Source organism: Moschus berezovskii, chromosome 11 (assembly GCF_049115385.1).
Source record: "Moschus berezovskii isolate FMDL1 chromosome 11, NW_MosBer_1.0, whole genome shotgun sequence".
Taxonomy (NCBI): Eukaryota; Metazoa; Chordata; class Mammalia; order Artiodactyla; family Moschidae; genus Moschus; species Moschus berezovskii.
In genome coordinates, this window is record NC_142470.1 from 87,321,006 (window position 1) to 87,393,094 (window position 72,089).

The following is a 72,089-nucleotide window of genomic DNA, read 5'->3' on the forward strand; positions in this document are numbered from 1 at the left end:
AGGCAAAAGTACTGGAGTGGGTTGCTATTTCCTTCTCCAGGGGATCTTCCCTACCCAGGGATTGAACCTGGGTCTCCCGCATTGTAGGCAGATGCTTTACCCTCTGAGCCACCAGGGCCCCTCTCAAAAAAATGAATGGTCCAGTCCAAAATGTCAATAGTCACAAGATTAAGAAACCCTCGTACATACACACACATTTGTACTATGCTTTTCAAAACTGTTAAATAATATATCCTCTTTTGTAACAAGATTCTTAGTTATTTCTCATTTATCTATTTGACGATCATAATTTATGTAAATGATTCCCCACTCTCAGATATAGATAATGTGAGCACCTTCATGTACATAGCTTTTAAATTTGTTTGGATTAAACCTAAATTATTATGAGTAAAATTACTTTGATAAATGGTATTATTTTATGGCTCAAACTTGGTATAGGGACCTTATAAACATTAACTCAGCAAACCACGTTTATTATTAACAGCTTATTAAGGAGAATTAAAGTTTGCCTTTAATTACAGTTTCTAATGCTCTGATTTTGTAAGTGGGAAGTAATGGTGCTGGGTGAGGATTTTATCTGACAGTTTTAGCTTTTGAATAGGCAATGTGATTTCAGGAGCAGAGGATTTCTGTTCCCCATATTATCTTCCTCACTGTTTTATGAAATATCACTTAAGTCCATGGGAGGAAAAGATAACCATGTGCCTTAGCCTTCTCTAAAATATAAGTACTGGGACTTCTCTCATGGTTCAGCGGTTAAGACTCCACGCTTCCACTGCAGGGTTTCAATCCCTGGTCAGGGAACTAAGATCCCACATGCCACATGTTAGTCAAAAAAAAAAAAAAAGAAACACACACCTGTATATATACACACTGACATGGATCCAGAGAGAGCTGTGATGGTGTCTTATTCATCTTCATATCTTTAGTGCCCACCACAACATCAGGTTGGAAATGTACATTATTATAAACATTTGTTGAATGGACAGAAAGGGGTAAGAGTAGTAACACACGAAGTGACTAACAATGTGTCTGACTTTATTGCGGGCTGATGATAGCATAGAAAGGTTGGTGTTCCCATAAAACCGTTAGCATTCATGTTATGATTGGTTCTTATAGTTATCATTATACTTAATGATTTAAGAATTGTTGCCCTTGCTATTAGACTCTGCTAGAAATATCTGCTAAGGTTGGTGGTAGAAGCCAACATATTAAAGATCTGGGAACAAATACATTCCTCTTCCTCTCAGCCAGGATGAAAAAGCACTCTCTAGCAAAATAACAGGAGAAGCAATGGCAACCCACTCCAGTATTCTTGCCTGGAGAATCTCAGGGATGGAGGAGCCTGGTGGGCTGTCGTCTATTGGATCGCACAGAGTCAGACACGACTGAGGTGACTTAGCAGCAGCAGCAGCAGCAAGATAACATTGGTTTTTGTTTAGCAGGAACACAAAGGCATTAAAAATTAATTAATTGATGAATTTTTAATAACCAGGGAATACATATACACAGCACAAAAGCTGAAAAGTATAAAAGAATATATAAAATATTTTTTCAAACTGGGATTTCCAGCAATCTAGTTTTCCTCCCTGGAGGGTCTAACATGGATATGCTAGGTTTAGTCTAGAAACTGCCAAAAACAGGTCACCAAGTAAAGCACACAAGCAAAATAGGAGTTTGCCTCTGTCATGTAACAGTCTGTAAGTACAAGGGGGTGGCGCTGCTCTACAAAAACCATTCCAGGACCAGGTGCCTTTAATTTGCTATTCTGCTCTTTTAGTGTTGTGCATGGTGAAAGCTAACTTGGCAGCACATCTCTACTCCAGCCATATAGGAAAAAGAAAGAACGGTCATGAAAGTCAAACAATTTATTTTTAAACCAGTGGTGCAGAAGTTACACCATCATTTCTACTTATATTCCACTGGTAAGAATTTTCTCATGTGGCCATGTTTAGCTACAAAGGAGGCTGGGAAATGAAGTCTTTAGCTGGGTGGCTGTATGCCTAGCTGAAAATGTGGAAGAGAACTGAATTTGTAGTTTTAAGTGTCTATAAATAAGAATTCTTTCCAAATGTGGCAATGGTATCAACTGGATTATGAATCACTGAATCTGTCCCATTAGTGAACTATGAAGTCTGGCATGTCAGAATTTGATCCCTCTAAAATATCAGGAGATAAACAACAATCAATAAATACTTGATGATTTGATCCATTTCATTTGTAGATTGTTTTCTTTAACCCATTCTTCTCTTTCTTATTTGAATCTCTAAGACTGTTGTTGTTCAGTCGCTCAGTCAGCTCCGAATTTTTGCAACCCCATGCACTGCAGAACACCAGGCCTCCCTGTCCTTCACCATTTCCCGGAGTTCACTCAAACTCATGTCCATTGAGTCAGTGATGCCATCCAATCATCTCATCCTCTGTTGTCCCCTTCTCCTCCTACTTTCAGTCTTTCCCAGCATCAGGGGCTTTTCCAATGAGTCAACTCTTCCCATCAGGTGGCTGAAGTATTAGAGCTTCAAGGGCATGATAATCTAGAGGTCACTGGCAAGCCAGCATTCGTTCTCCACTACAACACCTGGCAGAGTTAATCTTTCAAAGTTGTGAAGTAGCATAAATTTGTCTTTGGCAATCTTAGCTTTCTTTGCCCTTCTTCCCTGGGCATACAATACCCAAGGTGCCCTGACCATTTAGAACCCCACACCATGGTACATACAAGACAGCTTTCCATGTAAGGTTGTGATTATAAAATTCCCTTCTTTTCTCACCCAGCAATTACCCCTCTATTACTCCACCTCTAGCTGGTTGATAGGTTTGAGAAATGGGGTATACAAGGGCTGTTTAAGGAGTAGTTGAAATGTTCCCACTTGTGAAAAGAACTCAATTTGATTAGGTAGAACGGTTGCCTTACCTAGTTTAAAATGACTAGAGTCTGTCTTACTGTTTGCAGGACAAAACCAAAAAACAAAACAAAAACCTCAAACAACCTCCCCTCAAAACCACAAAAACAAAACCCCCAAACTTATACACATAAAATGTCTCAATTATAGATTGATTACACATTGGAATTGTGGAGAAATCATTTTTGCAAAAAAGCATTGTAGTATGGAAATAATCAAGCAGATTAACTTTCTTCTCCCTTCCTATGGTCATTTTGGTGTGTCTGGCAGAAAGCTGAGACCATCTTAAAACTGCTTTTGGACAAAGATAACTTGCTATATTAATATATCCTTTTCTTACTGTAAACATTATAAAATGTATATCAACTATACTTCAATAAAAAAGAAAAATCTTTATTAGAAGAGTTGATTTGGTGATACATAAGTTGATTATTGTTATTTTTTGTTTTATTAATTTGTTGAAAGAATATTTAATATTTAAAAAACTACCTGTGACTCAGGTTCCAAAATGAGCATACATATTGGTCAATACTTGACCAAGATTCAATAATGGAAATGTTTATTCAAGCATTTATTCAAATGCTTGCCACATCACAGTACGGGTAGAAAATATTAATATGTGTATTGCACAATGATGTAAGGTGGAGCCATCTAACCTGGAAGCTCTGCCTGCACGTAGCCTAACCTAACTGCCCCAGGGATTGAAGGGAATCATCTCAGTGTACTCCATTCAATGGGCAACCTGGTTGGAGAGGGCTGATAAAATACTATTCAAAATGTAGTCTTCACATCAGCAGCAGCAGCATCACCTGGGAGCTTATTAGAAATGCAGAATCACAGCTCTATCCCAATTTACTGAATCAGAATCTGCATTATTATAACATTCCCAGGTGATTTACATGCACATTAAACTTTGAGAGCACTGATCTAGAAAATAGTGGATAATATTACTAGACAGCTGGGAGGCAAAATAGATAATCATTAACATGCGTTTACCTTGCAAGAAGTTGTGCTAAAATGGCCTGCCTGGGATCTGAGATTTGATCTTGTAACTTTTCTGGCAGCATGGAGCTCTCTCTATGTATAGAAAGTATATGTTGAGAGAGTATTATATATATATAGTCAATATTCTGTGAAATGTGTAGCACAAAATGCATGGTCTACTTAAACCAAACATTCGAGTATGGAAGATAAACAGGCTTGCACCTGACAGTCATCTCCTTCAAGCTTCAAGTATCCCTCCTATATGGCAGAGGACTGATAGGCCAAGATCACATTCTCTAGACTCTGTTGCAGCTCTTATATTCTGGGAGTATGTAGGTTTCAACAAACGCTTCTATGTAAGATTTGGAAAGCTGTTTCTTTGATAGGCACAGATGTGGAGGCAATCTTTTCTGCTGTAGCAGAGTTACCAGAGGTGTCACTGTTCAGTCATCAGTTTTGTGAACGTTAGGAAGCATGAGTGGTGCATCCATTTTGCTGGTTCAGAAGGCAGGTAGTATGGTGTGATTTTGGAGCTCACTGAGGAAGTGGCAGGTTCTTGATTCTGGTAGCTTCCAGACAGTGGCCACAGTCCCGTGGTTCTGAAGATGTCAAGCTTCTCAAAAAGGAAGAGCATAGCTCTTTTGGTGTTAGCTCTGAGGTGTGGTTTTGAGAATTGCTCCCTTAATATTCTCAGTTATTCTTTTCAGGTGTATTACTAACTGGAGTGAATTCTGTTCTCTGCAGCCTAACTTTGACTGATATAATCTGCTCAATTTGTTTTTAGGACCACATATTTTTCATTGATTTAGCAAATATTTACTGAAGGCCTTCTCTGAACCAAGTGTTGAGATATATACATATTTTTTTTCAGATGTGTCAAACAATAGTTTTAGATCACAGAAATTATATGTTGTTTTAAAAATTATATTTCCAGTAAAGTAGTTCCATCTAAATAGAGCAGAAAACTTAAAAGTTCCATTTCCAGTCTAATCACCACAGATAGTTCATTTGTCCTCATTGGTATAATGAAAAGATTATGGGAATTTAGAGACAAAAGATTAGTCTTTCTGAACTTCATCTGACAAATGGAGGCAGATGAAAGTGAAAGAGGAGAGTGAAAAGGTTGGCTTGAAGCTCAACATTCAGAAAACAAAGATCATGGCATCTGGTCCCATCACTTCATGGGAAATAGATGGAAAAACAGTGGAAACAGTGTCAGACTTTATTTTTTTGGGCTCCAAAATCACTGAAGATGCTGATTGCAGCCATGAAATTAAAAGACGCTTGCTCCTTGCAAGGAAAGTTATGACCAACCTTGATAGTATATTAAAAAGCAGAGACATTACTTTGCCAACCAAGGTCTGTCTAGTGAAGGCAATGGTTTTTCCCGTGGTCATGTATGGATGTGAGAGCTGGACTGTGAAGAAAGCTGATCGCCGAAGAATTGATGCTTTTGAACTGTGGTGCTGGAGAAGACTCTTGAGAGTCCCTTGGACTGCAAGGAGATCCAACCAGTCTATTCTAAAGGAGATCAATCCTGGGTGTTCATTGGAGGGACTGATGCTAAAGCTGAAACTGCAATACTTTGGCCACCTCATGCGACGAGTTGACTCACTGGAAAAGACTCTGATGCTGGGAAAGGTTGGGGGCGGGAGGAGAAGGGGACGACGGAGAATGAGATGGCTAGATGGCATCACCGACTCTGTGGACATGAGTTTGAGTGTACTCCGGGAGTTGGTGATGGACAGGGAGGCCTGGCGTGCTGTGATTCATGGGGTGGCGGAGAGTCGGACACGACTGAGCGACTGAACTGAACTGAACTGAAGGACCTGTCCTACCTCATAAGGTTTCTGTGAGAATCAAATGATGCCAAGTATGTGAAACTGTTTTATACACAGAAAAGTGCTACACAGTGCTGGTTATTTATAATTAGTATGGCATCACCGACTTGATGGACATGAGTTTGAGTGGACTCTGGGAGTTGGTGATGGACAGGGAGGCCTGGCGTGCTGTGATTCATGGGGTCGCAAAGAGTTGGACACGACTGAGCGACTAAACTGAACTGAACTGAACTGAATACTAATTTTATCCTACAAGGTTTTCAACATTGGATGCTTATGATAGCACCTTTAAAGAAAACTATTTTTGTTTGCCTAATTCTCAATTCAGTACATATCCTGATTTTCATATAAAGGTATTCTGAAAGATAAATCATAGAATGACTACTCACTTTGGGAGAGGAATTTTCTACTTTTGAAAAATATCCACAATAGGAAACCTTTTACTAAATATGCCTCTCTCACATTTAAAACAATTGTTGCTTTACACATTTAAATAATATACATCTTGGTACATTCAGTGCACAAAATGAGCTAATTGTTTAGTTGTTTGAAAAACGGAATTATATCTTACAAATGATCTCGTTTCAAATATGGGTGAGGAGCACATCCAATTATAAATCAGTCTTTGAGACACCTGCATAGTCATAATTTGCAAAGTTCACATGCTTTATGTGTTTCTTTTTCATGAGCTATGTGAAAGAGAAGCTTGATTTAGATCAAGAAATATCTAGTTAGTGCCTCTACATAGCAGGCAATGTTTTAGGTTTTACAGACACAAAGATGAAAAAGACACAGTCATCTTCTATGTTACAGTCAGTCCAGTACTGTCCAAAGCTGCAGCCAATTCTACTTGTGGCCATTGATCACTTAAGTATGGCTAGTATGACTCAGAAACTGAACTTTACATTTTATCTATTTAAATTAAATAGCCGTGCGTCACTAGTGGCCACTGTGTTGGACAGCACAGGTCTAGGCCAAACCCAACAGCTGACCTGTGATGCCTGAGGGTATGGTGCCGGGGCGGGGATGATGTATGGGCAAGACCCCTTTCTTTTGTCTTAAAATAAAGGTGGCCTATTAATTTTCTGGTTTATAGGTGGGGGTGGAGAAAGTGGTGCAATGGTTTGGAAAAATAAACAGCAAGAGAAATAGTTATACAATTCTGTTTAAAATCTGTTCTATTTGATTAAAATGTCCCCTAACATGTGACTGCAGTCATGAAATTAAAAGACGCTTACTCCTTGGAAAAAAAAAAGCTATGACAAACCTAGATGGCACATTAAAAAGCAGAAACATCACTTTGCTGACAAAGGTCTGCATAGTCAAAACTATGTTTTTTCCAGCCGTCATGTTCGGATGTAAGAGCTGGACATTAAAGAAGGCTGAGTGCCAAAGAATTGATGCTTTTGAATTGTGGTGCCGGAGAAGACTCCTGAGAGTCCCTTGGACAGCAAGGAGATCAAACCAGTCAATCCTAAAAGAAATCAACCCTGAATATTTATTCGAATCGCTGATGCTGAAGCTCCAATACTTTGGCCACCTGATGAAAAGAGCCGATTCACTGGAAAAGATCCTGATGCTGGGCAAGATTGACGGCAGGAGGAGAAGGTGGCAACAGAGGATGAGATGGTTGGGTGGCATCACTGACTCAATGCACATGACTTCGAGCAAATTCCAGGAGATAGTGAAGGACAGGAAAGCCTGGCATACTGCAGTCTATGGGGGTCACATAAGGGTCAGACACTACTTAGCGACTGAACAACATTTAGAATGAAAGACATTGCCAGGCCAAGAAAGCTAGACAGCAAAGGTCAAAAAACCAAGGTCTAAAAAGTCTAGTTTAGGGACATCCCTAGTGGTCCCATGCTTAAGACTTCGAGCTACCATTGCAGGGTGCATGTATTCAACGCCTGGTTGGGGAACTAAAGTCCCACATGCCACACGGTGAGGTAAAAAACAGTAAAAAAAAAAAAGAAAAGAAAAAAATCTAGTTTATGTGTTATCGTTAGCATTCCTTGTCATTTTATATTGGCCATCAAAGATCAGAAAAGGATGAGGTTATTAGTAAATTCCTTATGAAAAACCTCCTTGATGGGGTGGGGTGGGCCATATCCAAGATATTTGTTCACTCAAATTTAAAAAGAACTGAGAGCTCATATTTAACAAAAAGGTATTACATGCTACGGATCACTAATTATTGGGGTGATCTGTAGCACTTAACCATTTTGTTAAATGGTATTTGGTTAAATTATTAAAAATTCATTTATTTTTAATTGAAGAATAATTGCTTTACCATATTGTGTGGTTTTCTGCCATACATCAACATGAGTCAGTCATAGGTATACATATGTCCACTCTCTCAAAAATATGGAATGCCTCATGAATTTGCATGTTATCCTCGCACAGGGGCTATGTTATTCTTCTCTGTATGGTTCCAATTTTACTGTATGTGCTGCCGAAGTGAGCATCTGGCTAATTTTGCTTTACCTCTATTTTCATATGCAAGATGAATTTATTTTGATAAATTCTACTTATTCTAAACAGTGAACAGATGCTATGATTTTACTCTATTTATTACAGTTATTTTTAAAGATGTCTAAACACTACCAGTTCACATGAGTCAGACAGGAAGGTAAAAATAATGTCAATATTGTTGCTAAGACTAGAGGTAAGTGGCTATAACTGATAACAAGAATATGACCTGTCACTGTCTGGTCATATACCACATATCCTTCTAGGGTTAATGTATTCATTTTACAGATTTGTCACAAATTACTGTTTGTTTTTTTTTTTTTTCTGAAGAGACCAAACACAGTGGCAGCTCTAGCCCAAAGCAGATGTGCCGGGTGCAGCATCTGAAATAGAATACCATTGTGGTTACACTTAACTGCACAGTTAGATAATAGTGCTTCGATGCACTTCCTACAGGGTGCATCCTCCTGGAACGGTGGCTTTTCACCAAAACTAACCAAATGTGGACTGAATTAAAGGGGTTAGTTTTGGTAATAGCACCATAGTGTTTGTTCTTGGTGATCTCTTATAAGGAAAATGGTATCACAAACAGTATACTCTGGATTTGACAAACTTTCATAGGAACAATTAATAATTGAAATATCTCTGAATGGACTTTGTTTGAAGCTGGATTTCATGTTAAAGTGAAAGTCGCTCAGTTGTGTCTGACTCTTTGCGACCCCATGGACTATACAGTCCGTGGAGTTCTCCGGGCCAGAATACTGGAGTGGGTAGCTGTTCCCTTCTCCAGGGTATCTTCCTGACCCAGAAATTGAACCGGGGTCCCCTGCATTGCAGGCAGATTCTTTACCAGCTGAGCTACCAGAGAATCCCTTCATGTTAAATGTGTCTTATTTAAAACACATCTCTAGGGTTCCAATCCTTTGGAAATATTGTTCACAGGACAGATGAAGGCTTTGGTTTTTGCATAATCTAAGGCAGGAAACAAAATTTTGTGTATTCAGCAAAACAGCAATATTGGAAATTGAGTTTGGGCATAAAATCTTATCATTTGCAGCTCTAGTTGTTCAAAACGATGCATCCATCAGAAAATGGTGAGACTTTATGATTTCTGGGCCTTGTCTACAGAAATTACATTTTTAAATGAACACTAAAATAGCAACCCACTCCAGTGTTCTTGCCTGGAGAATCCCAGGGACAGGGGAGCCTGGTGGGCTGCCGTCTCTGGGGTCGCACAGAGTCGGACACAACCGAAGTGACTTAGCAGCAGCAGCAGCAAAACAGTATATTTGTAATTTCCTATGGAAGCTAATTGAATTTCCTTATACCAGTAAAAAAGTGCTAATCTATTTATGCCTTCCCAGAGTTACAGGTATAAGCCCTGTTAGAAAACAGTGAATGAATAAGAATCATGATAAGTGACTCTAAATTTGATCTGTATGTCTGTGGCAGTAAATAACACCTAAATCATCATTCTTCTTGATGAAAAGTACTGGCTCTGGAATCAGATTCTTGGGTTCCAGTCCTGGCTTTCCAATTTACTAATTGTGGCTCTAGGGCAGGTCTCTTAACTTCTCCTAGACTTTAATTGTACCATGGCCACAGTAATAATAATGCCTCTGTTAGGGGGTTTCTGTCAGAATTTACTGATATGACCCTTGTAGTAGTTAGCACAGTATACAGCATGTTATTTAAGTGACTGCTGTTATTACAGGTATGTTAGATGTGCTTTGTGGGGCTTCCCTGGTGACTCAGATGGTAAAGAATCTGCCTGGAATGCTGGAGACCTAGGTTTGATCCCTGGGTCAGGAAAATCCCCTGGAGAATCAAATGGCAACCCACTCCAGAGGGTTTTTGCCCAGAGAATTTCACAGTCAGAGGAGCCTGGAGGGCTACAGGCCGTGAGGCCACAAAGAGTTAGACACGATTGAGTGACTAACACTTTAGATGTGCCTTGAAGTCTCTCCTGGGTATGTGCCTTGTTTCCTCAACTTAACTGCAAGCTTTGAGAAGACAGAAACCAGCTCATATAGTTTTCTAGTCCCTTCATCATCCAGCAAAATATCTTATAAATTATTTTATATAGGTCAGCAATGAGATTTAAAACTAAAAGGCAATTTGGGGATCAAGGACCTTGACTATCAGTTTCCTGAGACCGTCCATGAACCTCTCTCCCACTCTAGGATAACCCTGTAGTCCCCTGTGAGTTGTGTCAATGGGAATTCATGGCTGCTGCCTACACCAGTCACCAACAGTCAATCTGATCAAGCAGTTTGTCAAAGGCCTGAGGCTGTATGCACAAGTAGTGCAAAAGAGATTCCGGTTGAGTTAAATAACTGATTATTTGCATGAATTACAAACTGTTTCTGAGTTTTAAAGGCATTTCTGGCTAACCGGGAAACGTGTAATTTATCTCACCTAAGTTAAATTATGCAGAATATAATTTATGCCTTCCTTCTTTAGCACTTAGGTTTTAGTGACAGGCTTGTTAGCATTTTCTGTACCTAAGAACTTACTGTTGCTGAACACCTCATCTACAATAAGCTCAAAGGTCACGTACAGTGACCTTAAAAACCTACGTCTTTTAAACATGCTTCCTGGGTTTTACTTCTCAATCTTTTTAAAAATATTTATTTATTTGGCTGCACCAGATCTTAGTTGTAGCACATGGGATCTTCAATCTTTGTTGCCACATGTGGGATCTTACAGTTGTAGCATGTGGGATCTAGTTCCCTGACCAGGTAGCGAACCCAGGACCCCTACAGCTGAGTCTCAGTTATCGGACCACCAGGGAAATCCCTACCTCTTAAGTTATTTAAATTAACAGTTTGATTCGAGCTGTCCAAAGAAAGAATTAAGTTTAATACTAGTACATATTGACTCTAACCTACTATAAGTTAAGTAAACCCTGAGTATAATAGCAACGTTCAGCAAGGCTGGGTTTCCTTACCAACTGAAGGGTATGAGAGCTGCATTGTAACCTGGTATAACCCATAGGTGGACTTCCCCGGTGGCTCAGATGGTAAAACGTCTACCTACAATGCAGGAGACCCAGGTTCAATCCCTGAGTCAGGAAGATCTCCTGGAGAAGGAAATGGCAACCCACTCCAGTATTCTTGCCTGGAAAATCCCATGGATGGAGGAATCTAGTAGGCTACAGTCCATGGGGTCACATCACAGAAAACTAACCGATCTAATCACATGGACCGCAACCTTGTCTAACTCAATGAAACTATGAGCCATGCCATGTAGGGCCACCCAAGATGGACAGGTCATGGTGGAGAGTTCTGACAAAATGTGGTCCACTGGAGAAGGGAATGGCAAACCACTTCAGTATTCCTGCCTTGAGACCCCAAGAACAGTATGAAAAGGCACAAAGATAGGACACTGAAAGATGAACTCCCTACGTCCAACAGGTAGGTGTCCAATATGCTCCTGAAGATCAGTGGAGAAATAACTCCAGAAAGAATGAAGACATGGAGCCAAAGCAAAAACAACACCCAGTCGTGGATGTGACTGGTGATAGAAGCAAGGTCCGATGCTGTAAAGAGCAATATTGCATAGGAAACTAGAATGTTAGGTTCATGAATCAAGGCAAATTGGAAGTGATCAAACAGGAGATGGCAACAGTGAATGCCGACATTTTAGGAATCAGCAAACTAAAATGGACTGGAATGGGTGAATTTAACTCAGATGACCATTATATCTACTATTGTGGGCAAGAATCCCTTAAAAGAAATGGAGTATCCATCATAGTCAACAAAAGAGTCCGAAATGCAGTACTTGGATGCAGTCTCAAAACAACAGAATGATCTCTGTTCGTTTCCAAGGCAAACCGTTCAATATTACAGTGATCCAAGTCTATGCCCCGACCAGTAATACTGAAGAAGCTGAAGTTGAAGGGTTCTATGAAGACCTACAAGACCTTCTAGAATTAACACCCAAAAAAGATGTCCTTTTCATTATAGGGGACTGGAATGCAAAAGTAGGAAGTCAAGAAACACTTGGAGTAACAGGCAAATTTGGCCTTGGAGTACAGAATGAAGCAGGGCAAAGGCTCATAGAAATCTGCCAAGAGAATGCACTGGTCATAGCAAACACCCTCTTCCAACAATACAGGAGAAGACTCTAAACATGGACATCACCAGATGGTCAACACCGAAATCATATTGATTATATTCTTTGCAGCCAAAGATGGAGAAGCTCTATACAGTCAGCAAAACAAGACTGGGAGCTGACTGTGGCTCAGATCATGAACTCCTTATTGCCAAATTCAGACTTAAATTGAAGAAAGTAGGGAAAACCACTAGACCATTCAGCTATGACCTAAATCAAATCCCTTGTGATTATACAGTGGAAGTGAGAAATAGATTTAAGGGACTAGATCTCATAGAGTGCCTGATGAACTATGGACGGAGGTTTGTGACATTATACAGGAGAGAGGGATCAAGACTATCCTCAAGAAAAAGACATGCAAAAAAGCAAAATGGCTGTCTGAGGAGGCCTTACAAATAGCTGTGAAAAGAAGAGAAGAGGAAAGCAAAGGAGAAAGAGAAAGACATATTCATTTGAATGCAGAGTTCCAAAGAATAGCAAGGAGAGATAAGAAAGCCTTCCTCAGAGATCAATGCAAAGAAACAGAGGAAAACAATATAATGGGAAAGACTAGAGATCTCTTCAAGAAAATTAGAGATACCAAGGGAATATTTCATGCAAAGATGGGCTCGATAAAGGAGAGAAGTGGTATGGACCTAATAGAAGCAGAAGATATTAAGAAGAGGTGGCAAGAATACACAAAAGAACTATACAAAAAAGATCTTAATGACCCAGATAATCACAATGGTGTGATCACTCACCTAGAGCCAGACATCCTGGAATGTGAATTCAAGTGGGCCTTAGGAAGCATCATTACAAACAAAGCTAGAGGAGGTGATGGAATTCGAGTTGAGCTATTTCAAATCCTAAAAGATGTTGTGAAAATGCTGCACTCAATATGCCAGAAAATCTGGAAAACTCAGCAGTGGCCACAGGACTGGAAAAGGTCAGTTTTCATTCCAATCCCTAAGAAAGGCAACGCCAAAGAATGCTCAAACTACCACACAATTGCACTCATCTCACACACTAGCAAAGTAATGCTCAAAATTCTCCAAGCCAGGCTTCAGCAATACGTGAACCGTGAACTTCCAGATGTTCAAGCTGGTTTTAGAAAAGGCAGAGGAACCAGAGATCAAATTGCCAACATATGCTGGATCATCGAAAAAGCAAGAGAGTTCCAGAAAAACATCTGTTTCTGCTTTAGTGTCTATGCCAAAACCTTTGACTTTGTAGATCACAATAAACTGTGGAAAATTCTGAAAGAGATGGGATTACCAGACTACCTGACCTGCCTCCTGAGAAATCTGTATGCAGGTCAGGAAGCAACAGTTAGAACTGGACATGAAACAACAGACTGGTTCCAAATAGGAAAAGGAGTACGTCAAGGCTGTATATTGTCACCCTGCTTATTTAACTTATATGCAGAGTACATGATGAGAAACGCTGGACTGGATGAAGCACAAGCTGGAATCAAGATTGCTGGGAGAAATATCAATAACCTCAGATATGCAGCGAAGAAGGCAATGACACCCCACTCCAGAACTCTTGCCTGGAAAATCCCATGGATGGCAGAGCCTGGTAGGCTGCAGTCTGTGGGGTTGCTAAGAGTCAGACACGGCTGAGTGACTTCACTCTCACTTTTCACTTTCATGCACTGGAGAAGGAAATGGCAACCCACTCCATTGTTCTTGCCTGGAGAATCCCAGGGATGGGGGAGCCTGGTTGGCTTCCGTCTATGGGGTCGCACAGAGTTGAAGACGACTGAAGTGACTTAGCAGCAGCAGCAGCAGCTATGCATATGACACCACCTTTATGGCAGAAAGTGAAGAAGAACTAAAGAGCCTCTTGATGAAAGTGAAAGAGGAAAGTGAAGAAGCTAGCTTAAAACTCAACATTCAGAAAACAAAGATCATGGCATCCAGTCCTATCATTTCATGGCAAATAGATGGAGAAATAGTGGGCTTCAAAATCACTAGAGATGGTGACTGCAGCCTTGAAATAAAATGACGCTTACTCCTTGGAAGAAAAGTTATGACCAACCTAGACAGCATATTAAAAAGAAGAGACACCACTTTGTCAACAAAGGTTCATCTAGTCAAGGTTTTTCCAGTAGTGATGTATGGATGTGAGAGTTGGACTGTAAAGAAATCTGAGTGCAGAAGAATTGATAATTTTGAAGTGTGGTGTTGGAGAAGACTCTTGAGAGTCCCTTGGACTGCAAGGAGATCCAACCAGTCCATCCTAAAGGAAATCAGTCCTGAATATTCATTGGAAGGACTGATGTTGAAGCTGAAATTCCAATACTTTGGCCACCTGATGCGAAGAGATGACTCCTTTGAAAAGACCCTGATGCTGAGAAAGACTGAAGGTAGGAGGAGAAGGGGACAACAGAGGATGAGATGGTTGGATGGCATCACCGACTCGATGGACATGAATTTGAGTAAACTCCAGGAGTTGGTGATGGACAGGGAGGCCTGGCATGCTGCAGTCCATGGGGTCGCAGAGTCAGACATGACTGAGCGACTGAAGTGAACTGAATTCATAGGTTGCATGTAGGCTTTGAGAACTTACAAATATGTTCACTACCACACAAGATATTTGGAAAGTTCGTACAAGGCCATTGGGCTCTGCTCATTGTTCCAAGTGCTCTGTCAACGTTTCTTCATCTGAGATTCCTTTTTGATCTGTCTACTTTCGTTTTATTGTAGTAATTTAAAAAAATAAATTCTAATTGATTTTTGGTCCTATTTTATCAGTGTACACCTGCAGGCACACACCATTTGAGTCTAGCTGTACTGTTTTGTGAAAAAACTTGCAATTGGATCCTAAAATGACAGCAATGTAAATTATAAAGTACAAAACACTGCAGGTGAAAGCACTGTCAGCAATAAATAAAAATGGCTTTCTTTGGGAGGAATTAACTGGAAAGAGAGAGAATAGGCTGGGGGAGGAAATGATCCACACCATTAGGAAAGGAAGAGCCATATTTAGGAAAGCATCTGAGGGACAAGGACATCTGAAACAAGTGAATTTTGGTCTTAGGCACTCCTCCAAGGGTTCAAGTCACAGAGGGCAGTTAGGTTGCCTGAGCTTTGCCATTTCCTCTCCTGAAAGACACTGGACTTTTATTTCCCAAAGACCGTTCATTCCGTTTTGCTGACAGCATAACTTCTGTGGAGGGGCCTGTTCAGGAACTGGCTTTGCAAAGATGAAAAGAGCCCAGTTCCTGTCTCCAAGCGCTTCTCGGCCTTAAAACAGAACATCCTAATAGGTAGATATAAAAGGTATAAAGGGCCCCAGTACAAGAGAAGAAGCTTGCGGGGGCCTCAGGTTTCCACAAAGGAAATGAGCTCTGTGTGGTCCAAAAGGCAGACACTTTCGATATGCTTTCTTATCTTCCAAAAAGAATAAATGATCATGTGAAATATGAAACAAATAGATCGCCCAGAAAGGAAAGGATTGGGATGAAACTTTATATGGAAGTTTGAAATAAGTCCTCAGTATCTTCAGGAAAGAAGGGTCTAGAAGACCCAGGAGTGCTAACTGATCAAACGGACAGTCCCCCTAGTGGAGCGTCTTCCTCAGACTTGCACCTCAGGAAGTGTTGACTGTTCTGGAATATCTGCTTAGCGGAGGGGAGAGAGTCCACCCACTTGTATCAGATTTGAACATAACAGGGGGAGAAGGCTACTTTCACGATTCTAAGCTCTTTTCTCTCTTCACCCCCTGTAGTTTCAGGGCTGTGTGAGGTGCATCGGCAGGAATTTTCTCTTGAAGAGAAGTAATAAAAGCATTTAAATTAGCGGGAGGGTGGTTAACACCCGCAGCTCTGGCCCCACAGCACGCCTCCTCGTCCGCTGAGGTTCACTCCGCGCCTCCCCTAGGGTTGGCGCAACAGCGCTAACGGCCGCGGAGTAGCAACGGTTCCCGCGCAGCGCGCGACGGGCGTTACGCGGTCAGGACTTGCAGGCCAGCCGCAAGTTCAGAAGGGCTGGGAGGGGGAGGGGGACGAGGCCGGTCCGTGGGCAGCTTTTGACGAACAGTCCTTATAGCCAATTGGAAGCCTGGTCGACTTTTCCCTCTGCCAATAGGGAGCGAGGCCCGGACTGGGGAGGGGGGCGCTTCCCGCGGGCTGCGGCTGGATTCGATCCCGGGCGGCTGCCTTGAAGGCGGGGGCGGAGGCTCGGCCTGGGCTGCGAGGAGCGGATTAGGGGAGGAGGGAAGACCGGAAGCCACGGTCGCGTCCCATCCTTAGATTCGCTCCTCCGGGCTGGGAGCGGAGACGCAGGAGGAGGGAGAGGCTGGATGTCGGCCCCGTGATAAAGGGGAGCGGCTGCTCCGAAGCCTCTTCCCGGGGCGCCTCCTGATCCCGCCAGCCCTCCGCAGCCACCCGGCTCCCGGGCGCGGGGCGCTCGCGGACGACTTGTCCGCGCAGATCTTTGCTGGAGAGGCGCTGCCGGTGACGGGGACTGGCCGGCGGCGTCCGAGGCCCGCAGCCCGCCGCCACCCCCACCGGCCTGCCGCCTGGTCCCTTGGCCGCCGCCATGTCCTCCTCCTCATCCTCCCCCAGGGAGACGTACGAGGAGGACCGGGATTACGAGAGCCAGGCCAAGCGCCTCAAGACCGAGGAGGGGGAGATCGATTACTCGGCCGAGGAAGGCGAGAACCGCCGGGAAGCGACGCCCCGGGGCGGGGGCGATGGCGGCGGCGGCCGGAGCTTCTCACAGCCGGTAACAAAGCGTGGCGCCCCGTCAGCTGAGTCTGGCGGCTCCCTGGGAAGCAGGGCTCCGCGGCTGGGACTCGGCCTCGGGGCCTCTCGCCCTCCTCCTTTTCCCTTTTTGTGGCGCTGACCAGGTCGGGAAGCGCCGACTCTTCTCTTTCGGGCTTTTTATTCTTCGTCCTACCTGTTTCCAGCATCCCGCACGCGAGTCCGGCCCCGGCCTGGCCGCAGGCCCCGCTGCGAGTCCACTGCCGGCCCTGAACTTAGGGAGGGTCGCGAGCGGGGGGCGGCGCGAGGCGTTGCTTCCGCTCCGGGGGGCTCTGGTGCGCGATTAGCCCTTTGTTAGTTTAACTCCTCAGGCGGTTGACGTGCGTCGGACCACCGGTACCCTTCAGCCCCTAGCCCCCAGCCTGCAGCATCCGCGCGCTGGTCTAGATCGCAGGATGGTGGCGTCGGTTCCGCCCAGGGATCTCTACGCCTAGGTGCTGAGGAGAGCCTGGGCTCAGTGATAGATTACGCTGTGGGGCTCACAACCCAGTTCCTCTCAAGGTTTAATTGAAATTTTTTTATTCTTGCTAGGCCTGGCGCGCATGCTTTGCTCCCCAGTTTCATGGTTATTGCTCAGTACAGTTTTCGGCTCTTCAATTAAAAATAAAATGTGTTGGCAGGTGTTCGCATACCGCTACTTAAAAGTAAAAGGAATCTTAAATCTCAGTTTTTCCTGAGCAGTTTGTTCCCAATTTGTTCCATACTGAACTCAGAACTGCATCAAACACACGTTCCGAGATTCTTGTTTTTCGCATCAAAAAGCTTAGGTAGAGGCAGAAGGAATGTGAAAATTCGTTTTATCCGGAGCAAGTGGTAACTCAACTTCAGTTGAATGGAAACTAAGGACGCGAAGCAAAGCAAAAGCTTTTTGCCATTTTTGGTGCACTTGAGCTGTCTTTATGACTTAGGTGTTCTTTAAACATGTAACACATTCTGATTAAAAAAAAAACTATACCTGAAAATTTCGAAATTGTGCACATATGTTCTAATATCAGATTAAAATGTTTTTCACCTTTTATAAGAGGCAAATTAGAAGTCAGAAATCTTTCAGCTCTTGTTTGCATTTTAACGTAAAAAATTCTGGTCAGTAGAATTTAGAGTTTACAAAGAGGATAATGTTGCAAGACATTTAAAAAAGGAACTTTTTCTTCCTCTAAATCGTTTTCTTATGGCTAGATACTGCTGTCGACTTCTGTACCTAGCTATTTGGAATATTCAAAGTGTAACTTGGAAGTATGAATAAAAGAAGTGCATTTCTTCTTAGGAAGTTTCAGTTGAGAATCAGCTCCATCGTGGAAACTGAAAACAGGAATGTTGGAATATTATAACTGATATTTAGATACATTGAATCAGCGTATTTCTTTTGCCAAGAGTCTTGGTTGAGTTTTTGTGTGGCAGCGTGAAATGTCTCCCATTGAGTGTCTTGGAAAGATACTTTAAACAGTCTACAAAAAATTGGTTTTAAAACAGATAAAATACTAAGCTTAATTTTAGATGTTGGGAAGAAAATAATGTATAATGATACATTCAAGTGAATTGTATTTAGTAGTGGTAGCTCTGGGCAGGGCTTGGGGAGTCAGAAATCTTAGTATACAATGTGTGACCTTGGTAAAGTCAGTTAACTACTATTCTGAGTTCTCTTTGTAAAATGTGAAAGTTGAACTTCTATACCTGAAGTTGTAATTCAGTGGTTGATCTAATGCAGCTTTTAAATTACCCAGATAGGAACTAATGTATGTAGATTGAGTTATAAATTCAAATTTTAACTGCTTTTTTTTTTCTTAGGAGAGCGTGAATTACTTTTATTTAATAGTAGAGCCAATATTGAACTGTTGAATCTAATAAAGGGTTATTTTTCCTGTTTTTAAATATTTCTCTTCATGTAATTTTGGATACTATTTTGAAATCCTTGCGGCTGTGAAAACCTGTACATAATAAAATTTTACCAGGACAGGAATGCCCTGAATAGCAATTTATTGTCTAGTGCATCATCACTCAGAAGTATGATAATTCATCTAACTGAGAAGGGTTTGACTCCACCTCAGCCTAGCCCCAGAAGACTTCGTGATCAAACTGTTTAGGTAAATGCAGATTAGGGACAATGATGGGAAACCTTTTCAACACTAGCTGGAAGATTGTAAAAGTGTGCAGTAAGACTTTAGAGATTTACATTGTTTGGCTTTTCATGGGTTTTCTTGATTCTTTAATAGTAACTCGGTTTAAAGAGGATGTATTTAAGAAAAAGTTTATACAAATGCTCCTGATTTAAAGATGAATTAGTCATTGTAAATGCTGTTTTTAAGGTGTAAAGAGAAATAAGTTTGTAGTTTGGATATGAGAAATTAAGATGCTCTTCAAATTTGTCTCTTTTGGTGCTTTGAAGAACGAAAGCTCCCAGAGTGTTTTGCATTCTTTGGGCTACATTTTACATAAAGCTTATGGAGGTTCATGCTATGTATTATACAATTACTTTATTCTTGTGGAGTAAGTTGTGTTCTTAAATTTAGCAGGTATGACCTTCAAGATCATATTAATAGTAAATATCTTTATCTGCTTCAGTTCAGTTCAATTGCTCAGTCGTGTCCGACTCTTTGCGACCCCATGAACTGCAGCATGCCAGACCTCCCTGTCCATCACCAACTCCCAGAGTTTACCCAAGCTCATGTCCATTGAGCTGGTAATACCATCCAACCATCTCATCCTCTGTCGTCCCCTTTTCTTCCCACCCTCAGTCTTTCCCAGCATCAGAGTCTTTTCAAATGAATCAGTTCTTCACATCATGTGGCCAAAGTATTGGAGTTTCAGCTTCATCATCAGTCCTTCCAATGAATATTCAGGATTGATTTCCTTTAGGGTGGACTGGTTGGATCTCCTTGCAGTCCAAGGGACTCTCAAGAGTCTTCTCCAACACCACAGTTCAAAAGCATCAGTTCTTTGGCGCTCTGCTTTCTTTATAGTCCAACTCTCACATCCATGCATGACTACTGGAAAAACCATAGCTTTGACTAGACAGACCTTTGTTGGCAAAGTAATGTCTCTGCTTTTTAATATGCTGTCTAGGTTGGTCATAACTTTCCTTCCAAGAAGAATTAATTTCATGGCTGCAGTCACCATCTCTAGTGATTTTGGAGCCCCCCAAAAAACTTTTCAGAAAGCAGCTTGATTTCAGAATGTTAGCTCTTCACTTGGCAAAACCAATTGAAGAATTGAATTGGGAGGTTACTTAGAAAAAATTCTGCTTTTATAAAGATTGATATCAATAAAAATTTATGGAGTACTAATTCACTTTAAGAGACTTAAGTTTTTCATTTATTCTGCTAGTGATGAAAAAGACAAATCAAAAATTGTTAAAGTGATTGATGATGAGGTGAAAGTTAAAGTTTCTCGACTTTTAATAAATAGACCTGTAAGATGGCAAAATGCCAAGATAAAAATAAGGATCCAGGATTTCCAAACAGAATATTCTGTCTGCCTTACATAGTGAATCTCATTTGAATTTAAGACACACTATTAACCTTTAATATCTGAATTACAGTGATGATAGGACTACTGTGATGGCTTACTGGGATGAATATAGAATGGGAGATGGGGTGAAGTCACTTCGTTAGCTCCCACAGGAAGAGTTTAGACTGTGGCAGTGAGCATAGTAATTATACTCTGGAGAATAAAACAGTTCAAGGATGTGTACCTCAGAGGTAAGTGCCAGAGCCTTGAGGCTTCTGTAACAGTGATGTCCTGTGTTTTATTTAACTAAGCCACTGCAGTAGAGTGAGAATTTTAGGTTTAGTTTTGGGAAGTAAATGAAAAGTAGTAGGTTCTGGGACTTCCCTGGCGGTCCAGTGGCTTGTGCTTCCACTGCAAGGAGCTGGGGTTCAGTCCTTGGTCAGGGAACTAAAATCCCGTGTGTCAGGCAGCAGAGCCCCCCACTCCAAAAAAATTAGTAGGTTTTACTGCCTTTTGGTTTTAACAAGTGACTGTTTTTTCATGTTAGTACATAAAAGTGAAAAGTGTTATTAAGAGAGTTGTAAGCCCAACCAAAGCAGGTGTCTTGGCTCCGCTGCCAGCATGCTTTGTGACTTATTCTCTTTGGAACTCAACTTGCTACCTATCACATGAGATGGTTGGATTAGATGATCACTGTGATCTCTCAGCTCATTACAAAAATAATACTTGAGCCCTATCATGTGCTAGGTGCTGTTCTTGGTGATGGGGATATGATAGTTTAAAAAATTCCATATTTAAAAATGTGTGATTCTACATCATTTAGCACTTTATTTTCCCTCTGTGAAATTGAATACAGCTTTCAAAGCTTGCAGTTGGAGACATAGCACCAACTCAGGTGAGCTTAAATATAAAGGGGGCAGGTATAGGGAGTTTATTGGTCCATATAACTGAATGCCAAGTTATGGCACTAGTTTTAGACATTTCGTGATCTAGGGGTTTAGATGAAGTCATAGGGACTAGATTCTGTCTCTTTCCATGTTTCAGCTCTGTGACTCTGCGATTCCATAGACTGTAGCCTACCAGACTCCTCCGTCCATGGCATTTTCCAGGCAAGAGTACTGGAGTCGGTTGCCATTTCCTTCTCTAGGGGATCTTCCCGAACCGGGAATCAAACCCAGGTCTGCTGCATTGCGGGCAGATGCTTTACCCTCTGAGCCACCAGGGAAGCCCCTGTATCCTCTATGTAATGATAAAGTTAGGCCTACATTGTTTTCGCTAGCAAATAAAGAGAACACAGGCTGTCCCTCAATGTCTGTAACCATCCCCTCTGATAAACCATTTTTTAAATATTTCCCTACTCCTAACGAGTCACTGGACTACTTCTGAAGTTGGGAAGTTATGACTGTGTGAGTGAGAATACCAGTGGAATAATGTGGGACTGAGGTGTTTTTGTTTGCTTGTTTTTGTGTTTAACCAAAAGGAGGAGGAGAGGGTTTTGGGTAGACAAAACCATAGGATTTCTACCACATGAGCAAAAAGATAGATTATTTTTTTAAAGTTATTTGAATTATATGACTCTTCATTTTTAATCTTTGTTATATGATCAAATGTACCTTAAAACTTTGAATTGGAAAATTAAAGGACTTCCTGTATTTGGGAAATCTGCTCTATTGTAAGGAAAGAAAAGACCAAGTGATGTGATTGTTTGACTTGAAGACCATGTACTAGTTAACTCTAAGCATAACATAAGTTAAAAGAAAATACTTGCATCTGTCCCTTGAAACTGGTTGGTCCTTCACCTATGTGAAGTATCCGGAGTAAAAGGGGGGAATAATCTTAAATATCTAGAAATCTGTACTCATTTCTTGGTAATGCTTTAATAAATTCTAATGTATCCAGAAAACAATTACCAGAATAGAGAATATACTCAAGATCATAATCATAAGAGGAATGACAAGAATCTGGAGAATATTTAGCCTGAAAGGTAAACTTCAGTGTGATTTCAGAAATCATTACAAATAGAAAGATTATGTAAAAGAGGGAAATGAAGATAAGGATGGGGGTGGCAGTGATTAATATTTATTGAGCTTTTGTTCAATAACTACATCTGGCACCATGCTCAACATTTTGTACTTGTCCTTTTTATTTGTTGTAATTTTAAGTGATGAGGGTTTTGTTTTCTTATTTTTTTACAAGTGAAACTGAGGTTCAGAAGGGTTAAGTAAGTAGTGTAAGATCACAAAGCCTATAAATGTCCAAAGATTCAAACACTGGTCTGACTTCACAGGCCATTTTGTATAGGAAGTTACAGGGAGACAGATTTAGATGCATATTATGAAGAACTTTCTAAAAATGTAATAGTCTCACAAGGTTTTTCCCTGTCATTGAGGGTGTTTAAGGAGAGGCTTATAATCATCACTTGCAGTGGTTCTGTGCATATTTGGTTTTGGAGGATGAATTACTCAATTTGAGGTTCATTTTTAATCCTATTTAGGAGGACAGAGAATGTTGTTTGGTGTTGCACATGTGTTATGCATGGAAATGTTGGGAAAGCGAAAAAAGCCTGAAGACATTGTGCATTGCCTTTATGAGTTTACAGTTTCACTGTATCGAGAAATGTTAGTGGACCCTTCTCATTTCTGGCATTGTGGAAGCATCATTTGTACTCTACAGAGCTTCCCTTCTCTGGTTTTCAATCAGCAATAGTCAAAATTAGCACTCAAGGTTGATATTATTGGAGTTTGTCTTTGAGGTAGCCTTTAAAGAGGGGCTGGGTGTTTGTAACTGGTCTGTAGCTTGCTGTGAGGACCAAAAAATGCCTCGATATTCACACAGTTTACCTAAAGAAGGGATTCAGTGATTAAAAAAGAAAACAAGCACATGTAAATTGAAGGCATGCCTCCATTTGCTGGGTTCTTATTTAGAATATTGTTTCTAGTCTGATAAATAGTAGATATAAATAGACCAGGAGAGAGCCTAGATAACTAAACATTTGAAGTGGACAGAATGAGCTTCTATATGAGAAACTCTTTAAGCTTTAGAAGACATAGTCAAAGTATTAATATGTGGATGGGGTAAACAGTACTGACTTATTCACCAATTTAAGATTCAGATGCATAGTATGATGCTTAAAGGAAGTATTTTTAGGGTAGCAAAAGAAGGTCTGAAGGTGATTTCAGATTTACCACCAGTATATAGTATAAAGTGTTGATTTAAGAAAAATGTTAGTATTTGGGGGGGAGATGAGGAGTATAGTGAAAATATAGTTTGAAAAGATATTTTTAATACATCAGTTTTATTTTTTCTTTCTTTCTTTTTTAAATAAACTACAGAAAGGATAAGAAACTTTTAAGTTCAAGAAAAGGGTACTAATTTAGAGAAATGTCAAGGTAGGTAAACTCATGAAAGGTAGAGTCATTGAGTGGGAATAAGGGACATATATAGGGGTTATGGGATATGTTCTCAGCCTTGAGGTCAGATATCTCAGGTATAATTATCATATCTGCCTCTAAATACCATATTGATTGCTTTTAACATCTTTCATAATTTAAAGAATGACTTAAATTTTGATATGTTTCACTTAGGAAATATAAGTGTATAATAATAAAATCAAATCTTCTGAGAGATTTAAAAAGTGGTCCTATAGTCCATTTCTTTGTAAGAAGACCAGTTTGAAAAATACTCACTTTTTATGAGTTTATTTTCCAGATACTCGTTATCTGTGTTGGGAAGGGAGGTAGGAAGAAGAGATGTGTTCAACTAATTTGGTAGTGTTATTAAAGTAGGTGTTGAGTTAATGAACATTTTTTATATTGTTCTTCATACTTTTTTGTAGGTTTTAAATGTTCAGTCACTCAGTCATGTCCGACTCTTTTGTAACCCCTTGGACTGGAGCCTAGCAGGCTCCTCTGTCCGTGGGATTTCCTAGGCAATAATATTGGAATGGGCTGCCATTTCTTTGTCCAGGGAATCTTTTCCACCCAGGGATCGAACCCATGTCTCCTGCAATAGCAGGTGAATTCTTTACCACTGAGCCACCTGGGAATACAAGAATTTCCCAACTTTTAAAAAAGTGCAAAATGTTTAATTACATATGTCCTTCTTCTAGATTTAGCAGTTTTTAACATTTTACCCGTTGGGATTCTCTCTCTATATACATACTTTTTTCCCCTATACTATTTGAAAGTAAATTGCAGATATCATGATCAGTTCAGTTCAGTCGCTCAGTCGTGTCCGACTCTGCAACCCTGTGAACCGCAGCACACCAGGCCTCCCTGTCCATCACCAACTCCCAAAGTCCCCCCAAACCTGTGTCCATTGAGTTGGTGATGCCATCCAACCATCTTATCCTCTGTTGTCCCCTTCTCCTCCTGCCCTCAGTCTTTCCCAGCATCAGGGTCTTTTCCAGTGAGTCAACTCTTCTCATCAGGTGGCCAAAGTATTGGAGTTTCAGCTTCAACATCAGTCCTTCCAATGAACACCCAGGACTGATATCCTTTAGGATGGACTGGTTAGATCAGCTTGCAGTCCAAGGGACTCTCAAGAGTCTTCTCCAACACCACAGTTCAAAAGCATCAGTTCTTCTGTGCTCAGCTTTCTTCACAGTCCAACTCTCACATCCATACGTGACCACTGGAAAAACCATAGCCTTGACTCAACGGACCTTGTTGACAAAAAAAAAAAAGAAAACATCCAAGAAATTTAAAAAAAAAGTAATGTCTCTGCTTTTCAATATGCTGTCTAGGTTGGTCATAACTTTGCTTCCAAGGAGTAAGCGTCTTTTAATTTTATTGCTGCAGTCACCATCTGCAGTGATTTTGGAGCCCCCAAAAATAAAGTCTGCCACTGTTTCCCCATCTATTTCCCATGAAGTGATGGGAACAGATGCCATGATCTTTGTTTTCTGAATGTTGAGCTTTAAGCCAACTTTTTCACTCTCCTCTTTCACTTTCATCAAGAGGCTCTTTAGTTCTTCACTTTCTGCCATAAGGGTGGTGTCATCTGCATACCTGAGGTTATTGGTATTTCTCACGGCAGTCTTGATTCCAGCTTGTGCTTCATCCAGCCCAGCATTTCTCATGATGTACCCTGCATATAAGTTAAATAAGCAGGGTGACAATATACAGCCTTGATGTACTCCTTTTCCTATTTGGAACCAGTCTGTTGTTCCATGTCCAGTTCTAACTGTTGCTTCCTGACCTGCATACAGGTTTCTCAAGAGGCAGGTCAGGTGGTCTGCTATTCCCATCTCTTTCAGAATGTTCCACAGTTTACTGTGATCCACACAGTCAAAGGCTTTGGCATAGTCAATGAAGCAGAAATAGATGTTTTTCTGGAACTCTCTTGAGCTTTCCATGATCCAGCGTATGTTGGCAGTTTGATCTCTGGTTCCTCTGCCTTTTCTAAAACCAGCTTGAACATCTGAAGTTCACGGTTCATGTATTGCTCAAGCCTAGCTTGGAGAATTTTATGATAGTTCATCCTTAAATACCACAGCTTTCCTAAGAATAAGGATATGCTTTTCATATAGTCATTACCATCATAATGGTACCTTAGACAATCAGTGGCTTCCCGGATAGCTTGGTTGGTCAAGAATCCTTCTGCAATGCAGGAGACCCCTGTTTGATTCCTGGGTTGGGAAGATCCTCTGGAGAAGGGATAGGCTACCAACTCCAGTATTCTTGGGCTTCCTTTGTGGCTCAGCTGGTAAAGAATCCTCCTGCAATGCAGGAGACCTGGGTTTGATCCCTGGGTTGGGATGATCCCGTGGAGAAGGGAAAGGCTACCCACTCCAGTATTCCGGCCTGGAGAATTCCATGGGCTGTATAGTCCATGGGGTCAGAGAGTCGGACACGACTGAGCAACTTCCGCTTCTACTTTTCAGACAATCAGTACTTCCATTATTTAATATCCTGTCTATAATTCAGTTTCTCCAGTTTTCCTTAAGATGACTTTTATTTATTTTTTCTAAGATGACTTTTATAGCAGTTTTTATCTATTATAAAATGAAACCTCACATATTGCATTTGGTTGTCTGTCTTTACTCTTCAATCTGAAGTCTTCCTTCCACTAATTTTTGATACTTTTTGAAGAGCCCAGACCAGTAGAGTTTTATTTTACACTTTCACCTTTGCCAGCTCATTTCTAAGGATCAAAGGAGATAGCTATCTTATTTCTTGTAGTTTATTGTTGTCTAATTATTTTTAGAGTAAAACTTGTTATTTATATTTTGTGTTGTCTTTAAATTAGATTTTTAGGTATTATTTAGAGCTTCCTTCCTGAATTATTGTCATCCAGTAGTATTTAAGAGCTTAATGATGATAATGTTCATTTGGTTGTTGAGTTTCACCGAGACAGTCTCATTTGTTTAGACTGCTAATAGAATGTTGGCATACATAGGGTGCAATTAAATTGATTCATTTCAGACTTAGTGGCACGTGATGAATATCTGTTTTACCTTAGAAAAGACTCAGCATAAGCAATTCAAATGAAATTCCAAGGACTGAATTAATATTTTCAAAGTACTCAATTTTGACAAGAGTGTCAGAGTAATCTCATGATTACTTAGATACTTAAATTAGATCTTTAGATTCTGACATTTTTAATTAGCTGGGCACTAGACTGTTACAGTATTTTCTAACAGCCTTTATAATAAAGCAAAGTTGGTGGTCTTTAAAAATAGGCATCAGTTCAGTTCGGTTCAGTTGCTCAGTCGTGTCCGACTCTTTGCGACCCCATGAATAAAGGGATTTAATTTTCTTAAAATGATTCTTAAGTTTTAATGGTAAAACGTGCTCTTTTAGATTAGAAGGAGAAACCTTTCTTGCCGTTTGTAGGAGAAAAACCTTTTCCTTTAATAGATTTTTTGGTTATATATATGAATTGTACATGGGTTTCATTCCTTTCATTTTAAAAACTTTTCAATTAGAATATAGTTTATGTATAATATGTTGGCTTCAGGTTTACTGCATAGTGAATTGACTTTGCATACATTGTGAAATGATCACCATAATAAATCTAGTAACCATCAGTCCCTTACAAATTTATTATAATATTACTGGCCATATTTTTTATGCTGTATATTATATCCCATGGCTTATTTATTTTATACCTGGAGGTTTGTACCTTTTAATCCCCTTCACCTGTTTCACACTCCTCCCCTCCCAACATCCATTTGTTCTCTGTAACTGTGAGTCTGTTTTTGTTTTGTTTTGCTTGTAGGTTCGTATTGTTTTTTAAATTCCACGTAATACTCTTGAGCTCCATTCATGTTGTCTCAAATAGCAAGATTTTTTTTTTTTTGCTGAGACTTGGGGCATGTGGAATCTTAGTTCCCTGACCACGGATCCAACCTGCGCCCTTGCAGTGGAATCACTGAGTCTTAACCACTGGATTGGCAGAGAAGACCCCAAATTTCATTTTTATGGCTGAATAATATTCTATTGTATGTATATATATATATATACACACACGTCACATCTTCTTTATCCATTCATCTGTTGATGGACACTTAGGTTTCTATGGAGGTCATTTCTGAAGTGATAGAAGAGTGGTGCCCAGTGGCTAGTTGTATATATAAATCTTTGACTTACTGGAACTTCAATAAGTAAATAAGGGGTATTTTCATTTTCAAGCTAATTCTCCTACATGGTCCCTTTTAAAATAATAAGACTATATATTTTAAAGCTTCTTGCTGGGCATACTCAAAGATACACAGTATTTCACAGAAGCCCAGGAAAGCTTGTGTTTTTTGTTTGTTTTTGGCTGTGCCTGTGCAGCTTGTGGGATCTTAATTCCCTGACCAGGCCCTGGCAGTGAAAGCACCCAGTTCTAACTACTGGATCAATAGGGAATTTACAAGGCTTGTATTTTTGAGTACTCCTTGTTCAGCAGGAGATGGTTGTTGTTGTCGTTCAGTTAATGAGTCGTATCCTACTCTTTGCGACCGCATGGACTGCAGCCCACCAGGCTTCCCTGTCCTTTACCATCTTCCGGAGCTTGCTCAAACTCATGTCCATTGAGTCGGTGATGCCATCCAACCGTCTCATCCTCTGTCCTCTCCTTCTCCTGCCTTCAGTCTTTCCCAGCATCAGGGTCTTTTGTTATGTGTAGGCTCTTCGCATCAGGTAGCCAAAGTATTGAAGCTTCAACTTCTGTATCAGTCCTTCCAATGAATATTCAGGGTCGATTTCCTTTAGGATTGACTGGTTTGATCTCCTTGCAGTCCAGGGAACTCTCAAGAGTCTGCTCCAACACTACAGTTCAAAAGCATCAGTTCCTGGGCGCTCAGCCTTCTTTATGGTCCAGTTCTCACATCCATACTGGTACTTCAGCAAAGATGGTACCTTGTATAAATTTGTCAAGTGTACTGAGTAACTTCAAGTTATGGTGGAACTAGATAATCAGTTAAACAAGGTCAAAAGATGATATTAATCTATATTGCAGGAAAAATAGAGTGTATACCCTTATATTAATTGGGACTTGTGTTCGTTTTTTGTGATTGCAGTTTGATTTGGGATTTTTATTTGTTTGCTTTTTAATGCAGAGTTGGATTTACTAAAAGATGCAATTTAGACTTTTAACTAGAAATTATTTTATCTTGCTAGGAGGCAGGTGGAAGTCATCATAAAGTTTCTGTTTCACCTGTTGTCCATGTTCGAGGACTCTGTGAATCTGTGGTGGAAGCAGACCTTGTGGAGGCCCTGGAAAAATTTGGGACAATATGGTAAGGCCAATAGGGACTTCATATAGATTGTGAAAACAGTACAGTAGAACAGACTTTGTTTTCTTGCTTCAAGCCTTGATGCTTAGCCATAGAATATATTGTTTGCCTATAACTGTATTTCTTTGAAACTTTCTGAGTCGTTCTTAGATTAATTTTTAATTTTAATTCTTCTGAGGTGAATTTTTGTGGATCATGATCCCATTTCACTCCTCAACCAGATTGTGTGTAACCTTGATTATTGCATCTTTCATTTGATTTTCAAATGAATCCATGATTCCTTCTTAAATACTGTTTTAAGCCATTGAGTTAATTAATTATGCCCTTTATCTTCAGAGTTTCAAATAGTGGTAATTAAGTACTGTTTTTTTGTTTGTTTGTTTTAGTTTGTTTTGAACTATTTAGGATTTAATTGGCAATGAAAAGTGGATAGACCAGGGGTAGGCATTATTTGCTTAGTGTGAGTTGCTGTGATGTCATGAATGGTCAGTGTTTTAGCTTATCTTCCTTTTGTGTTTTGTATTCACTCATGCTCTTCCTTTACAGCTCGTGTATACTTAAGAATACTGACTTACATGAAAAATGTGATTTGAAAAATGAATATGCTGCCAAAAATAGACACTTAAAAAAGTTCTTTCTAAATTGAAATATGCTTGGCTGTTCTTTTCTTAGTATGGATAATATAGCATTTTTTACTTTTTTTCCATTGATGAATACATTTGGGGTTTTTGTTATAGGCAACAGAGACTATACAGACTAAGTCATAATATATAAACAGGAGAGAAATTTCAATATATTTGCTGAGATCATTTGACTGCTTCAATTATAAAAATTTATGTGGTGTTTTGAGTACTGAAAGAAGGTGGTGAGGGAGAGATTAGAGATTCCAACAGAGAGGAATCATTTCTGCAAAGGAGCATTAGTAGTGTTAGGTGATACTTTCCATCATGGCATCTTCTTAATTTCTTTGGTGACCTCATTAAGAGGTGGATGACTTCAGTCAGTTCAGTTCAGTCGCTCAGTCGTGTCCAACTCTTTGCGACACCATGAATCACAGCACACCAGGCCTTCCTGTCCATCACCAACTCCCGGAGTTCATTCAAACTTATGTCCATAGAGTCGGTGATGCCATCCAGCCATCGATATTCTCTGTCGTCCCCGTCTCCTCCCACCCCCAATCCCTCCCAGCATCAGAGTCTATTCCATTGAGTCAACTCGTCGCATGAGGTGGCCAAAGTATTGGAGTTTCAGCTTTAGCATCAGTCCTTCCAATGAACACCCAGGACTGATCTCCTTTAGAATGGACTGGTTGGATCTCCTTGCAGTCCAAGGGACTCTCAAGAGTCTTCTCCAGCACCACAGTTCAAAAGCATCAATTCTTCGGCAATCAGCTTTCTTCACAGTCAACTCTCACATCCATACATGACCACGGGAATAACCATAGCCTTGAGTAGACGGACCTTGGTTGGCAAAGTAATGTCTCTGCTTTTTAATATGCTGTCTAGGTTAGTCATAACTTTCCTTCCAAGAAGTAAGCGTCTTTTAATTTCATGGCTGCAATCAGCATCCGCAGTGATTTTGGAGCCCAAAAAAATAAAGTCTGACACTGTTTCCACTGTTTCCCCAGCTATTGAAAAACCACATGGGCATAAATAAAAGTCCATTTCTTGAAGTATCACTAAGATGACTATCTGTTCAGTCGCTCAGTCGTGTCCGACTCTTTGCAACCCCGTGAACTGTAGCCTACCAGGCTTCTCCATTCATGGGATTTTCGAGGCAAGAATACTGGAGTGGGTTACCATTTCCTTCTCCAGGGGATCTTCCTGACCCAGGGATCGAACCCGGGTCTCCCACATTGGAGGCAGACGCGTTAACCTCTGAGCCACCAGGGAAGCCCTACCAAAGTATAAAACCCATTGCAGTCCCAATCTGACTAACCTTTAACCTCAGAGATGTTCTTGTAGCTAGAGCTCCATCTACCTTCTGAACTTTTGATTCCTAGCGAGGCTAGGCACTTTCCTGACTACCAATCCAAGTTTGGGACCTAAGTCACAGTACACAGTAACAGCATAGATCACAAGTCCCTTGAAAGTCTATCATTCAATAGATTAGGTTAATACTTCTAATTCCCAAGGAGTTATGAAATGGTCAAAGAGACCGAAAAGTTTGACCGAGAAAGGAGAGTTCGGTCCACACACTTTGCCCATTTCTGGTCGGTTCCCCAAAGGAGACATTGGGTGCCTCTTGGCATCGGCAGGTCGGTATAAACCCCCGACAGGTTTCTGCCCTAAGCCATATGAGATCACCGTGGAACCGCAGAGCAGGGCTCATCACTTGCTTCACGCAGGGCATGTCATTCATTCAAGCAAGCACACTGTAGAGTTAGTGCAGTACAGCAGAAAACGTGCCTGCTAGGAGAACAAAGTACTAGAGCTCCAAGCATCCTTACCTTGTCCTGAAGAATCCGGGACGAGCCCCCAAGATGAAAGGTTGTTGCGGAATGACACAAAGATACTGGGATCTTGGCCTCCGGAGGAGAAGAATTCAATCTGGGGCCAGAGACGAGGCTTGATCACTCAGAGCTTTTGTATAATAAAGTTGTATTAAGTATAAAGGAGATAGAGAAAGCTTCTGACATAGACATCAGAAGGGGGCAGAAAGAGTACCCTATCACTTCTTAGTCATTTGGAGTGGATATTAGAAGTTAAGTTTGTCTGGAGAGTTGCATAGTATTGAAGCAGCCCCCTTAGATGCAGTATAGACTTGCATGTTGACACTGATGCACCCAGTCACTACTTCCAGGTGGTGTGTTGCCTCATGGAGTTATAAAGAGACTGCATGAGACAGTGAGGTTATCTCTGGATTTTTATTTTCTTCTGTTCTTATGTATTTAGGGCTTTTTAAGTTATTTTTTTACAGCCAAGATATACTGACGCATTGTCAGAAAACAAGTTGGTGAGAAAATGAAGTTGGGAACTTTAGGGAAATAATAACTATATTGATATTTTGATGTCAGTTATGACCATGGAACTGGATATTGGGGATTAAAGAAATAGAACTGTTTGTTTAAGGTTGTGATTAATTTGAATTACTTTTGAATGGCTTTGTCAATTTTTAGACTCTGTACTGTTTGATATTTAGTCTCTGGTAATGTGTTCCATATATGAATTTAATTTAGTTAATTTGCATAGTACATGGTTCTGTCCTCAAGATTCGTAGTTATGTGGATAGAACAATCGTGAAATAATTGGAACAAATCAGTGTATAATTAAGAGCTTAATTGGCATAAATATGTACAATAGGAGTTTCAGTTGTGTGAAATGATCTTGAATAAGAGGTATCTACTACCAAAGCTGAAAGAAGTTTGAATAGCCTCCTATGAGGAGTAGGTGTTTGCTTCAAAATGTCACATTTGTTTTTTGTTTGTTGATTTATTTGGTGGTATATGTGAGGGCAAATATAAAGATTATACAGAAACTGCTTGTATTTAAAAGATGAGTCACCAAGTTCAATATATAATTTTATACTTAAAAACTAGATGTATAGGAAAGAAGTTCAGAAGAAACTGTAAGATGTTAAAAATAAGTCAGGATAATTGCTATTTTTTTGTCTTTATTTAATCAAAAGACTATTCAAAAATATATCCTCATAAGTCTCTTTTCCTCCCTTCTCTCTTTCATTAAAGGAATGAATACTAGGTAGTGATTAGTTATACCAGTTTGAATTTTAAAACAAAACTTTTGAGACCTGATTTATGTAGTAAATCTCTTGCTTCCTTTTGTTTTTATTTAAAAATTATAAAGTATGTTTTAAACTATAAGTTGAATACCTGCTGCTGCTGCTAAGTCACTTCAGTTGTGTCCGACTCTGTGTGACCCCACAGACGGAAGACCACCAGGCTCCCCCGTCCCTGGGATTCTCCAGGCAAGAACACTGCAGTGGGTTGCCATTTCCTTCTCCAATGTGTGAAAGTGAAAAGTGAAAGTGAAGTCGCTCAGTCGTGTCCGACCCTTAGCGACCCCACGGACTGCAGCCTACCAGGCTCCTCCATCCATGGGATTTTCTAGGCAATAGTACTGGAGTGGCTTGCCATTGCCTTCTCTGAGTTGAATACCTGCTACTGCTACTGCTGCTAAGTCACTTCAGTCGTGTCCGACTCTGTGTGACCCCATAGACGGCTGCCCACCAGGCTCCTCCGTCCCTGGGATTCTCCAGGCAAGAACACTGGAGTGGGTTGCCATTTCCTCCTCCAATGTGTGAAAGTGAAAAGTGAAAGTGAAGTCGCTCAGTTGTGTCTGACTAGTAGCGACCCCACGGACTGCAGCCTACCAGGCTCCTCCGTCCATGGGATTTTCTAGGCAAGAGTACTGGAGTGGCTTGCTATTGCCTTCTCCGGAGTTGAATACCTACCCTACCATATTTCTTGGACATTTTCCATATTTCTTGGACATTTTATTTTTCTCTCTTTGGTCTTCCAGTCTTTCTCATATTAGTACTTTGAACTTTTTAAATTATGTACCCCAGAATTTAAATGAATTATAAAATGCCTGTGACATTCTAATTTTCCATTCCCTGTCTTTATATGATGCTACTTTCCCTGGGTAACCTGTGTAACATTTAACTCTGTGCTTCTAACTTACTTCTTATTGTAGCTATAGAAAGCATTTTTTTTTTTTACTACAAACAGATAAGTCTATTATAATAGGCCAATAAAGAATTTATTTTTTGAGCCTTTGTGATTTTTCTGTGTTTCCAAAGACCCAAAGGACATTAGTAACATATTTACTTGGTGATACTACTTAGCTTTAAACTAACTTAGATTTGTGAGAGGGAGGATATTTATTATTATTAAATTTCTTTGGCATAGGCCTAATTCTGGTGTTTTCTAGTTTTTTGTATACAAAACTTTAGAACCTCAACTCGGAGTTTGAGTTTCTAAAAGGAATATTCCTCTCCTGAAATTTATATCTTGCATTTATAGTTGGTAAAACTAATCCCAGGCGTTACTGTTTCTGTGTCTTACTCTTCAGTTTTGAATGATGTGGGCTGAAAGCTAGTAAACCTCCTAGACCAAGTATTGTTTGAATACCTGTCATGTGCCACACCGTTTCTAGATGCTGAGGATGTAAAGATGAATGAGGCAAGGCAAACAATTTGTATGCAGGAACTGTAATCTTGACAGCCGTGCTCCCAGTTGTATAAATAAGGAAGCTGAAATTCTTAAGAAATTACATAATTTGCTAGGCTACAAAGTGGTCTGTTTATTACTAAGAAACGTCTTGCCAGTTTTTGAAGTGGAGTTAGTTTCTGGATGCCTGATTGAGAAGCAGTGCTAGTGCTGTCCCTGAGTACCTGACCTCATGTTATTTCTCTGGCCTTCTGCTCTTATAAAAAGCACATTGATTGTTTTTAAAAATATTTTTAAGGCCCTTGTTTCTGTGAATAGAGGACATGGTTCCCTGTTCTTATCCACATGTTCTGATTTCTTGCTAACCTCCCTTCATTTCTAGTTTTTTTTTGACATGTACACACTGCTTTATTTATTTTTGACTGCATTGGATCTTCATTGCTGCATAGGCTTTCTCTAGTTGCAGTGAGTGGGGGCTGTTCTCTAGTTGCAGTACATGGGCTTCTCATTGCAGTGGCTTCTCTTGTTATGGAGCACAGGCCCTAGGTCCACGGGCTTGAATAGTTGTGACTTCTAGATATTTTCTAATGCTGCTTTTAAGTGGCAGCTTGAGGAATAAACTGGATGGGATTATTAGTAACTTATAACAGAATTGTGCTTGAGGAGGGCACGAGGTAGATAAAAGCTTTTAATCACAAGAGGACCTTTCAAACATATACCATCTACCTGGTATACTACAGTTTATTTGGATAATTTAAGAATTTACTAACATTGGGTGTAGGTAGTGAAGACTACTAGCCTGTTTGATTTGAGACATTTTTAATTAAAGTCTGCTTTTACTTGAGAAAAATGTTAAACTTGCTGTATTAAGGTATTCTTTCCCTATCTTCCTTTCAGCTATGTAATGATGATGCCATTTAAAAGGCAGGCTCTGGTGGAATTTGAGAACATAGATAGTGCCAAAGAATGTGTGACGTTTGCTGCAGATGAACCTGTGTACATAGCTGGTCAGCAGGCTTTTTTCAACTATTCTACAAGCAAAAGGATCACTCGGCCAGGAAATACTGATGATCCATCAGGAGGCAACAAAGTTCTTCTGCTGTCAATTCAGAATCCTCTTTATCCAATTACAGTGGTATGTATTTTAGTAAGATAGACTAAATTAAAAGTGATTTTGCAATTTGCCTTGGGTAACTAACCTGTAGTTTTCTTCACTGCCATATAGATATTTGAAAATAGTGGGTTTTAAAAAAAAATTATTAAAAATAATCTTAGTTTTGACTATCAAGTTTAATGAACAAAGACATGGTGAGCACTGAAATTGTAAAAAGGTCAGAAGCACAGTTGTCGTAATTAAATAGACACATTACTTTTATTTACTACTCTCACTGTTAACTCTCTTTCTGATAGTAAAGTATAGGCAGACTTATTGGAAATGATCCAAGAAATCTCTGTCACTCATATGCCAGCACATACATTAAGAGCATCTACTAGGTAGTGACAGAATCCCGTGGTACAGTAAGATGTATTTATCATTATAAACTGTTTAGAGATAGCTTGTTAAAAACTTCTCTTCTTCACTCTTTAAAAAAGTAATGTTAGAATTTTGAAAGGATTCATGTCCTGAACCAGTTGAGTTTTCTACTTTATAATAATCGCATGCTGTTTAATAATAAACTAGTGATAAGGACACTTGATTTTTGTAATGAATAAAATGTCATAATAAGAGGAGCTTCATTTAATATGATTTCTAGTAAGAGTATATGATATTTGAATATAAACTTTTAAAGCATTAGATACTATTTAAATTTAGATAGATACTATGTATCTATGTATTTTTGTGATCTGTATAGACTTATTAATAAACAACATGCATATATTTACAGTATTTGGTGTTTTGGGAAAAAGAATATAACTAGTACAAGTACTCTGATTTGTTTATTATATCCTTTGTTACCTAATGGTGTGGCTCTGTAATGTAGGTACTCAAAAAATTTGAAAGTTGAAGAATTGTTCCTAAGTGGGTATTTAGGGTTCTCTCTTATATTCAGGCATCTTGTTTGGTGAAATTTAACTCTTTATAAATGATCTTCCCTGCGTCTTTTATCTATAGCCATTGTCCTTGAAAAATAAACACTGAGTTGTACTACTCCTACTCTTTAATAAATATTTTTTATTGTAATTTAAGTGATTATAATATTAAACATTTCAGAGTCACTTTTGGGAAAAAATGTACTTGGTTACAGCTTTGGTTTATTAATTGTATTATCAGAGATTCTTTTAGGTACTTAAAAATTTGAGGATTCATTTAGGAGATTATAAGTAATAATGCTTTTCAAATGTTTCATTGGAAGTTCTCTAATGTGAGTATATTGTGTAGGTGAAGAAATAGCTTTAGATTTATTAAAGTGTAGCAGTTTTTAAAAGTTTAATTAGTGCTTAATAGAAATGACATCATGACAGGTTTTTTTTTGTTGTTAAACAAAATAGAGTTTAGCTTTATTGTATTTCTGAATATAAGATGTGATGAAGTCTTGTTTTCTTTCCTTCCTAGGATGTTTTATATACTGTATGCAATCCTGTTGGAAAAGTGCAGCGTATTGTTATATTCAAGAGAAATGGGATACAAGCAATGGTTGAATATCCTTTATTTGTAAATTTTTTATTGATGTGTATGAATGCTGTGTAATATGGGTCTTTTTCCTGCTTAATAATTTTCAGAACAAGTAGTGTTTATTATCCTCTACCATCTAGTTGTCTTAGGTTTAAAAACAAAACTGCAGTACGCACAGAGAATTTTACTATTTTTGATAACTTCTACTGTAAAGTAATCTAGTAATTCAACTTACAGTTTGCTTTGCTTTTTTAATGGGGAAAAAAAACACTGTTTGATTATATGTATACTTGTACCTTTTTGAAATTTATCTCAAATGGACTTTTCTGAATCTCTTTAAAATAGTTTGGAAGTATCAAAACTTTGGAATCAGCAGAATGTTTCTTTCCTTTTTTCATTGAATCTTTTAAATGATCATGATTAATGTAAGACCTGCTTTTCAATGTTAAATTTGTTATACATTGAGTAAAACGAGCAAGCTGTACATATAGTACAATCCCATTAAAAAATAATTTAAAAAAATCTAAAACCCTAACCTATGTGTACATGTGATGGCTCAGATGGTAAAGCGTCTGGCCTGCAATGTGGGATACCCGGGTTTGATCCCTGGGTGAGGAAGATCCTCTGGAGAAGGAAATGGCAACCTACTCCAGTACCCTTGCCCGGAAAATCCCATGGACAGAGGAGCCTGGTATGCTACAGTCCATGGGGTCGCAAAGAGTCAGACATGACCTTGCAACTTCACTATATGCATAGAAAAAAGTAAGGATATATAATGGTAATATGTATATTATGTATATTACTCTGGCAAGGTATTTTTGCTTTTTTTTTTATTATCACTTTTGTGGTTTGATTTTTTTTTTTTTTAAAAAGAAACTTAAAGTAAATTTTTAAAGGCCAGTAAAATGAGGGTAAAGATTATAAACTCAGCCTTCTCAGAAATATATAAAAATCAAGTATTTCTTTTGTTATTATATTGATTCTTTGTAATATTCTTCCACCTTAATTTTTTTGGCCTTGCTGTGTGGCTTGCAGGATCTTAGTTCTTGAACCAGGAATTGAACTTTCACCCTTGGCAGTGAAAGTGTGTATTCCCAATCACTGGACTACCTAACAGAAAATTATCTGTTCTTCCTACTTTAAGAGTACAGTATTTCCTATTTCAAGATAGCAAGCTGTAAAAAGAGAAAGAAGGGTTCTTGGTCTTGCCCAGTTGGCTCAAACCAGCATGGTCTGATCTGGAAACACTGCCTCTATATGTGCTGCCAGTGTTTCCACCAGTATGCAAAAGACGTTGGCTTCATTAAGTTGACTAAGTGAACTTCCTTGAATGGATCATTCAGCACATCTAACTTCAGTTCAGTCGTTCAGTTGTGTCTGATGCTTTGCAGCCCCATGGACTGCAGCATGCAAGGCTTCCCTGTCCATCACCAGTTCCCAGAGCTTGCTCAAACTCATGTCCATCGAGTCGGTGATGCCATCCAACCAACCATCTCATCCTCTGTCGTCCCCTTCTCCTCCTGCCTTCAGTCTTTCCCAGCATCAGAGTCTTTTCCAGTGAGTCAGACATCTAACTTATGCAGAAATAATACTAGCTCTTTGTATATAAAATAAAAGTTTAAAAGCTTCAAGAATCGAAACAAAAAGATAGCAAACTGGCCTTTGATAGAGAATGAGACCATGCTCCATTTTCCCCCTCTCACTCCCCAATTTATAAAGTATTTCTGATGACCTAGAGGGAGAAGGCAGTGGCAAGCCACTCCAGTACTCTTGCCTAGAAAATCCCATGGATGGAGGAACCTGGTAGGCTGCAGTCCATGGGGTCACTCAGTCAGGCACGACTGAGCAACCTCACTTTCACTTTTCACTTTCATGCCTTGGAGAAGGAAATGGCAACCCACTCCAGTGTTCTTGCCTGGAGAATCCCAGGGACGGGGGAGCCTGGTGGACTGCCGTCTATGGGGTCGCACAGAGTCAGACACAACTGAAGCGACTTAGCAGAGTAGCAGGATTAATGTAGACATTTTGGTTGCATTATGTTTTCTTTGGTACCCTTGATCTTAAAAATAAATTCTCGTACTAAAAATTGTTAGAAATTTATTTCATAAAGCATTTTCAGAAGTTATTTCTGACTTTTTTCAGTCCACTTCTTAGGGAGTGAATAATGATAAATTTTGGACACTTTAAACCAAATTTCCTTAATAGAGCTTACGTTCGAATCAGTCCTTTGTGCCCAGAAAGCTAAAGCAGCTCTCAATGGAGCAGATATATATGCTGGATGTTGCACACTAAAAATTGAATATGCAAGGGTAAATATTTTTTTTTCAACACTTTGCCAGAAAAGTTATTTATGCTTTGGATACACAGTTTGAACTTCCTTTCTTTTTAATCTTAACAGCCAACTCGTCTAAATGTTATCAGGAATGACAATGACAGTTGGGACTACACTAAACCATATTTGGGAAGACGAGGTAAGTATTTTATGCATTTTAGATGTACTTGACATCTGCTGTCAAATTTTTACATGCAGTTAGATTCCTTTTTCCTGACATGAGCTAGTTCATTCAAATGAAAACCTTGTTGATGAAGCTTTTGTTGCAAAAGGCCTTGTAATGCTGGAAAAGAACCTTGAACATTAGTGCCCCCTTCTGGTATGTACTGAGTTAACTTATATTTAGTTCAACAAGGAGCCCACACATACAGGCACGCCCGCAGTTCAAGGACTTGCATTTCTCCAAGCAGCTCTCTCTCTTTGGAGGAGAGGAAACTGATTCAGAATATTCCTTACAAACTTCAAACTTGCACACTGCTTCTCTATGGAAAGAACTTTCCCCCCAAGCTGGACGAGGCATTAAGAAGGATAGAGGACTCCAGCAGGCTGACTCTACACTTCATCATGCACAACATCGGCATCAGCAAAAAGCCCTCTGAAAAACTCAGACTTGCAATTCACCTTGACTGCATACTGCATGCACCATCACCCCAAGTTTTTAAAGGAGGACACTTAACAGTACTTCAGACTTGCATGGGATGAATACCATGATAGACTGTGCCCATTTATTCAAGTTGTATGTATATATTGGTTTGATTTCCCTTAAGGTTTCAGTTGTAGAATTTAAAACTTTTCACTGACGGATACTACATTTTATCTACAATGTTGTAAATCTTAATGCCCGTTGCTGTAACTGTTAGCAGCTTAGATTCAAATTGTTAATTGAATCCTTAATAGAGGATATAATCCTTAATAGAGCTATCTGCAGGTCTTGGAAATTATAATGCTCAACCAATCCACACAGATATTAAAGATAAAAGAGATGCATATTTGCTGCACCTAAGATTACTTTTTTGTTTTTGTTTTCCTCAATTGTGGACATTGAATAACATAATAATGAAAAGATGCATTATATGTAAAAAAAGATTTTCTGTGTGGTTTGATTTTTGTAAAGTGGCTGTTTATAAGTTGTCACTTTTTGTAACAATTTAAGATTATCATTCATGTTAATTTGTGTAACTAGAAATTTTGACCTTTCAAATGTAGGTGAAAGTACCATGTCTGTTCAAGGTAGATTATATTTAAACTTTATAAATCTGAAAATAGGAGCATTTCATTTGAGATGCATTTTCACCTATAACTTATAATGCGAGATTTCATGAGCATAGATTTGAATGATAAAATTGTTCAACTGACTGTGTGGCAATTCTGGAATATACAAATCAAAATGTGGATCTTGTAAAAACAAGGGGGCTGCAGTATTGGCTACATCTCAACTACAATATCAGTGTTTGAACCATGTGTTGGGAAACCTCACCAAGATGAGTATATCTGTAGAAGTCAGTAAACTAGGAAAAACCTTTATGCAAAATATCTTGGTCAGTAGGAACTCCATAGTGCATGTACTCTTGCCAGAAAAAAAAGAGACAATGTGGTGATCCTTTGCATGTTCAAATATTTAGGACTTTCGGGTGATTGACCCCTTTAATTCTTAGTTCTCAGGAAATCATCTTGTCTTACGCATGGGGTTGCAAACAAGTTTGTTTGATAATGCAGCTTAGGCTGGACCCCACATTTTTCACTACTCACAGAAATCTGCTTGGCCTGGGCTTGGTACAGTTGAATACAGTATTGAAAAACAAAGCCTTAGTACTCAAACAACAGAACAAGTGGTTGATGAGAAATCTCTCACTTCTGTCAAGTTACAGTTACTGAGCATTCAGTTTTGTTTTTTTCTAAACTCATTTGAAATAGTAAGTGTGGTTACTTTTCCCTTAATGTTTCTTAAAATATTTATGGACATCCTTCTTATTTTAATAGTGTTTATTTCTATTCTTTTAAAAGAGCTGAGTTTTACAAAAGCCAGCTTAGATTAGATTTTTATACAAGAAATTATAGTCAGGAAAGTTTAGAAATGTACGATAGAAATTTAAATAGGGAAATATAATTAAAGGAGGTAAAACAGTTAGCTGTTTATACTTTCAAAGGGAAAAAAATTCTTGTTTTCTGATTCCTTACAGATATTTGTCTGTACAGCAAATATCATATAGCAGTTTATTTTTGTTTTTGTAGTGACTTCAGCTTCCATTCAAGTTGGTATTGAACTGTAACTTTTTCTACCAAAAACAAGAGTGACTTTATAAATACAATCTTATTTCAAAAAGTTCTTTTCAGGTCAATTTATATTTTAGTACAAAGAATTCTTAGCCTAGACTCCAGAGAATCCCTCCAGAAATGTTAAGCAAAACTTGTGTGTGTGTGTGCATCTTTTGGGGGAGAAAAGGTCCACAGCTTCCATCAGACTGAATCCGTGAAAGATTACAAACCACTGTTTATACATTGATAAATTCAGTGTTTGACTCTTCCTCATACTTCTTTATATGACCTTATGTTAGGTAGTGCATTCTTCCAATTATTCAAGAGAAATAATGACAGTGTTTGACTGAAAGATACTTTAGAGATCATCTACTCTTAACTCCTTCATTTTATACATAAAGATTGTTTCTATGATTATATAGCAAATTAGTGGTTAAGTTGAAATCTTAATTGATTCCCAATTCAGTCCTCTTTCTTTTATAGCACATAGTTAACTGTCAGTAAAACTAAGCCATGAAGACTTTATGATGGTTTGGGTTTAAGATTCTTAAATCAGATAAGCACTTATATTTAGCATTTGGTTGCATTCTTGATCAGAAGATTGTTAGCAGAATAGAATAGCAGACTGGATTGATAGAGTGAGACTTGAATGATAATACTGGGAAGAAGGGAACTGTGAGTTTTTAGATTGGAGGAGAAATAAATGACTTTGGGAATATGAAGAGGATCATAATAACTTCTAAGCATTTGAAAGAGTTTTTGGAGAAAGACTAAGTATTGAGTAAGGCTGTGAGGCCCTAAATGGAGTAGAATATATTTAGAGGACAAATTTCTATACAATATAGAAATTAATTTTTTCATGATTTAGGACTAACTGAAAATGTAAGGGAAAGTAATGAGTACCTTGTTACCAGAGTTGGGTCAACAGAGGCTAGGTGGTCCCAGTTGATAGTCTCAGGGATGATATAAAGAGAATTTTTACACTGAATAAAAGTTGAACTAGATGACCTCCTAGGTCCCTTTCAGTGCTGTGATAACTTGAAATAGGTAATTAAAACAATACTTCTGTAGCGTGAAGTGAAAATTAAAGTATTTCTCATCTCCCATTAACCTCATTTGTTTAGGTGACTAAGGATATGTAGAAAGTCTTCTCTTTGAATTTTCAAAGAATGACCAGACTCTTAAGATTCATTAAAAAAAAAAAGAAACTCTTACTGAACACCATAATTTGATCAGCAAACTTTCTCAAAATATTATGCAATGATTTTTAAAGTTTACTAACATAGGAAGTACTATTTTAGAAACTTAGAATAATTTTTTTTATTGTTATCTTAGATTTGAGGAAATTGGCATGCCTCCCCTAAAGATGTAGTTAGCATAAAAATTATCCTTTAGGAGTATTGTAGTACTCTCGTCCAATAATGTAGCCCCCTTGGTTAGCTTTAACTTGGCATATTTAAGCTTTGGGGGTGTTCTTAGTTCTGACTGGTGTTAAGGTCTATAGACAGTGGCCAATCCATGATACAGTATGGGCCAGTGATGTGAAAATTTCCAGCTCTCAAGTCAGTAGGTGTTTGTAAATATGTGTATATACATACAAAATACTCTGTGTTTACTGATTGTGAAACCATGTAATACAGGTTGTTGTTGGCTTATGCTGAACTTCTTGAAAGAAGCCCACTTTGAAAATGTGTTGCTGTTGAAGCTAATAGTATGCATCAGGTACTGTCTTTCAAAAGTACTGCACTTAAAGCTTGTTTTAAAGACATGTATTGGTAAAAAACTTCTGTACAGTGTCAAGCTTTAGCATTGTGTACCTCACTTTCTGAAAAGTATCCATTCTTTCCTTAAATTCAAAAGTGTGATTGTATTTGGCGTTTGCCAAAAAGATATTTTCAAGTTAAGTGGAATTTGTTAGATAGAATTATTTTCTTAAACTTCTGGTGTTTGTATTTAAATTGGATATGAATGGATGTTTAACATTAACCAGGAATCACATTTCTCATGAATTGTAATGGATGTTTTGAATGGGTGTTTCCCATGTGAGAACTCTGTTAAGTACTTGAGTCAAAATTGTTAAAACCATGTTTCTACTTTTGTGTCAGATAGAGGAAAGGGTCGCCAGAGACAAGCCATTTTGGGAGAACACCCTTCTTCGTTTAGACATGATGGCTATGGTAAGTTTGTCAAGGCAGAAGGAAGGTAGTATAGACAAACTCTTAGAATTTTTGCATTTCTGATGAAGAATGGCACAATTCTTGTCTGTCTCTTTTTTCTGCTCACTTGACTTGGTTTATGGGATCAGTCCCTTATTAATATACTCCAAAGGAGTTATCCAAAGTTCTTTGTTTTCTTAGGGTGTTGTTATATCACATAATCTTTGGGATAAATGAGAGCTCTTGTTTGGGATTGAAAGCTTTTTTACTGTTACATTTTGTTTTGTTTTGGTTTTGATTAGTTATGAGCTCCAGACGGTTAGAAGACCAAAAAGAAGTATAGCTCAGTAAGTGTATTTTCTTCCATTCCAGCAGTTTATGAGCAAAGAGGAATTTAGAGTAATAAAAGGCAGAGCAAATGGGGTATTTGTTGAAAAGGAAACATGATTTTGGTTAGATCTCTTAATTCTTTTAGTTCTATACTTGGTATTTCACCTTTGGTTAAATTTGTATTTAGTTCTTTTTCTTTTTAAACTTCTTAGTTTTAATGTTTGCTATGTTGATAAGATTATGAAACCTAGATTGGTAATCTTCCCCAGGAAAAAGTTAGGTATCTGGATGTTGTCCTTATAAGCAGATGTTGAGAATTGTTGATAAAAGTTGGAACTGGTTCTAAGTTCTGTGTTTTTAAATATTTTTTTAGTTTTTAGCAGTAGTTATTGACCCCACCTATTCTGTGGTTTAAAGTTGAAGTACAATTAGCATTACTATTAGAAGTGGTAGAAAACAGAAATCGCTGTGTTGTGTTCTTGGGATTTATTATTGAAAAGCCACCAGTGTTTCCTGTTGTTTGAAATGTTTTCAAATAGTGTACATATTTGATGACCATTCTTTGCTGTGAGTTTTAGCTTAATCCCTAGTATCTTTTTTTTGAACTCCAGGAATTAATTGTGTGTGTGTGTGTGTGTGTGTGTTGTTCAAGTTTCTATGGTAGTCTGTATTGCAGAAGATATTTTGAAACAATGTTATATCAAAACAGTAAGTGTAGTATAAAGTGAAAATCTTACTACAGTCATTATAGTGTGTTCCTTGATCATTTTTCTTAGTTTCTTTAACAGTAAATATTAATATGGTCATATAGGTAGTTCTGATCCTTCAGTAAAGAAACCCTTATTAGGAATTTACTGTGCATTGTATAATGGAGGGTTTCAAAAGAATGGCTCATCAAAGTTTGTAGTATAGTTGTAGATTATATAAATGTGTCATGGCAGTCAGCTTAAGGCCAGAATTGGTTAACTATTCTATCAGAGGGAGTTAGAAAAAAATCTGTGAGCATATAAATGAAGGACAAAGTACTACAGTAATGATAACACAAACCATTTTCTCAGTGTGGCTTTTCAGGTTTGTCTTCACGTAATAAAATACATGAAAATTATAAGAATATGTTATATGCCCTAGAAGAACTTTATATTTTCTGAAAGCCTGTTGTGAAACTCTCTGTTGGTTTCATGCCCTAAGAGTGTGTGTGTATAAATTTTTAAGATGCAAAACTCTTTGGAATGATGTTTGTTAAATAGGGATCATTCAGGTTCTGAAGAGTCCTGCTGAAGGATGGTTGTGGTGGGTTTGTGTAGGGGCACCTGCTCTGAGCTATGTTTATTGAAACATTTGTCTCAGAGGAAAGTTTGCTCTAGTTTCCTAGGGAAGTAAGCAGGATAGGGGATAGGAGATAATGACGAGTCAATATTGACTGAAGAGAGAAGTAGCATGAAGAAGCTGGGGTAAAAGCAAAGATGGGAGTCAGTGCTCGTGATATTGAGCCTTTTTTACAAATGCTTCAAATCATAGCTGTGTCCCTTCAGATCAGCAGTTCAGCAAAGCAGGTTCATTTGGATTTTGGTGTCATATCATAGGTGACTTTTCCTGTATAATAGTATGTGAAAAAATAAAAGGTTTATTTAACAGATTAAACTTGTTCACTAGTTTATTATAGCAGTATAAATCTGTGCTTTCAGAATTCTTTAAATCTTTATTTGAAAGTCCAGACATGTGAGATGAACTGATAGAAGACCTCATACTTGAAAAGTGGCAAAAATAATGTACAGATTTTAAAGTATTGAAGATGGGGAAGGCCTTCAAAGTGTTCAAAATGCCATTTATGTAGCATTTTCCCATATAAGTGAATTTTTTTTAAAACAGAAGCAGCAATACTTTTTGCATGAGTTATTTTAGAAAGCTTTTAATAGACTTGTTTTTAATCTTCTTAATATAGGTAGTGATTTAAATAGTGTATATAGCATAATTTAATCCTGATGGCTCAGTGTCATTACAAACATCAGATGATCTCTTGCACTGAATCTGTTACCTGTGGCATTAGATGTAGAGTTTTTGGACCTTGGTCAACTGCAGCAGAGTGGAAGTTTCCATTACCCATCTAACGTACATTTTCCCACTTTCTGTGAAAAAATTTAGTCATAATAGTGTAGTGTCATTACTGTACAAGCAAATGGTAGTATTAGGGGAAGGGCTGGGTAAAGTATAATATATATGTGCATTTTGCAGTAGGGGTAAGAATAATTGATATTTAACGCCACCATGTATGTAATAGTCTAAATTAGAGGCCAAAATACAGATAATTGCTTAATAAGTAACTCACCATGAGCTATATTGATTGTTTTGATAAACTAGATTATCGACAATAAGAGCAGTTGAAAACCTTGATCAGTTTAAGGCAACACTGATAATGATATATTAATAAAGTATGCCTCCATAAAATTGTAGGAATTTATACTATATTTACATGTGTCAGTGATAGTATTTCTGTGTTGTTATGAATGGCAGCTATATTTAGAATATTGAATCCACATAAGCTGTAATAATGTGCTATAATACCAAAATATAGTAGTTCTTAGTAACTCACTCAGTAGATGACAAGTGTTCCTTAGTCTTACATAAGAGTGAAAGCCAGTAGCATTACATATTCTTTATTTCTTGAAAAATGAGGGAAGGACTTGGGTTTTTGGATTGGCTTCTTGCACAGTAGGAAAATCTTTATATGCACCCCAGAATATGCTTCTGTAATCACTGACTCAGCCCACTCGGTAAAGAATCTGCCTGCAGTGCAGGAGACCCAGGTTCAATCCCTCGATCGGGAAGATCCCTTGGAGAAGGAAATGGCTACCCACTCCAGTATCTTGCCTGGAAAATCCCATGGACAGGGGTGGGCTGCAGTCCATGGGATTGCGAAGAGTCGGGCACGACTGAGTGACTGACACTTCACTTTAGGAGCACTAAGATGTGTGGGTTTACATTTTTGAGTTACATCTCTCCATCTTAGCTGCTTGTTCTCAGTTCTTATGCCTCTCTTTTTCCTGCTGTGAATATGCCCTCTGCCAACTTCTAGTATCACAGTTTCTCTGGACTCCTTCATTCCCATCTATTCCATTCACTCTAGCTTTGTTTTTCCTGTTGCTTCTAATCTTTTATGGATGGGAAAAACTGAGTAAATTGAAGTTACTTAGAGCTACTCTGGAGTTAGCTAGTTGATTTTTAGTAAAGATTCTTAGAATGAGAGACATAGTTTTGTGTTTGTTTCTGTGACAGCAGATTCAGATATTCAAGCATTATCTTCTTTTGGATTCTTGATGTTTCAGAAAATGGAAGTTGCTGAATAATGATAACCTTTGAGTCATTTGTGGGGGGTTATTAACTAAATCTAGGCTTTTTGTTTCCTAAATTATAATCAGGAGAATACAATACTAGCCTGAAAGTACATTAATAGTAAAATATATTCAAGAGGACAGCTTCTTAGTGGAACTAAAGGTGTTATCTGTATATAGATTTCACTGAAGATTTTATTGTATTATTCCTTCCTGCAAAAGATGTTGGCAGATTTTTTTGAGTTTCATGTATAATTTATATATAGTGGCCCAAAGTTTTACACTGATTCCTTTTCATCCATCCATAGCCTGATCTTACTTTTTTGTTAAAATCACTTTTTGAAAATAAGAACTTAAGTCCTGGTGTAAGCAAGTGTGTGCAGGTCAGTGTATATTGTATCTGGTGCAAATAAATACAGATTTTTGTTAATTCCTACAGGTTATATTTGAATATTCATACATTTGAGTTTTCCTTGGATATGCATCAACCTAGCTAATAAGTTTGTCTTTGTGTGTGGTGAAGTGTGTCTGCTAAAGTTTTTATTTTGTTTTGTTTTTAATAGGATCCCATGGCCCATTATTACCTTTACCCAGTCGTTACAGAATGGGCTCTCGAGATACACCTGAGCTTGTTGCCTATCCATTACCACAGGCTTCTTCCTCTTACATGCATGGAGGAAATCCCTCTGGTTCAGTTGTAATGGTTAGTGGATTACATCAACTAAAAATGAATTGTTCAAGAGTCTTCAACCTATTCTGCTTATATGGAAATATTGAAAAGGTAAGTTTCATTTTTTTAAGAAATTATTTTTTAAAGTTTCATTTTATATTAACGTCTTTTGCTAGGATATATAATAGGAAAATCTGAAAAGGCTGCAGATATATGTGTTTTCTTGTATTTAAGAACATGCAGGTTCTTTCAGTAGTGAGCCACATAAGTTAAAAATTCATTAGGTAGAAATTTAGAGATTGTTTTTTGTTGGTTAGTGATAAGAGTAGGTTGTTGGTACTAAAAATATTTTTCTATTTTTATCGAAGTGTAGTTGCTTTACAATGTTGTGTTAATTTCTGCTGAATAGCAGAGCAAATTACTAATATAAATAGAAGCCTAAAATGGTAAGTAGTTTAATTAATTACTAGCATATTATAGGCATAAAGCCTATACTTTTAAAATCACTTTAGATATATTCTGGTATTTAACATATTGAACTGTGGAATTTTGAAAGAGCAGTTACTTTCTTGGAGCTTAGTCTTCATAAACATGTCTCAGGAGTTAGCTGTCTATGAATTTTTAGGAGAGTTCTAAATTGATATATCTGCCTCCCAAACGCTAGAGTTCTAGTATCTTCTGCAGGACAACATGCTTTTACCTCAGATCAGTATTTGAAACTGACCCACTTTGATAGACTGTGTCCAAAACTTTTACACTCAAAAAGTAGTGAAACATTTAAATTTCACATATTTTGAAGATCTTTAAAACTTCATTGAACTTTATTTTCACCAGATAACTCTGTGCTTTCCCCAGATCCGTGATGTTTTATTGATATCTCACAAACACTTAGAAAAGTCCCTGTCACAAAGTATTTTCTAAACTATTTTTGAAAGAATCATGGAAAATTTAACTGGGGAAATGATTGGTAGTCTTCTTACCACTTGTTTGATACATTTACTAATTTGAGTTTCAGTACTGTAGTATGTTGTTATTTTCCTGTTGTTTTAAGTGATTTTAGTATTGTTTTCACAGCAATAAAAGAAAGTACAGTGTGTGAGTCATAGTGGGGAATGGAATTGCTACTCTGAGTTCTTAGTTCCTTAATTCTAAAGCCTCCTTGATCTGAGACAGCAACTTGAAACATTTCTGAAAAAAAGTTTCTGCTACCTGTTTGACCACGTGAAAGAGAAAAAGAAAAAAAGAAAGTCCATATTTGGTTTAGGGGATAACATAAGGAATATTTCTGCTTGTATAACTAGCCAAGAATACATGGAACAGATTTAGCAGCAGTGAGAAAAGTAGTTCAGAGTTTTTCATATATACATTTATCTTCTATATCTGGGTGTTCTGTTAAGGTCCAGAAACTGCATAATTTATAACTGATATGTTTTAATGTGTATTTTAATCTTCTTTACATAGTGTTACTCTTCTGTTTGTGCTTTTCACATTTGTAGACAACTGGAATCAGGCAATTTAATCAACATTTTTAGAGCATTGTTTTTTGTGTTGTGAACTATTGTCTCATTTAGAAATCCAAATCACTTTTTAATAAAAAGAAAATTTTCTTATGTTATTTGAACAATTCTGCTCTTTTTCCACATCTCAAAAAATTAAAAATTTTAAATGATACATTTTAAGCCATCATAATCCTTTAAAGATCTATTTATGGTTAGTTTCTTCTTTTTTTTGAGATTTGCCAGTTGAACTACATACTTCACATACATATTTGGTCACTTTATAGAAATGTTATTAGGTTAAATCAAGGGAGAGAAATTTTGCCCACAGGAAGGCAATTGACTTCAAATGAAACTGAAAAGTTCCACTGCAGCTGAGTTTTGTTCAAGTACAGGTGTAGTATAAACATACTAGGATGGCCTATTAAAATTGATAGTTGCAGTGATAGATATAAATGCTATGTTGCAATTTGTTGTGTAAGTACTCTCATTATTCCTTGAGGTTAACAGGTTAGAACTGTGTTTAATACGTTATTAATGTTAGTAATACTTAGTAGATATTTAGGGACTTTCCAAGGCATAGGCACTATGCTGGAAGATAGTCATACTTTATCCCATCCAACCCTTATAGCATTATATACTAAAACTGGAATAATTCAAGAGGATAAATATGGCTTTTCTCAAAGTTGTCACGAAAACGTGTATTTCCTATTTTTTCAACTGCCTCTCCTACTGGAAATGCTATCTCAAGGTCATTTTGTATTATTTCTCATACAGTATCTTGTTTGTTACTAAGGCAATGAACAGCACGCTGAACTGTTGGTAATTATCATTTACTTCCAACATTTCTGACCTTCCTACTTGAACATAAGCTTTAAGAAGAACGTGTCTTAAAAAAAAAGACCATGTCTGTTATGTTTACCATTAAATCCCCAGTACATTAGTACAGTGCATAATTATTAAAACATTTAGGTACTTAATAAATATTTATTGGATGAATAAATATTGATGAGTTCTGCCAAATGTTATCATTATCTCCATTTTAGAAGGAAATCTGTGGCTCAGAGAAGTGAATTGCCCCATTTCACACAGTTAATAAATAACAGAGTCAGGGTAAGCCTTTGCTCTTCTTCCGTGTGTTATACAATAGGATTGCAGTCTTCTGTTTTAAACTATTGCATTTTGATAAGAGTTAAGAGTGTCTAATAGAAGAGCAGAATAAAGTTAAGATTCCAGGTGTTGTTCTTTACTTGACATCAACCACTTATAATGTCTTTTAAAAATTCTGTTACTGTTAAAGGGAATTAAATGTTCACCTTTTGGGGATTTTGTACTTGCAGGTAAAATTTATGAAGACCATTCCTGGTACAGCACTGGTAGAAATGGGTGATGAGTATGCTGTAGAAAGAGCTGTCACACATCTTAACAATGTCAAATTGTTTGGAAAAAGACTTAATGTTTGGTAATTATTTATCTTAAGTGGTAAATTTAAAAAATGTTTATCCTTTTTATTGGAGATATTAATTTCCATTTCAGAATATTTTAATGTAACTGAGAGCAGATCTGAAACTAGCAGCTATATTGGTGTCATTTTAGACACTTCAGATCATATATTTTAGATTTTGTGTATTACTTATACATAGTTTTATAATCAAAGCAAAATGTTAAAATGAGCAATTTTTTGTTTTCTAATATGGAAATATATTCAGTAGGTTTTTCTAAGTGTAAGAACGATTGATTATAACTCACGCCAAATTTAAACATTAAATAAATGTTAAAAATAGTGAATAGTAGTAGCTGCATATGCCTTTTTTGTTAGGATTGATGCAGGCATATATGTTAACAGTTTGAGACTGCCTGCCAACTTGCTGCTTTTATCTAACAAAGGTATGTTCTATACCTCTTTGATTTCTCATCTTTAGTGTGTCTAAACAACATTCAGTTGTTCCAAGTCAAATATTTGAGCTGGAGGATGGTACAAGTAGCTACAAGGATTTTGCAATGAGCAAAAATAATCGTTTTACAAGTGCTGGCCAGGCATCTAAGAACATCATCCAGCCACCCTCCTGTGTGCTGCACTACTACAATGTTCCATTGTGTGTCACGGAAGAGACCTTCACAAAGGTAGGCACTGACGTGTAAATTGTGTAAAACGTTCCTGTTTCTTAGTTTAAAATATGTGGTATTTTAACATCATTTTAAATTCTCTCACTGTTCAGCTTCTGCTTTTGATATTATTGGTATTTTTTTTTACTTATTTGGTAGTTAATACAGTTCATTCTTTGACCATTATACTTTTCTGGCCTCCATCCTTCATTGGTCTTCTGTTGTTTTGTGGATCAATATTTTTGAGAGTTGGAATTAGAATGAAGTATGCTTAGTCCTGCATTTATAAAGTTCTTTGACCGTGTCCTTAAATCTCACCCATAACAGAACTTTATATATCCCTGCATTTTCCCCTAACTGCAGGAAATGCTTCAGAAAAGAATTGATTTTTCCAGAACACCACTCCCCACTTTAGGTACTCAATTAAACCCTGGTCACCTGTGAGAATATATGTTTCAGTTACAAGTCTTGGCTTTATTGTTTAGCACTAAAATTATATACATAGTTTATAGGATATCACCATTTTAATTGATTTTCTCATGTAGCTTATTAATCTAAAAACATTTGGTTTACTTCATTCATGCCATACTCAGAACTTTAAATGCTACCATAAAGTTTACTTTCTGAGGGAGAGGGCAAAAAAGGTAGGAATATTATTTTGGCCTTTTTTAATGGAGTTTTACATTTCTTTGACAGTTGTGTAATGACCACGAAGTTCTTACATTCATCAAATATAAAGTGTTTGATGCAAAACGTAAGTGCATATTTCCTCTTTTTAAGTTTGCTGGTTAATTTGATGATAAGCAAATAACAAGTGGATTTGTGTTTCTTTGTTTTGTTTTAGCTTCTGCCAAAACACTTTCTGGGCTTTTAGAATGGGAATGCAAAACTGATGCAGTAGAAGCCCTCACAGCACTTAATCACTATCAGATAAGAGTTCCAAGTAAGTAAAATTGTGTCATAATTATTCAGTGGGAGTTACTGTCCGAATATTGATGATAATTTAAAGACAGCAGGTTTTTTTTTAATATAGAAGTTTGAATTTTAAAAAGGCATATAAATTCCACAACCCCTAATAATTCTTATATTAGTGACTTTTTGCTATGTAACAGATTATCACAACATTTAGCAGCTTAAAACAGCAAACCTTTATTTATCTTACTGTTTCTGAGGATCAATAATCTATGTACAGTTTAGCTGGGTGGGTCTGCCTCTGGTCTCATAAGGGTGCAATCATTTTAAGTCTTATGACCAGGGACTGGATAATCCAGTTCCATGCTCACTCATGTGTTTCTTTGTAGGGACAGTCAAACCATGTTGGCCATTTCATGGTAGCTCTTTTTGCCTTTTTTGAATGAGTGAAAGAGAGATGAAAGCAAAAGACCAACAAAACAGAAGGCACAGTGCCTTTCGTAATCTATTACTGGAAATGCCGTGATATCACTTATGCTGTAATCTGGTGGTCACACCGACCAACTGTGTGATACAGTATAGGAGGAGGCTATACAGGGCAGTGAATACGAGGAGGTACAGAGTGTTGGGGCCCGCTTGGAGACTGACTTCCATAAATCCTGTTGATCTTTTTAGAAGAAAGCAATAAATATATATCATTAAAAAACTCAGATGGTACATACTGGTACAAAATGAAATTTAAAGCTTTCTATAACCCCTAACCTTTCTGTCTTTTCCTTTTATTCTTCCTTCCCAGTATATGTATCTACCTTTTTAAAACTTACACAAAATGGTTCTTCTATACATACTATCACGTGCCTTACTATTTTCACTTAATATGTCTTGGAACTGTTTCTGTATCAGCACGTGTAAAACTCCCTCCCCCCCTTGTTTTTTTCGCCACAGAGTAGCTGTTTTTAGTAGTGATGTACCATAGTTTACTTGATTTATCATTTCCCCTGTGAAGAATACTGCTTGTTTCTAATTGTGTTTTTTCTGTTACTATAATAAATATCGGACTAGTTGCATATTTTATATTTGTAGGGCAGTTTCCTCCTGGAGAGCATAAAGGTTTATGTTTTGGTAAATGTTACTAGATTGTCCTTGGAAGTTTGAAGTTTACTTTACTACCTGTGGTGTATGAAAATGCCTGCTGCCCAACTCTCCCATCAGTGCTGAGTGTTTTCAGACTTTCGATTTTTACCAATATGATAGATGAAAAATTTTGGTATCCCACATTATTTTAATTTGTATCAACTGAAGTGTCACTCTCTTTATGATGGTAAATGGCCTCTTTTTTATAGTGCAAAGAATACACAAGTATTTAACTTTTGAAGCTTTGTGCTGCGTACTTTACTCAACTCCTGGCTCTATATGGTGTTGAAATGTTATCTTTCTAAATAAATAATAGAATAATTAATACCAGTTTTATTAGGAGTGATGATGAATGGTAGTGGGGGGAAGAAGAATATACACTGAAGTATTTATGGATGGAGTAACATATCTAGGATTTGCTTTAAAATATTCCAGCACCCCAAAAGTGTATGGAGAGTAGGTAGAGGAAGTAAGCCTGACAGATGTTGACAGTTAATGAAGCTATGTGGGTATTCATTATACTGATCCATATATTTTTTCATGATTGAAAATTTTCTTAGTAAAAAATTAGTAAATAGAAATACCTCCTCTCATTTTACCTTAGTCATGAAAATAAATAGTGAGTCAGGCTAAATTTTTGATGGAAGATTTTAAAAGACTTTATGTGCATATTTGAGGTACATTCAAAATACAGTATATGAATTGTAAACTCCTTAAAGACAGGTACAGTTTTTTTTTTAAATCTTTTGCAGTGTCTTGCCTAAACTTGCTGATGTATGTATTTTCATAGGAATTTTTTTAACACTAAAATTCTGGTACATTAAGATAACATAATTATTTCTTTGCATAATCAGTTGACGAAGAACTATCTCTGCTTGTTCTGAAAAGTTAAAGAAGAATGTAAAAAATGAAAGTATTTTTGTGTATTATACCACCCCTTCTTTTCTTTAGCACTTTAAAAATTTATATGCCCTGTTGATCAGATTTAATACTTAACTCTCTTAGAACTTTTTCAGCTCATTTCTTTTACATTCCAATCTTATTCCATTTCCCAAACTATATTTGAATTAACTTTTATAGAGTGATTACCATTGGTGATACTTTCTGCAAAGTGAGTTTTGCAAATGGACTTAGATAAGCCTAATCCTGATACTGTTTATCTATAATGATTAATTCACTATAAAAAAAAATTTATGAGTGCATCCTATGTGTCAAATGATATTTAGAACAACAGGAATGTAAAATGGACAATATTCCAGCCTTCATTTAGCTCACCTGCTAGTAGGTATGAATGAAAGTAATCTTCTTACCTTACATAGAAATTTTCCTTCTTCAAATACTATAAAAAAGTGAAATAATTACTCTGATAATTCAATTTTATCATGAAAGTTTGATGAAGGAAACTTTTAACTTTGTTTTTTAATTTTACAGATGGTTCCAATCCCTATACATTGAAGCTTTGCTTTTCTACATCATCCCATTTATAAGAAGAGACGAGCATGTTAGAATTTATGTTTTAACCTTTATTACAATTTTAAAGCTACACTTCATTTAAAAAAGAAACTAAAATGGTTAATCTAATGTTGCCTTGCTTTAAGATTCTGTTCTGTAATAAATATTTTGCCTTGAGTAAATTTGTTGTAAACTTAAACATTGCTTTCATTTTAACATAGAATATCATAATGTAGACTATCTACAGCTTTCTTGTAGATTATACAAATATATGATTTCTAATCTTATTTTTCTTCCACAGTGAAAATATATTTGCATTCTTAATGCTAATTATCTGCAAGTATTTTTCCATTGTGTATGAGATTAATGCAGGTGAAAGTATTGCATTTTAATATTATAGAATTCCTATTATATGTTTAGATGTTTAAGTATGTTGCAGTTATTCATATTAAACATGTATTTATTAAGTATTTTAATCAAGTTTGAGAATAACATTGCATATGTTAAATTTTAAGTACTACAGATTTAGCTGATTTTATATTTCTGAAAGGCTAACAGACATGGATACACTTGTACAGTATGCACTCAAACTTATTTAAATTGGTGTATTTTTTTTTTTTCTTAAGTCATTGTCCATTTGTATTGACATGCCTCTGTTTCTAGTTCCAGTTTGGCGATTTTATAAAGTTACAGCAATGAGTTAATGTGTTCATCTTCATTTGTTGCATGTGACTTGATGTTGAAAACACATCTGGTATTTGACATTGAAATTTTAATAGAAGTTATAATTAACAATTTCTCTTCTAGATAATCTGAGATCCATGGACGGGCTTTAGGGAGTCTGTGAACTCCCTAAATTTGTATGTAGAATTTTGGGTACTTGCATTTTTATTTTTTACTCTGAAATCCATCAGTAATATATGTATTTTTCTACATGGTACAAGGTATAAGGATCTAATTTTATTTTTATTCCAAACAGATAGCTATTTGTTTCAATACCATTTATTAAACATTCTTTCTCCCACTGGATCTGTTTTTTTTTTTTTTTAAGGAACAAAATGTATCTTATACATAGGCAGGTAAGATGGAAGGACTAAGCATGGTATTGAGAGACTACACTATAGCACATCTATTACCAGGTTCATAGTTTTTTAATAATAGAAAACTGATACAGGCATTTTATTTTCATCTTTAATAGAAGGGAGAATATGTTTTATCTATCTTGAATACTATGAAATCTATAGTTGGCAATAGCCAGTCTCTTGATCCTGAGAGTTTTAAATAAATTTGTATATAGAAGTTCCATTTAGATCTTTTGAAAAGCTTTATTTTGAATTTTAACAAAAAAGCAGTTTGCCTTAATCCTTTTAGAAATGATGCAGGGGTTTAAAAAAGTTTTAAGAGCTGTTGAATAGAAAGTTTTGATGGAAATTAGGCATACATTAACATTTCTCATTGCATTTTGACAACAGTGGACTAATGTCCCTTTAGCCCTCTAGATCTAGAAATTTTAAATTCAATCCAGAAGCATTTTAGACCCTTATGGAACCCACTGAGTGATGTTGAAGGTAACCTGTGAATGAACTTCTGTAAATGTATGGTACTGTGCTGTATGCATAAGTTTACCTGACTTTACAATAAATGAAGCTTTTTTTTTTCCCTTCTTCTATAAATACTTTTCTACATTTGTTGTAAAATTGAGATGTCTTAATTTTAAAAGATAACTTGTGAGTTTGTGTAATAGTTGTCTCCTTCCCTTGCCCTCTGAAAATTAAGATGGATGTCAGTGTTATAGATTATTTTGTGCCTAAGATTTTAGGAGACAAACCTATGGATGGTTGACAGGGCTTATTTAATTTATATGTGCTTTAAGTAGTATTGACTTTACATGTGAATTCTTTTTAATGCTTTCTCCCCACCAGAGTGACAAGTAGACTCCTCAGATGTCATTGGGGTGGTAGGCTGGACCTTGCTGATTGATGCACTGGTCTGTCAGTCCTCTTCTGTTGCTGTCAGTAATGTTTCTGACAGTTTACTTGGGTCTCACCGCTGTGTACGCTTTGGTGACACACCCTCTTTACTTAGCTGTAACAACAGTCTTACCTTCGTGATCGCTCAACTTTTAAGAGAACATGAAAGAGCAGATTCTACAGCTGCTCTTTTAAGAAATAATAGCTTGGGGACTTCCCTGGTAGTCGAGTGGCTAAGACTCAGTGCTCCCAATGCCTGGGTTCAATCCCTGGTCAGGATACTAGATCCCACATGCCACAACTAAGACCTGACTCAGCCAAGTAAATAAATATCTTAAAAAAAGAAATGGTAGCTTTGAGTTTTTTTTTTTCATACTGAAATTCCATTCCATAGCCAAATCCCATGAAACATTTGATAATCTGTAGAAGTGAGTTACAGAATATAAGCTGCCTTCTAAAATCCCTACCTTCCTGCTGAGGGATTACCCTACCAAATAAAAATTACTTGTGGTTGTAGCTGGCATGAGACTTAGCAGCATCTTAGTGATTTGATTATCTAAACAGTATGTTTTCTAGGACGGAACAGAGATGAGGGTAAGAATGAGTAAATGGGGTCAATAATTATATTTCATGTTTTTACATTCTCTGCAGGGATAGGTTGCTGGGTAACTGCTTCTTAGTAGTTATCAGTGATATTGTCTTTCTAGAGGAAAATTCTGAGTGTAGAACATTGTTCCATAGTAATCTAAAGCATAAATTTGCTTCATTTAAAAAGTTCATGTGAACTAAAGTCACCCTAATTTAAACAGCATAAGGAAACTGCTGTAAGCATAGGCTGATTTGATCATACAGTATTAGCTGTATTAGCCCAAATTATTAATTGCTATGGTAAATGGTTAAAAATAGTGGTTACCAGAGACTGGGAATGGGGAGAACAGAGATTAACTGCTAATGGGTATAAGATTTCCTTTGAGATAATGAAAATGTTCTGGAACTAGATAGTGATACTAGTTAACCACATTGTAAATGTACTAAGTGCCACAGAATTGTACATTTTAAAATTGTTAAAATGGTAGTTTTATGTTATGTGTATTTTACTACAGTGGGAAAAAAAAGTCTGGCCCAGCAATCCTTCAGTTTAAACAAGGGCCTATGCAGTACTTCACTTTAATGTAGCTAGTTAGGTATGTTGAGAAAAGAGTGTGGGGATAATGTGGGTTCGTTTCACCCCACCAGCAGATGTAATTCCAGATCTGGCTTATGGTTTTATTGCTGTGGTGGCCGTCAGCTTCTGTTCTGTTCTCCAGTCACCCTGGGCTGTGGGTCAGGGTGGGTCACGGGCCAGAGAAGAGACGGGTCTTGAGCACCATGAGCAGTTAGGGAAGGATTTGAGATGGGGAGAGGATGATTCCATGAATAGAAACTAGAATTTCTCTGTGTTCCTAAACCAAAATGATGCACTGGCTGCACAGTTCAGGTTCTGCTGGGACCCTACTATGTTTTGAGCTACCCTGACTTAATGAGTCTCAACCTTCAGGAAGACATATTAGTGAATGTAGTCAAGTTTCCTTGAAGGTTAAGAGGTGATTTTACTCAGTTGACCCAGTTTTATTTAGATTTTCACCCATATACTAACTATAGCTGTTTCAAAGTCTTGAGGAATTCAGTGAGATTGATATTTATAGAAAACAATACATAGAAACAAAAACATATATAGTGTATAAATTCTTCAGAGGGCCTTTTATTTAATATGGTTACCAAATCAAATTTGGATCCACTCACATGCACAGTAAAACTAATCTACTGACACTGGGCTGTAGTGAAGGAAGGTACAGTGTTTATTGCAGGGCACAAAGCAAAGAGTCCAGGCAGCTAATGCTCAAAAAGCCCAAACTTCCCAATGACTTTCAGGGAAAGATTTTAAAAGACAGGGTGAGAGAGAGGGTTGCAGGGTATATGTTCAGTTTATGGGAATTCTTCTGATTGGTTGCAGGTGAGGTAATTAAGAGTCAGCATCATCAGCCTTGTGGTTCCAACCCACCTGGGATTTATATGCTTGTGGATAGACTACTGTTTTTCTACCTAGTGAGGATTTCATTATCTGCAGAACAGTTTAAAGGATATGGCTCAGAATATTACCTATAGCTCTTGAGGGGAATCTAAAGGTCCTTGACATCATTTAATGGCTGAATTATCATTATTTTGTCTTGCTTGACCATTTTCCTTTGTTTCTGTGTTTTCTCACTTCTCTGATTAAATTTATTGTTTGGAACTTGGGGAAGGCCTAGAAGGCTCAAGTTATTCTGCAAATAAGAGGCATTCAGAAGACAGGCAGGGGGGTCTGTCCCAGAAAGGTCTAGTTTGTTGTTTAGCTGCTAAGTCATATATGACTCTTTGTGACCCCGTGGACTGTAGCCCGCCAGGCTCCTCTGTCCTTGGAATTCTTCAGGCAAGAGTACTGGAGTAAGTTGCCATTTCCTTCTCCAGAGATCTTCCCAACCCAGGGACTGAACCCATTGCAGGCAGATTGTTTACCACTGAAACCACCAGAGAAACCCTGCTGGGTTACAAGATGAGAATGCAAATGCATTTTGTTTTAGGCAGTTGTGTGATACATGATAAAACCTGAACTATTTCTGCCTAATACAGTATAGTAGGACTGATGCAAAATCATGGTAGAGCGTTTCTTGCTAGACTGTTATAAGAATGAGTAACATCTATAGTACTGTTGCCAATGCAAAATCAGACTTGTCCTACGAAAGCCTCTCTTATGATTGTTTATTTAATGCTATGATATCTCTCAGTAAACTGCTTATATTTGTGCTGAAATTACCACTTGACCAGAAAGACTAAAATAGTTCTGTCACCTGTTGTACTTATTCCTGCTGTGTAATAACCGTTTGCTTCCTACAGTTTCTGTTCAAAACATTTTAGTCTCAGGATCAGTAAAACTTGTTATTTTCCTTAGTTTGTGTTTCTGAGGAAGGCAGAACTGCTCTGGGACGTTGTTTCCATTATGTGTGAATGAAGACCACATGGTTTATAAATTCTAGAAAATGTACAGAGATAGTGTTTTGGAGCCCCAGCCTCAACATACTTGCCACCAGGTGTGATGCATTGGAGAGCATTGATCTGTAACCTGGAACTGTGTAATGGGCCATGATGCTCTTCCAGTGAGAAGCAGGTGAGCATGTGATTGTGTATAAAGGAAAGGGCAGAGACTGAGGTAGGAGAGACCTGATTCCACATTGATACAATGTAGAGTTTAGGCTAGATGACATGATTTGCTAAAGAATACTATTTTAGGACTTCCCTGGTGGTGCAATGGATAGGAATCCACTGGCCAATGCAGGGGGCACAGATTCGATCCCTGGTCTGGGAAGATTTCACATGCTATGGAGCAACTAAGCCTGTGCACCCCAACTACTGAGCTCACATACCTAGTGTGCTCCACAACGAGAGAAGCTGCTGCAATGAGAAGCCTGCACACTGCCACGGAGATGAGCCACTGCTCGCCACAAGTAGAGAAAGCCTGCTTGCAGCACCAGAGACACAGCACAGCCAAAAATAAAAAGACATTAAAAAAATAGTTTTATTTAATTGTGGTATATTTTCTGTTTCTTTTTTGACCCAGCTGTTGCCACTTTTGGAAAGGGGCTGTTGTATTCAGTAAGGGGATAACATCAACTATACTTCAGTTTAAAAAAAAGGAAAGAACGAACAAAAGAGCTATACTAGCTTTAGAGCTGCTTCTCACACTGCATACAGGCAGAGAAACTAATAACCCTGGTGATTGCTCAGTATAGTCTTCAACCTGCCAGACCTGGGAACCTCACCAGAGTACATAGGATGCTGTGTAGCCCATCCAGTAGCTCTGCCTACAGTGGAACTTGAACCAAGAGCATAGCCCATGGCTTTCCCATCTGCAGAGCAAAACCGGTGGCTTCAGGGATCTCAGTGCACACTTGGCCTGATTCAGCTTCCCAAACAACCCATGTGGGTCCTGGCAGCTGTCCTGCTGCTCTGCAAAGGCGGGGAAGATAATTCATAGCCCCATGTAGTACTAAGCAGAGTATCCAGTCCCAACCACTTGACCAGAAAATCCAGGCAACAGGTGAGGCCCAACCTACAGGCACACTTGGGAACCAAGTAAGCAGTTCTACCCAGCTGTTCTCAGGGTACTTCCCATTCCTGGCCTCAAAAGTAAAATTGTTGCTGAGTAACAGTTTTATTCTTGCCTGAGTTACCCGGATAGGTTTCTTAAATTGATCAGGTTAGTTATTCCCTAGTAATTTTGCTTCTGTAGCAGTCTTAGGGAATAAAGGAGAGGATTAGGCCACCCAGCATTTTGCATTATGAATTCTCATGTGATGATCCTTTTTTTAAAAAAAGTTTTTAATTGACATTGTGCAAGGTATACCGCGAGTTGTTTATAAATTCCAGTATGATTATCACCACCATAGTGTTAGATTTGCCGTACATCATGAAGTGAATACCACAGTAAGTTGAATATCCATTATATCATAGAAAGTAAAATTAGAAAAAATGTTTTCCTAGTGATGGGAACTCTTATGGTTTACTCAACTACTGTATAATGTACAGCAGTTTTGTGTTTATTGTGCTATACGTTATACCCCTAGTGCTTATTTATCTTATAGCTGGAAATTTGACTTTATGATGTTTTGACCGCCTTAATCCATTTCCTCTTCCCTCATCCCCCTCCACATGTGACAAACCTTATTAGGTAAGTTGGATTAGGTGAAGAATTTTTCCTCCCAGCCTAAAGCTAGCTGAAGAGATTGTTAAGCAATAGGGATTCCATTCCATGGGATTCCCAAATGTCACCAATCACCTGTTTAGGTTGGGAGGATGGGTCCAGGATATGGGTTGGGTTGCTATGGTGCAGGGGAGGGGATAATGGTGTTATTACATCTCAGTATTAGGTTTGGCTATCTTAAAAACTGCACTTCCAGGGATCAACCTTTCTGAGTTTGAGGACATACCATACCAGATCCTAACTTTTGAGACTTGGAAAAAAGCACAGGAGTTAGAACTTTTTTTTTCTTTTTCCTGAAGCTATGTGGCTTTGAGAAAAATCTAGACTTTTGTGGTCACAAAAAAATCTCACTGTTTAGAGGTGAAAAGGATTGAACATAGGCATTTTAAAGAACAGCTCCATTAAATGGGAGAGACTTTACTAGGAAAACCGTGTCCCTAATGAGCTGTGTGACCGTGAGCAGGTCATATTAAGGAACTTAAACTTAAGATTCCTTTTGTGTAAAATGAGAACAATCATCTGACCTACTTAGCAAATGAAAAAATACATATGTATTTTTGATGATGCTCATAAATCTTCAGGAAAGGTGGGGTACTTGCATTTGAGAAGGCCTCTGCATTGTCATGGCATTGACTCTTGGGAAGGATACATAGGCCACCACAACTCAATCATTGCTGTTTCAAATCCATATTTAAGTGCTCCTTAAGAGAATCAGCAATGCAAATGAATTTTATATAGATAAAAAGTCGTATAGCTCAGGTAGTAGAAGATCCAGCAAGTTGGTGATTCAAATTGTTTCAACCTGTCTGGACAGTTTTTTAAAGACTCAGCTCACTATACATTGATAAAGCCCTACTAAGTTCTAGAAGCAGGCAAAGTTAAATTTAACTATTAGTTTAAAAGAAGTATATGATAGAACTTTACTTTTAATATTGGATATATATATATATAAATTTGTATACCTATCATAATAAATGCAGATCTCATAGGCAACCAGGATGTGGTACACATAGACCCTTTTTAGTGAAGAGAGTTTGGAAGCTGTAATATGAATTTTAATACTATATCTGGTTTATTTATATCTGATGCAAAAAGCTGACTCATTAGAAAAGACCCTGATGCTAGCAAGGATTGAGGATGGGAGGAAATGGGGATGACAGAGAATGAGATGTTTGGATGGCATCACCGACTCAATGAACATGAGTTTGAGCAAGCTACGGGAGATGGTGGAGCTGGCATGCTACAGTCCCTGGGGTTGCAAAGAGTCGGACATGACTAAGTGACTGAATAACAATTACTCTCTTGGTCAAGACCCCTCATCATTCTGCTGGGAAATGGCAAACAGTGGGAAAACAATTTAGTTCCTAATGACTGTTTTCAAGAACCTCAATAGTATGAAGACTGCCTGCCTATTTCTGACTACTTCATGAAAGTATAGAGGTTGATACATCACTCTATGAAGTGCTTTTATAGGACTTTGAAAGATGCCAACTAGATTATAGAAAACAGTGCCTTGCAATCTTAATTCTGTCTGTCTGGATTTGATAGAATTTTTTTTTTTTTTTGCAGGGTGTATTTCTAGGTTGAAGAGTTCCCTTTTTTTTTTAGTTTATTCTAATGAAGTAGCTCTTCTTTCACCAAAGTCCCCAAATTTCTTCCATCTTTTAGCTGTCCTTTTTCTTGGACATTTCACATTCTGAGATGTGGTTAGCAGAGCTGTATGCCAGTAGTGTAACCACTCCAGTTCATAGAAAGCTCTTCCATTTTGGTTTCCATACCCTTAGAAGGAAAAGTGCTGAAGGGATAGGAGTGGAGGATTGGAGTCAGACATCTTAGGTTCATGGCCTCACTTCATTAGCTACAGAAGACTGAGTAAGTCCTTTAACAATGGCCTGAGGGACTTTACTGGCGGTCCAGGGGTTAAAACTACGCACTTCCATTGCAGGGGGTGTGGGTTGGATCCTGGTTGGGAAAACTAAGGTCCCACGAGTCACACACTGGCCAAATGTTTTTTTTTTTTTAAATGGCCTGGGCCTTGGTTGTTTATTAATCTATAAAATGGAGCAGTTAACATCTCTTCTCTGTATCTCATTTATCCATTTAGAACTAAATTGTCATAGTGTGGGGGGTACTTTGCAGTGATTCTGCTTTTTTTTTTTCCGTTTGTGAAGAGATGATTAGACTCTGAACTCCTGGACAGGAATTCAGAGGAGAGTTGTCTCCGCTGGTGCCTAAGCCCTAGCTTGACCTTGCCTAACTTTGTGACTGGGAGGAGGGAGCAAACATGCTTATTAAGGGGAAGATAACAGAAGTCTAAAAGGAAGTTATAATACTAAAGACCACAGAATCAAGATGAAAAACTTTACAACCCAGGCTGTGACTCTGAGTTAGAAACAATAAGGTGAAGTTAAACAGACAAAAGTTCCTCATTTAAGTTTAAATGGCTAACATTTAGACTGCAGAGAGATCAAATCAGTCAATCTTAAGGGAAATGAATCCTGAATACTCTGAAGGACTGATGCTGAAGTTCCAGCTTTTTGATCATCTGATGTGAACAGATGACTCATTGGAAAAGTCCCTGATGCTGGAAAAGACAGGGCAGAGGGAGAAGAGGGCATCAGAGGATGAGATGGCTGGATGGCATCACCAATGAAATGGATATGAACTTAGGCAAACTTCAGGAGACGGTGAGGGACAGGGAGGCCTGGCATGCTGCAGTCCATGGAGTTGCAAAGACTTGGAAATGATTGGGTGACTGAACAACAACAGCAGCTAACTTTTAATTGAGCATTTATGTATACTAGGACTCCTGTTAAGTACACGTTACGTAATTTTTAGACAGTTGGGTAAGGTAGATAAAGACGGGGAAATTCAGTGTAACTTATCCAAGGTTGCTCAATCATTAAGTGTTTGAACAAGGATTCCAACCTATGAGAGTTCCAAAGAACAAATACTTAACTGCTGCTGCTGTTGTTGTTCAGTTGCTCATCGTGTCCAGCTGTTTGTGACCCCGTGGACTGCAGCATGCCAGGCTTCCCTGTCCATCACCAACTCCTGAAGCTTGCTCAAACTCATGTCTGTAGAGTCGGTGATGCCATCCAACAATCTCATTCTCTGTTGTCCCCTTCTGCCTTCAATCTTTCCCAGCATCAGGGTCTTTTCTAATGAGTCAGCTCTTCACATCAAGTGGCCAAAATATTGGAGCTTCAGTTTCAGCATCAGGTTTCAATGAATATTCAGGATTGATTTCCTGTAGGATTGTCTGGTTTGATCTCGCAGTTCAAAGGACTCTCAAGAATCTTCTACAACACCCCAGTTGGAAAGCATCAGTTCTTCGGTGCTCAGCTTTCTTTATGTCCCAGCACTCACATCCACACATGACTACTGGAAAAAAGTAGATCACAAAAAACTGGAAAATTCTTCAAGAGATGGGAATACCAGACCACCTGACCTGCCTCCTGAGAAATCTGTATGCAGGTCAAGAAGCAACGGTTAGAACTGGACATGGAACAACAGACTAGTTCCAAATTGGGAAAGGAGTACGTCAAGGCTGTATATTGTCACCCTGCTTATTTAACTTATATGCAGAGTACATCATGAGAAAGGCCAGACTGAATAAAGCACAAGCTGGAGTTAAGGTTTCTGGGAGAAATATCAATAACCAAAGATATGCAGATGACACCACCCTTATGGCAGAAAGTGAAGAAGTAAGTAGCCTCTTGATGAAAGTGAAAGAGGAGAGTGAAGAAACTGGCTTAAAACTCAGCATTCAAAAAATGAAGATCATGGCATCCAGTCCCATCACTTCATGGCAAATAGATGGGGAAACAGTGGAAACAGTAACAGACTTTTTTTTCTTGGGCTCCAAAATCACTGCAGATGGTGACCGCAGCCATGAAATTAAAAGACTCTTGCTCCTGGAAGAAAAACTATGAGCAACCTAGGCCGCATGTTAAAAAGCAGAGACATTACTTTGCCAACAAATGTCCATCTAGTCAAAGCTGTGGTTTTTCCAGTAGTCATGTATGGATGTGAGAGTTGGACTATAAAGAAAGCTGAGTGCAGAAGAATTGATGCTTTTAAACTGTGGTGTTGGAGAAGACTCTTGAGAGTCCCTTGGACTGCAAGAAGATCCAACCAGTCCATCCTAAAGGAAATCAGTCCTGAATATTCATTGGAAGGATTGATGCTGAAATTGAAGCTCCAATACTTTGGCCACCTGATGGGAAGAATTGACTCATTGGAAAAGACCCTGATGCTGGGAAAGATTGAGGGCAGGAGGAGAAGGGGACAACAGAGGATGAGATGTTTGGATGGCATCACTGATGCAATGGACATGAGTTTGAGCAAGCTCTGGGAGTTGGTGATGGACAGCGAAGCCTGGCATTCTGCAGTCCATGGGGTCGCAAAGAGTCGGACACGACTGTGTGACTGAACTGAACTGAGCAGACTAGACAGACCTTTGTTGGCCAAGTAATGTCTCTGCTTTTTGTTATGCTGCCTAGGTTTGTCCTAGCTTTTCTTCCAAGGAGCAAACGTCTTTTAATTTCATGGCTGCGGTCACCATCTGCAGTGATTTTGGAGCCCAAGAAAATCAAGTCTGTTACTGTTTCCATTGTTTCTCCATCTATTTGCCATGAAGTGATAGGACTGGATGCTATGATCTTAGTTATCTGAATGTTGAGTTTTAAGCCAGCTTTTTCACTCTCCTCTTTAACTTCAAGAGGCTCTTTAGTTCCTCTTCACTTTCTGCCATGAAGATGGTGTCATCTGCATATCGGAGGTTATTAATATTTCTCCTGGTGATCTTGATTCCAGCTTGTGCTTCATCCAGCTTGTTCTTCATCCAACCCAGTATTTCACATGATGTACTCTGCATAGAAGTTGAATAAGCAGGGTGACAATATACAGCCTTGATGTACTCCTTTCCCAATTTTGAACCAGTCTGTTGTAAATGTTGCTTCTTGACCCGCATACAGGTTTTGTAGGAGGCAGGTAATGTGGTCTGGTATTCTCATCTCTTGAAGAATTTTCCATAGTTTTTTGTGATCCACACAGTCAAAGGCTTAGCGTAGACAATGAAGCCAAAGTAGATGTTTCTCTGGAATTCTCTTGCTTTTTCTGTGATCCAGCGGATGTTGGCAGTTTGATCTCTGGTTCCTCTGTCTTTTCTAAATTCAGCTTGAACAGCTGGAAGTTCTCGGTTCATGTACTGTTGAAGCCTGCTGCTGCTAAGTCACTTCAGTTGTGTACGACTCTGTGCGACCCCATAGATGGCAGCCGACCAGGCTCCGCCGTCCCTGGGATTCTCCAGGCAAGAACACTGGAGTGGGTTGCCATTTCCTTCTTCAATGTGTGAAAGTGAAAAATGAAAGTGAAGTTGCTCAGTTGTGTCCGACTAGTAGCGACCCCATGGACTGCAGCCACCAGGCTCCTCTGTCCATGCGATTTTCTAGGCAAGAGTACTGGAGTGGCTTGCCATTGCCTTCTCCGGTTGAAGCCTAGCTAGGAGAATTTTGAGCATTACTTTAATAGCATGTGAAATGAATGCAATTTATTGCTATGGCCCTCAGAATCTCTTGGGCCTGTCCCAAGATGTCCATGTCATAATCCCCAGAACCTGTAAGTATAAAATTTTCATGGCAAAGGAACTTTGTCAATATGAGTAAATTTACTGACATTTAGAAGGGAAGATTACCCAGGTGGATTATACAGGTGGGCTCTATCTAATCACATGTGTTTGAAAGTGAGAAACTTTCCTATCTGCAGTGAGAGAAGGGACAGGAGAAGGAAAGATTTGGAACATACGAACTCTATCTGCTGTTGACATTGACAATGGAGGAAGGAGGCCACAAGCCAAGACTGTGAGTGGCCCCTAGAAGTTGGGAGCACCCATCAGCTGACAGCCAATGACCTGAATGAGCAAGAACGTGTAGAAAGGAATGTAACCTTGCCAATGCTTTGATTTTACCCATGTGAGACCAAGGGCAGACATCTGATCTGTTGAACTTTATGACAATAAATTTGTGTTTAAGCCATTACATTTGTGGTAATTTGTTATGACAGGAGTAGAAAACTAGTACTGTTGCATTCATTTTCCAGCAGAAACCACAGTCTAAATATGAAACTACACTATAATGAAGCTAAAACAAAACTAATTAAAATAAGGATAGAGAAGCATTAGTTTTCAGATCATGTCTTATTATTTTCTATATTTGCCAGACTATTTATGGAATATTGAGTCAGTTCTGAAAGCTGTGTTTTGGAAGTCATCGGCAAATTAAAAGTGCATCAAGTGTAAGAGTGATGAGCCTAGGAGTGACAAAATTTTAACACTTTGGGACATGGATGCATTTTTACACGTTTAGCTTTGACCTATTCCAATGTCTTCTGAGTGTATTGATGTAGCTCATCAGGGTATATAATATAGTTTTTTTGCTGTTTTTTTTTTCCTGACTTCAAAGATAATCAGACAAAATATAAAATACATGACAAAAGTCCATTGTAATCCCTGCTCCTCACCACTCTCATAGCCTAGCAGGATCTTTCTCTTTTTGTTTATATGTATATTAACCAAGGAGATCAATCCTGGGTGTTCATTGGAAGGACTGATGCTAAAGCTGAAACTCCAATACTTTGGCCACCTCATGCGACGAGTTGACTCAATGGAAAAGAGTCTGGGAGGGATTGGGGGTGGGAGGAGACGGGGACGACAGAGAATGAGATGGCTGGATGGCATCACCGACTCGATGGACATGAGTTTGGGTGAACTCTGGGAGTTGGTGATGGACAGGGAGGCCTGGCGTGCTGTGATTCATGGGGTCGCAAAGAGTCGGACACGACTGAGCGACTGAACTGAACTGAACCTATCTACTCATGTGTTTATATTTTTGAGTGAACAATACCACAAGGTTTATAGATTATGTTTATAGATTATGAATCTTAAAAGACAAAATTTATTCCAAGATTGTACAGATATTATTTATAGTTTAATGACTTTTTTTTAATTTAGATTTTTTTGGTCTGAGAATTTATTTTTGTGTACTGTGTAATATAGCAATCTATTTCAGTTATTTTCTGTATGTATAACTAATTTTTTTAACACAATTTTCTGAATAATACAGATGGTGACATTTACTATACCTGAAATCCCTATAGTGCTTTTGTCTGATTTTGTATTCTCTAATTTGTTCCATTGGTCAGCTATTCCTCAGCCAGTGCTGTGCTTTTGTTTTTATACCTGGCAGAGTACACCATCCTCATCCATCTTATTTTTCATACTTTTCTTTCAGTCCTATTTCTTCTGTATTATTCTCAAGTATTCTTCCAGATTAATTTAAGGATTAACCTGTCAAGTTTAAAAAAAAAGTCCATTCTGTAAAGCAATTATCCTTCAATTAAAAAATAAATTAAAAAAAAAAAGTCCTGTTGGGGGAATTCCCTGGCGGTCCAGTGGTTAGGACTTCAAGCTTTCATTGAAGCTAACTAAAATCCCACAAGCTGCTTGTTATAGCCAAAAAAAAAAAAAGTCCTTCTGGAATTGTATTAGATTTATACATTAATTTGAGAGGAATCAACATTTTTAACATTATTATATTTACATTTATTATATAAATTTAATAATATAAAAATGCATTAAATATTTATATTATTTTTTACATTGTTCTGTCCAGGATATTCAGGTCTCCTTTTCAGTCTTTCATAGTATTTTAATGATATTTTTATGTAGAGCTTATGCATTTCATGTGAAACTTACACCTAAATGTATTATTTTTGTTTTTATAAATTGAATCTATTTTCTTTCATCCTGTTTTCTAACTACTTATTGCCCCTATAGTGTTAGGCTATTGAATTCATAATATTTATTTTTTATTTTTCCATTCTACTGAACTCTCTTATTAATCCTGATTTTTTTTTTTGGCCTTGCTGTGCAGCTTGTGGGGTCTTAGTTCCCTCAACAGGGATTAAACATAGGCCCTTGGCAGTGTGAGTGCCAGGTCCCAACCACTGGACCACCAGGGAATTTCAGTTCTGATCATTTTTCAGTTGAGGCTCTCAGATTTTTTTTTAGGTAGGCAGTTATATCACCTGAAGATAATTACATTTTCTCTCTCACCAACATTTAAACTTATAATTTTGTTCTTGAATTGTGCTGCTGACTACTGACATTTTAAATCAGCTGTTTTGACATCCAAGACATTTTAACATAACCTTAACACAAATCACTAAATAATCTTTGTTTTTGCAAAATGAAATAGTAATAGCTGATGCTTACTTCATGCCAGGGAGGTTCTAAGGATTTTACTTATATTAATGTATCTAATTCTAACAACAACCTTACAGTGTGGATATTATTACATTTGGTTCGATGTTGGGCAAATTTAGGAACAGAGACATCAAGCAATTTATTGAAGGTTGAACAAGGGGGTGTGCTATAATTTGATCCTACTGGTTCCCAAGGTCATACTCTTAAATTGCTTCTAAATGATTTAAAAAAAAAAGGATTCCATAAAAAAGTGGATTTCTTGACTTTATGACTATAAAAGTAAGACGTGCTTATTACAGAAAGTTCAGTCAAAGTAAAAGGCACAGAGAAAAGGAAAAATAATTTCTACTTCACTGTCAGTTTTTATCACTGCAGGGTATTCCATGGGATAGAATGATAACATCTTATTATTTGGATTTTCATATAGCTTTTCAGGCATCCATTTATTTGCTCATGACACTCTGAGCTGGAATTTCTTGGTCAAAAAGTATTAACATTTCAAAGTTTTACAGAGTTACCAAATTGTACCTGTCACCCCAAGAAAGGTTAACCTGTTAAACTTTGTTAATTTGATAGGTGAAAATTAGGTTAATATTATTTAAATTTATTGCAATATATTTTCATGTATTTTAACCACCTTTATTTCTTTTTCTATTGGCTGTTCATCTTTTTATTGATTTATAAGAGTTCTTTCATTCTTTTTATATTAGGGGAATTCTGGTTTACAAACATCTTGCAATTTTTTTTTTACCAGTTTGTCATTATAGAAGGATTATAGAAATAGTGATTTACATTTTCTTATGTATTTTCACAAACTACCAAATATCTTTTTATTTATTTTTAAAAAATTATTAATTTTTGGATTTTGACTGAACTGGGTCTTCATTATTGGGCGTGGTTGCAGCAAGCTGGCTCTACCCTCTAGTTTTGTTTAGTGGACTGGCTTCTTGTGATGGCTTCTCTTGTTGCAAAGCACAGGCTCTAGGTGCATGGGTTTCAATAGTTGCAGCATGCCGGTTCAGTAGATATGGCGTGTGGGCTCTAGAGCATGCAGGCTTCAGTAATTGAGGCACGTGGGCTTAGTTGCCCTGTGGCATGTGGGATCTTCCCAGACCAGGGATCGAACTGGTGTCCCTTGCATTGCAAGGCAGATTCTTAACCACTGGACCACCAGGGAAGCCCCCAAATATTCCTTTTAAATTACTAATTGAGTGACCCAGACCCCATCTTTCAGCATCACTCCTTCCCTTAGACTTAACCCCCCAGCCTTCTTGGATGGGGTGAAGGGTCAAGGCTGCCACTTAAGGAGTTTTTAGTTGGTAATTCAGAACTGTTTGATGATTTTTCTAAATGATGTGGATTGCATATTTGTGCAAAGGATAACCACGCTTAAATCCATGTAGGACAGAAGAAGTCAGTGAATCAGAGACTCCAGCAAACATTAGGAATAATAATAAACAGATAAACGGTAACTGATCTAACCTATAGAGGAAAATGCCAACAGTTATACCAGACTGCACGGCAGAACTCTGAAAGGTTCGGGAGTTGGAGGCTCCAAGTACCTCAGATAGCTGGAGGGGAGAGGAGCTCATCACGGGATGATTTGTTGAAAGACTTTATAAGGGACAGTTAACCACAGGGCCCTTCCACACCCTACCCTGCAAGATGACTACCTCTCCTTTACCCCAGAGGAAGAAAGGAAGTTTATTTTCTTACAAAGTTCAACCTCAGATCGTCCCCAGCTTATGATGTTTTGACTTACAATTTTTTGGCTTTATGGTAGTGCAAAAGGAAAACTCATTCAGTAGAAACTGTACTTCAAACTTTGATCTTTTCCCAGGCTATCAACATGGCCTATGATATTCTCTCACACATGAACTGTGAAGGACCCAGAAGAGTCAAAACAACATGGAAGAAGAAGTACAAAGTTGGAGA

General features: G+C 38.0%; 1 protein-coding gene, 1 non-coding gene and 1 pseudogene across 5 annotated transcripts; 1 reads left to right on the forward strand and 2 right to left on the reverse strand.

Annotated features, from left to right (window-relative positions):
• Positions 1-8,086: 8,086 nt before the first annotated feature.
• On the reverse strand, positions 8,087-8,193 carry LOC129540177 (U6 spliceosomal RNA). The gene has a single exon (XR_008682628.2). It is a non-coding gene; the product is annotated as a U6 spliceosomal RNA (small nuclear RNA).
• Positions 8,194-15,743: 7,550 nt separating this feature from the next.
• LOC148776228 (uncharacterized) lies at positions 15,744-16,833 on the reverse strand (annotated as a pseudogene).
• Positions 16,408-56,165, forward strand: HNRNPLL (heterogeneous nuclear ribonucleoprotein L like). 4 transcript variants are annotated; one of them, XM_088841532.1, is made up of 14 exons: positions 16,408-17,022; positions 29,111-29,229; positions 35,252-35,489; positions 36,909-36,994; positions 39,181-39,277; positions 39,367-39,439; positions 43,197-43,278; positions 43,666-43,733; positions 47,935-48,152; positions 50,878-50,999; positions 51,460-51,661; positions 52,340-52,397; positions 52,488-52,586; positions 55,121-56,165. In XM_088841532.1, the coding sequence occupies exons 1-14, from the start codon at positions 16,837-16,839 to the stop codon at positions 55,174-55,176; spliced, it is 1,704 nt and encodes a 567-aa protein (XP_088697658.1). In that variant the 5' UTR covers positions 16,408-16,836; the 3' UTR covers positions 55,177-56,165. The 4 variants fall into 4 exon arrangements, with proteins under 4 accessions (XP_088697658.1, XP_055255456.1, XP_055255455.1 ...); XM_055399480.2 differs by lacking the exon at positions 43,197-43,278 and having other exon boundaries at positions 16,413-17,022; positions 43,662-43,733; XM_055399481.2 differs by lacking the exons at positions 43,197-43,278; positions 43,666-43,733 and having other exon boundaries at positions 16,412-17,022.
• Positions 56,166-72,089: the final 15,924 nt, after the last annotated feature.

Bases quoted from the DNA above. Each gene is read 5' to 3' on its own strand.
- HNRNPLL (XM_088841532.1), top strand. From the start codon at position 16,837: ATGTCCTCCTCCTCATCCTCCCCCAGGGAGACGTACGAGGAGGACCGG. The intron at 35,490-36,908 runs GTATGTATTTTA...TTTCCTTCCTAG, and splicing joins CTCTTTATCCAATTACAGTG to GATGTTTTATATACTGTATG. The intron at 43,279-43,665 runs GTACTGTCTTTC...TGTGTCAGATAG, and splicing joins AAGCTAATAGTATGCATCAG to AGGAAAGGGTCGCCAGAGAC.